Genomic DNA, 72089 nt, shown 5'->3' with positions numbered 1-72089 from the left:
TGCCGCTGAAGGCGAACTGGGTCTAAGCATTACTTCGCACTGCCTGTTTTCCTTCCCTTTTAGGTGGACTACACATTTCGTGCATATAACGCTTGTGACTGTCGTATTTGTATATATATTGTGTTGATATGGTATGTGTTGGTTTAGTATTGTGATATTGTGATTTTCTCGCTACGGTCATTGTTTTAAAGGCCTTAAAATAAATGTGTATATATTTTTTATATAACCACTGTTTGGAGTAGTTTGTAAGTGATCTTGCTTTGTGTGCTCATTGCGGGCTTTCAGTCACCCTCACCCCTCTTGAGACCTAGTCTTGACCGCCGCGATCGCTACCTTGATTGGTCTGGTTCGTCCAGAGGTTACCCTGTTCCAAGTAATTAGGTTGGCCTTCTGAACTTCTGCGCCACCAGGACAGAGTTCAGAAATCCGTCTTAACAAATTGGTGTACAGCGGTGGGATACGACTGAAGGTATCCAGTGTTGCGCACGAACTAGGACACGTAGTGAATTGTTGTAGTATAACTTTAAAAAGGCCATAGTCCTATCTAACAGTATGGAAACAAATACCTTGTTAACTTTAAATGCTTCCAAATCAGAAACACTGAAAAAGATGTGTGCGGAGAGAGGTGTTTCCTCTCAAGGCACGAAATTGGAAATGATCCAAAGAATCGTGGCGTGGCAAGAAGCGCAGCTTGACGCTATAACTTCTGAGGACAGTGCGGAAGGTGGTGGGGCTGCTCTCACTGGTAGAACCGAGGGTTCTGCCGCTGCACTGATCCATCGCGACCACGAGGACAGGGAGGACGAGATGTCTAATGTTTCCTCTGCCAGTGCTGATGGGGAGGCTATGCTTGAATTCAAGAAGCAAGAGCTGCGGTTTAGGCAGCAGGAGCTTGAATTCAGCATAGCCAAACTAAAAATCGAACAGGCAGAAAAACAAAAAGACAGGGATCACCAGTTGGAACTGGCCAAGCTTCAGGTTGCAAATGGGTCCAAGGGTACTGGACATGGGTCTGGGGCCTCCTCTCATCCACGATCTGCTCAGTGTGTATGAAGAAAGGAATGACATTATGGACTGGCTGAATGTGTTTGAGTATGCATGCGAAGTTCAACAAGTTGACAATGCTGATAAGATTGCATGGTTACTCAGCAGACTGCTCCATTCTGGCTGTAGTGCCATTATGGAAATGTCAAAGGCTGAGCGAGCTGATTTTGCAATGTTAAAGCAAACTCTAATTTTAAAGTTTGGGAAGACTCCGGCCCAATATTTGAAACGTTTCAGAGAGTATAAGAAAAAGGAAGGTGGTACTTGGGTATCTTATGTCACTGAATCCTTGAAAAACTTAACTGGCTGGGTCGAAGGTTATAAGGTTTCTACCTTCGGAGGCATGATAAATCTTGTCATGCTGGAACACATTTTTGCATCTTCTTCCCCGGAGCTTAAGCAGCATTTGGCCGATTCGAAGGAGATAGATCCTAAGAAGCTGGCCATTGCAGCAGACTTATGGGTGTCACATCGAGTGTCCCATAAGGACAAAACTCATCCTGGTAAGCAGGAGGAAGGGAAAAAGTCCAAAGATATGGAGGGTGGAGAATCTGCTAAATCTTCTTCTCATAAGGGCCACACAAAGAAAAATAAGGGTAAGACACAAGAGAACTCGCAGGGTAGTTGAGGTCAGCCTCCGAAACAGAACTCTGGTTACAATAAGCCTCCCTATGTAAACAGACCCAATGGATCTTGTTTTGCTTGTGGAGCAACTGACCACGTGAAGGGGGATCCCCGGTGTAAGGTTAGACCTTTGGGGGTCCACTCCGCTAATCTGGCCTTCTCCTCCTACGAGGAAGAAGAGATTACAGGAGCATCCTTCTCCTCAGACTCATTTCCCAGCGGGATAGAGGCTGAGGTAGTTTTAGTGTTCCTGGGTTCCTGGGAGCCTAAAGTCGCAGAGGCTTATGCTAGGATTCCGGATAATACCAAGCACTACTTTAAAGACAGTGTGCTGATCAATGGAGTAGATACTCCAGCTCTTAGGGATAGTGGGTGCAGTCGCACTGTAGTGGATTCTACCTTGGTAGACTCAGAGGAAGTTGCCAGAGCTACTCTGATGCCCACTAAGTTGGCTGACGGCCCCCTCCGTATGTTTCCAGTAATACCTGTAAATCTTACTTTAAATGGTACAGCAGTCAGGATTCCAGTGAGCATTCAGAGAAACGTCCCGGGAAAGGTCTTGTTAGGTAATGATCTCAGAGCTTTAGGGCTCGTAGGAGACACTGCCGAAAGACCCTACACACGGTCTCAAGCACGGGCAGCATTGGCCAAGTCCAATACGCCGCCCCAGCCGAAGGGGAAACCCAGGGTGAAAGGAGTCGACAAGTCAAGACGAGGGAAAGAGAATATTCCCCCGAGCTCGCCTACCACTGCGGTGGAGGAAGTTGGTCAATCGCCCGGGCCTGACGAGGAGGTGGCGATGCCTGAAGTATTTGACCCCAACGATCATCCTGAACTAAAAGACTTGTTAGTTTAAGGAGGTCCTGATAGGGACGAATTCAGTAAAGGCCAACGTGAGTGCCCATCTCTGGAAGGCCTAAGGAGAAGGCCTGCTCCCAGCTTGAGGGTGAACCTCCTGGGACGCATAGGATTTATTGGGAAGGTGGACTCCTGTATAGTGAGCCCACAGAGTCTACAGAAGGAGACCATAGGAGGTTGGTGGTTCCCCTTGCTGTTAGGCCCTTCCTCCTGCAGTTGGCGCATGAAGTTCCCCTTGCTGGTCACCTTGGTATGAAGAGGACCAAGCAAAGGTTATCCATGCACTTCTACTGACCCAAGATGGGGGTGCAAGTAGAAAGTCACTGCAGGAGTTGTGCCTCCTCCCAGTTGTCTGGTAAGGTTGGCGCGACAATCCAAGCTCCGTTGGTACCGCTCCCAGTTGTGGGGGTACCATTTGAAAGGGTAGGGATCGACATCGTTGGTCCCCTTGACCCGCAAACATCCTCAGGCAATAGGTTTATCCTGGTGTTGGTCGACCATGCAACCAGATATCCTGAGGCCATCCCATTGAAAACTGTAACTGCCAAGTCAGTTGCAAAAGCTTTACTCGGCATATTTACTAGGGTTGGCTTCCCTAAAGAAGTTGTGTCAGATCGTGGCAGCAACTTTATGTCGAAGTATATGCAGGCTATGTGGAAAGAATGTGGGGTCACCTACAAGTTCTCTTCTGCATACCACCCCCAGACCAATGGTCTGGTGGAACGTTTCAACAGAACGTTAAAAAGCATGATTGGGGCTCTGGAGGAACCTCAGAGAAGAAAATGGGATCTTCTTTTACCATGCTTACTGTTTGCCTACCGAGAGGTACCACAGGAGGGTGTTGGCTTCAGCCCCTTCGAACTTCTGTTCGGTCATCCCGTACGGGGACCCTTAGCCATCGTCAAGGAGGGATGGGAGATGCCCACTCCCCCTGTTACTACCAACGTAGTTGATTATGTGCTAGGGCTCAGAAAACGGATGGTACTTCTGATGGGCTTGGCTAGTGATAAATTGAAGGCAGGACAAGCGCTGGTGAAACATTGGTACGACCAGAAAGCTTCCCTCATCAACTTTACACCTGGTCAGCAAGTCCTGATCATGAATCCCATAAGGCCTCGAGCTTTACAGGACAAATGGTCAGGCCCTTACACAGTGGTGGAGCCCCTGGGTGAGGTCAACTATTTAGTGGACCTTGGAAGGCCTGGACAGGCTCCAAAAGTGTTTCACGTGAATAGGCTGAAGGCTTTCGTCCCAAGAGTCGAAATCGCAGCACTGCTACTGGCTTCAGATGTTGAGGAAGAGGAGTCTGAACCTCTCCCCGACCTGTTCCAAAGCGGTCCTTCAGATAGCTCCTTTGAGGGTGTCCGAGTGGCCCCTCACCTGACTTCTGATCAGCAGGCTGAGGTGAAAAGTTTGCTTAGGCAGTTTTCCCCCCTGTTTTCACAGTCGTCTGGTTTGACACCTTGGTGCAAACATAACATTGACACAGGAGACAGTGTACCTACCAAAAGTAGGGGATACAGGAAGTCAGACAAAGTACGGTCTTATATTAAGACCGAGGTCAACAAGATGTTAGACCTTGGGGTGATTGAACCCTCTAGTAGTCCTTGGTCCAGCCCTGTGGTTTTGGTTCCAAAGGCAGGCACTTCTGAATTGAGGTTCTGCGTGGATTACAGGGTTCTGAATGCTGTCACCAAGACAGATGCACACCCCTTGCCTCGAACAGATGAGCTGGTGGATACTTTGGGTGCCTCCAAGTACCTCAGCACGTTTCACCTCACTGCTGGCTATTGGCAAATAGCTTTAGCAGAACATGCCAAGGAGAAGACAGCGTTTTCTACTCCAGACGGTCTTTACCAATTCCGGGTAATGCCGTTCGGGTTGAAGAATGCACCTGCCACTTTCCAGAGGCTTGTGAATCATGTGTTGAATGGGTTGGACGAATTCTGTCTTGCATATCTGGACGATATAGCAGTTTTCAGTGCCACCTGGGAAGACCATGTGAAACACCTCGGGATTGTGCTCCAGGCTCTTCAGAAAGCACACCTGACCATAAAGGCTAGTAAATGCCAGATTGGAAAAGGCTCAGTGGTTTACCTTGGACATGAAGTAGGTGGAGGGAGGATACAGCCTCTTCCCAGTAAAGTACAAGCAGTACAAGACTGGCCTACCCCCACTACGCAAACCCAAGTGAGAGCCTTCTTAGGACTCACGGGGTATTACCGCAATTTTGTGGCAGACTATGGCACCATAGCTGCCCCTCTGACTGCCCTCACAACTCCGAAGAAACCCAAGAAGGTAACTTGGACCGACGAGTGTGAGAAGGCCTTCAATGGCTTAAAAGACTCCTTGTGCCAGGCCCCTGTCCTCAGGGCCCCTGATTATCAAAGACCTTTTATCGTGCAGACGGACGCCTCTGACACTGGGATAGGAGCTGTACTATCACAAGTAGATGAGAAGAGTAAGGAACACCCTATCGGTTTTATTAGTCGCCAGTTTAAGGACAGAGAGCTCAGATGGTCCACGGTAGAGAAAGAATGTTTCTCTGTTGTGTGGGCCCTAAGGAAGCTGAGGCCCTACCTCTATGGGACCCACTTCACTGTGCAAACTGACCATAAGCCGTTAAAGTGGCTAATGAACATGAAGGGGGAGAATCCAAAGTTGCTTAGGTGGTCCATAAGTCTTCAAGGCTTCGACTTCACTATTGAGCGTAGGCCAGGTGTCTAACATAGCAATGCTGATGGGTTGTCCAGAATGTTTAACCGACCTGAACAAGAGACTCATCCAGGGGTGGATTAGTTCCCCCTGTCCATAGTCTGGGAGGGGCGAGTGTTAGGAAAGATTTCGTAATTGTAGGTAATTTTCCTTCCATATGGCAACCCCTAAACTTTTTGCTGTTGTTTTTCACCTTGTTCTTGACTTTGCCAGAGAAGTGCAGCCTTCTGCCCACTCCTCTGGGCTTTCGCTCCTTTCTTACAGGGAAACTGACATGCCCTTAAGACAGTCAGTACCGGGGAACGCTGTTTCCCGTAGTTTCTTTTATCATGTTGCGGCTTTCGTGCAACATGACACAAGAGGGCACTGTAAGCTAAGTTACAGCTCTCTTGGGTCTCTAGCCTTCTACAGGCCCTAGATACTCGTTTAGGATTGTATCTGATCGGTGCAAGTAATTCAGGGACGGGAATGGTGGCAGCCATCGTTTCTTTGTATTTTGAGCTCCTTTTGGCGTTCTAAGCGCGTTTTCCGCGCTTCACCCAAAATGGTGGCCTGGCTCCCAAAATGGCCAGACCACGAGGCTCCTTTGTCCTGTCCGCTGACCGTCTTGCTCCCTTCACCTTCCCCAGGTCGAGCCGACCCGGGGCCTTCCTTATTTGGGCATGTACTTTCCCGCGAAACGCGGATGCTTTCGCGGGCTTCTACATGTCTTGTGTGTGCCTCCAGGATGTGGGCTGGGATGTCTGGTCCCAATACACATCCTGGGTGCCAGAGAGTCTAGGGTGGTGTGAATGCCTGGGACCACCGTGGTCCGTGATTGGTCCACGAATGGTGTGAGTGTTGATGAGCGGATCTCCCATTGGGTCCCCTCCGTTTTGGCGCGAAGGGAACCGTGGATAAGAGGGGGATGGAAACACCACTACCATGTCGATCTCCTGAGTTCTCACGAACGAAGGAATACAGGAGCCAAGTATCCTGCAACCACGAGGCTGGACCGAGGAATCGCTGGTGACCCGCTGAAGGACTTCTCCTCTGCACTGCTGTCGCCTTGTGAAACCCTTTTCACCTTTGATCGAACCAGAAGGCCTGTACTGGTACTTCGACCCTTGGAATAGCGGGAACAGCTATTCTCGGCATCTTCACCATCTCCTGCCAGTAAGCCTTCGGAAGCGTCTCTGGGCCATCCAGCTGACTGACCAGCTTACACAGGAGTCTTGCTCTGTAACCGCCGCCAGGTTGTGTAGTATTTCGAGTCCTGGTCACTCTCACACGCTTTGTACACTTGGCGTTCCCAAGTCTGAAGTGAGTAGTGTACATTTGGCTCAGATACACACGGCCGCTCCGTTGCCCTGCTGTGGTAACAAACTGTGCGGGTTTCTTCGATTGGGACGTCTTTTTACTCAACAAGACGACGAGGCGTTCCCTGCTCTTCTGAACCTGCCAGCTGCTGAAACTGACGCAGAGAAGCCTGGGTCTGCTTGCATCGGGGACCGGTGAGTAGCATAGCTAGGATCTGGTCGCCCTCCTGCAGGAGCCCATTGCTTTTCCCCGCTGTGTCAAACAGCACCCTTTTTCGTACTCGCGCTCTGCTTCTGCCCACTGTGGAGGCTGCGCTTGAGTCGCGGAACTTGTTCTTCTTCTTTTGTGCACTAAACTGAACTGCCTGATTTCCCCCGAAGAGCTTCTCCTTTTGCCCGTTGGCACCAGCGCGTGCAGGTACTTTGAGCACAAGGCTCCACTCTTCGCAGGGCTCGGACTTCCATCTAGTTAGGTGCCGCTGAAGGCGAACTGGGTCTAAGCATTACTTCGCACTGCCTGTTTTCCTTCCCTTTTAGGTGGACTACACATTTCGTGCATATAACGCTTGTGACTGTCGTATTTGTATATATATTGTGTTGATATGGTATGTGTTGGTTTAGTATTGTGATATTGTGGTTTTCTCGCTACGGTCATTGTTTTAAAGGCCTTAAAATAAATGTGTATATATTTTTTATATAACAACTGTTTGGAGTAGTTTGTAAGTGATCTTGCTTTGTGTGCTCATTGCGGGCTTTCAGTCACCCTCACCCCTCTTGAGACCTAGTCTTGACCGCCGCGATCGCTACCTTGATTGGTCTGGCTCGTCCAGAGGTTACCCTGTTCCAAGTAATTAGGTTGGCCTTCTGAACTTCTGCGCCACCAGGACAGAGTTCAGAAATCCGTCTTAACAACAGCACCCAGGCCAAATGGGCTGGCGCCGACGATGATCTCCGACGGTAATGCAGGATCAAAGAACGACATAGTGTCCTCGGCCGTGAGGGCACTTCTAATGTCATCAAAAGCCGCCTGCTCCAGTGGGCCCCAATTCCAGATGGTGTCTTTTCTTGTCAGGGCCCTGAGAGGCTCAGACCTGGATGCCAGGTTCTTGATGAACCGCCCACAGTAAGTGACCATGCCCAAGAAGCTTCGCACCTCCGATACAGACTCCGGTGGTTGTGCCTTCTGTATGTCCAGTACCTTCGTGGGGTCAGGAGACACCCCCCCCCTCCTTGAACACAAACCCAAAGAACTCCAGGGAGGGGCGTAGAAACTCGCACTTCTCCTTATGGAGGGTGAGTCCCAATGACCGCAGCCTCTCGAATGTGCTCGCCAAACGCCTCAGATGGTCCACCTCCGTCCTCGCAAACACCAGAATGTCATCGCTTATGTTCAAGACGCCCTCGAGGTCAGCTAGGACACCCCGAATGATGTTCTGAAATACTTCAGCTGCCGAGGACACCCCAAAGCTCAGCCTCTTATAGCGATATAATCCTCGGTGTGTGGTGAAGGTGGTAATATACCTTGACTCGGGGTGGAGGACAACCTGGTGATAGCCGGCCCGGAGGTCGAGTTTCGAGAAGAACCGAGCGCCCTGCACCTCCGCAATGATGTCATCCAGCGTCGGGGTGAGGTGCCTCTCCCTCTTGATGGCCTTGTTGGGGATCCTCATGTCCACACAGATCCTGACTGTGCCTGGTTGTTTGAGTTTCCTTGCCACCACTATAGGGGACACCCAGGGAGTCGGGCCCTACACCTTTTCTATGATGTCTAGATCGACGAGGCTGTCCAGTTCTTTGTCGACCTGCTCACGGAGGTGGAATGGTACCCTCCGATGTTTCAGGGCGATCGGCTGTACCGACTCATCGATGTGCAGCCGCACCGGCTCCCCGGCCATCCGCCCGATCCCCTTGAACAGAGCATCATGCTTCTCCAGTAAGTCATTAATGTCTTCCAGGTAGACGGAGTACGCGAAGCTGACAATGCCGAGAGCTTCTGCCGCTGCACAACTTAACAAAGTATTTGTACTCACTGGGGTCACGTAGAAGCATGCTGTGATGTGAGAGCCATTGTGTTCTACTTTGGCTACGAATGCCCCGTCCAGAGGGATGGGCTCCACACCACCGAATGCAAAGATGCGGGCCTTGGGTGTGATCAGCCTGGGCGGCTGATCCATGGCATTGTAATGTTCACGGGCCATGACGTTTACCTACGCCCCTGTGTCCACAAGGACAGGGACTGGAGACTGGTTCACTTCAACCACGCACCTTGGTTGTCGTCGGTTCCTGCTTCTTAGAACCCCCACACTTGAGACAAAGAATATGTTCTCTTCATCTTCTTCCTCCGCCTCTTCCACCTGGGCCTCCTCCTCGCTCTGGTCCACTTGAGCGACGTTGGACGGCCGACCTTGGCGAGTGGAACTAGCTCGGCCTTGGCCCCTTGGCACCAATACGGGCATAGTCGCCCTACACACCCTTGAGAAGTGGTCCGGCAACCCGCACCGTCCACAGGTCTTTCCAGCTGCAGGGCATTCTGATTGGTGGGGCAGGTCATACCCGCATTTTTGGCAAATTTCGCCTGCCCTCCCGGCTCTGTCTCGGGTGCTGCCACCAAACCTCCTGGCACCCGTTCCCCCTCGCCACATCACGCAGTCCTCTTCAGTTTTGATAGGGCACGACCCGGCCTCCATTCTTGCGGCTCTCGCCTCCGACACCTCGTGGCACCTTCCTAGTTCAAGGATGCGCTGGAGCGTTATCCCGGGCTCCCTCAGCACCTGGCGCCTGAGCTTGCCTGATGAGCACGCCTGGATAAGCATGGTCCTAATCATATCCTCTGCATCACCCCAGGCACAGGCGAGCGACAGACGCCTCAGGCGCCCATAGAAAGTGTCCAAGGTCTCGTCATCTTTTTGTTTGGCAGAGAGCATCAGAAACCGCTCATAGTCCGCGTTGGCAAGGGGCAGAAAGTACGCTTGTAGGGCGGCCTTTGCTTGATCATAAGTTCCATTCCCTTGTGGCAGAGATTCAAAAGTCTCCTGGACAGAGGGCCCTGCCGAGTATAACATCGTAGCCAGCCTGGTGTCGTCATCAACCACCTGTGCAGCCCTGAAGTACATGTCCAGGCGGTCCATCCCACTTTCGTCGCCACTGTTGGAGGTGACTGGCGCCCTCTGCGCGCATCGCCGCAAGCCCCGGCACTAAGGACTAGGGCACACACGTCCGTCTTGGTTCGGGCTTCCCGGTCGCTCTGCCGCGGCCGGGAAACGCCCCGTTTATTTGTACCGCACGCGACGGCGTGTAACGTCACGCCGTCGCGTGCGCGCCTGTCATCGGGCAGCGCCACAGGGCCCACTGTTAAATGGGCCATGCACCACAGGGTGGGGCTTTTATAACTCCAATCATGACGGTCTGTACCTTTCTGAATTCTCATGCCATTGGCACTAAACAAGCGGAACTGCCTGTCCGTCTAGCTGTAGGCCACGGAGATCCCAGAAGCGTTTTCTTTCTGGCCGCTGATGATTAATCAAGAAGTAACAGGACGCCCGGGGGTCACGTGACTCTAGGGGAGCGTCTAAGTGTACGCAGTTTTAGTGTCTGTCTTGCTTGGAGGGCGGTGGGGACATTCTTGTCTTCAGGAGCCGCTCTTTTCTTGAGCTGATAACGGCTTTTGACAAGGACAATCTGGGAAGCTAGCTTGCCTTTTATTCTTCCCTTGGTACACTCTGCACTTTCTCCTAAATCTTTGTTAATGAGTCTTGTGATGAAACGCAAAACACTGATGCGAGGTGAGGTGAAGTTGGGTTCAAAGGTCAATGCAATTGGGGATGTAATGAAGACATGCTGAAAGGGGAGGTCTGGCCCTTGAAGAGACATTCTTTGTAATGGCTGATTAAGAACATGTGCAGAAGTGGTTCGGGCTCTGGTTTATAAGGAGCTATCATGACAGGCTGGTGTCTTTGCATGGCATTGTCCAGTACCCTTTGGGGCATACAGCTGAACAGTTGGCCTTTCAAAGTCACAAGATTTTCAAGTCAGTCAGAAAACGTGCAGGCAGACTCTGAATTGTGATTCTCTCTGGCCAAGATTTAGTAGCATTTCGGATGCCTTTTTGTACTACTTTTGGTTCTAAGATTGGAAGAGGGGCTAAAGAACACCATGGGCTCCTGGTTTTGGACCCAGCATAGGAAATCGGCTTTCAAATCATCTGATTTTTGTGAGCATCGGCCCAGGGATGGTGTTGTGGCCTTTCACTCTTCAGCTTAAATGGGCCCCAACCCTCACGGGGACCGAGCAGCTGCCCCGTGTTACAACACAACTATGTAGGTCTTTAATTCAAGACTTTAAATATGTGCTTTGGAGCGCATATTACAGGCTGCTTTTGCTGTCGCCCAGCATCCAGCAGCGATATCACCTTGTTGCCTTTTACTCCAGTTTTGGCTGCATTAGCCTCTTGCTGACAAAGAGCAATGACTAGCTTTTCCAGTGGACAGTGTTCTGACTGCCGGCCCCATGATAACCTGCAGCGATTAACATCCTTGCTACATTCCTTTACATCCACTATTAAGCACCACACTGGTTCCTCAGACTGTTATACCCCAAACTGTAGGCAAGAGGGCTGCTAAACATCATACTGAAATGGGCCCCCAGGAGCCCTGACAAATCTTCAGCCCGCCCTGCTTCAGCATATGACAGCTTGCGGCATTTAGAATTATAAAATCTTCCATTCTTTGACATTTTTACCAACAGTTAAGCGGTGTTGTGCATCTTGGCCTTGGTGGGATTCTTGGGCCTCAGCGACCCCTTTTTCTTTTTGTCTTATTTCTTTTAGTTTGGTTTGGCACTCTCCGCTCCTTTTTCCTCCTTCCCCGCTACCTTCCCTGCCTGCTTCCTGCTTCGCCCGCCTCCCCTCCCGCCTACCGACCGCCGATGGTGCCCTGAGGCCTTTCCCCGTGACTCAGGACACCTCTTATACAACATTTCTAAGGCCGCCTTGCCCTGGGCAGCTGGCAGAGGGCCTAAGGCAGAGGGCAGTTCCATGGGGAAGTTCCCATTCCTGTTTGCCCCTGTTCGCCCGTTGATGCCTGCAAAGTCATCCTACTGTGATAACCAGGTAAGGTGGTACGGGCAGGGAGCACAGCCATTACTGTGCTCCAGAAAACCCTGCCACTCTTTTATACAACTACTATTATGAACTGTACCCCATAGTTAGCTAGTGTTGAACTGTGCTGCTCCATATAGTTAACCACTGCGTTGAACTGTGCTGCACCCTATAGTTAGCCATTTGGATGAGCTGTGCTGCCCCACATTGTTAGACATTGTTGAATGGTGCTACAATCCATAACTGAACTGTGCTACGCTCTATAGTTAGCCACTGTACTGATTTGAGCTACAATCCATACTTAGTGTACACTTGGGGACTGAGGGTGGTAAAGACACCCTGATCAGATTCCCAACATAATTTCACACATAAATATGTACAGGTGTGGAGCAACAGTTATTTCACCTTCCTCTGTTAATGAGCACTATTTGGCCCTCCAACTGGGCTAACTGTCTCACCAGATGTTATCTAACCCTAGATTTTAGTGATGTACCGCCTATCTAGGGTGAGGGGACAGAGAAGACCTTCAGGACCTTTGATGCTGCTATTTATATGATAGCACATTTATTCTGATGCCGCTGGATACATTCTACTATGTTTTTCTAATTAGTAGGCATAGAAGAGCTCTGCTACCTGTGGGGAGACAGTAAGGGCAGGGGCACACACATGGATAGGGTTAAAGTAAATTTACTTGTTCTGAATTCTAAAAACCTATTTTTTGGGGTATTCTTTTTTTGCCTTTTTGCAGTGTATTGACTGCTTTCCAAGTGAAACATCAAGTGCTTTTTATTCAATTTCTATGGAGAGCAGATTTTCTAAAACAACGGTTCTTGGTAAATGCCACAGCAATTATACCATAGACTGATGGTGTGTGTTAGTAAACACAGTTGTGAGAAAGGTTAATGGACCGAGGCAACTCAGTAAATTCTCCTGTGTACTAGGACAAGGAGTATTTGAATTTTTCTAGATTCCAAACCTAGTATAGTGAAACATCATGGTCTTCTCTCTTCATTTTTGGGAGGATCCAACTGTAATCTGGTGTGGAATTCTTAGTTTGTAGTATATTTTTCGCCCAGACACAGAGTAAAGAATCGTCCGGTTTCAGTGGTAATAGGTCATTGGACCACTTTCATCAGGGCTACTAAAAACAAAATCATGATTTCAGCCAACTACCAAGGAAACAACCAGGACATCCCATGGGCCACAAAACTGAGAACTCCACCTGAACCATCCAAAGTAGTCAAAAACCTTGGCATCCTAATGGACGAGCTAACACTAAAACCGCCAGTCAACGCGATAATTAAGAAATGCTTCATCCATCTGCACACTATCAAACAAATACTACCCTTCTTTTCCTTCACACACAGAAAACTTGCCATCATCTCCCTCATCATGTCCAGAATAGACTATGCCAACAGCATATCATATACCTTGGAATGACGGAATACTTGCTGAGGAAATTAAAACGAATACAAAATGCAGCCGCCAGACTTCTCCTCAAACCCTCCCGAAGAGACCGAGACCACATCACACCAGTTCTAAGGATGCTACATTGGCTCCCAGTTAAAAACAAATCACCTTCAAATCAATGAGCATAACACACAGAGCAATCCACGGCCAGGGCGCGGAATTCATACAAAAGAAAATCATCTACAAACTAGCAAGAGCACTTAGATCCAGCAATGACATCTGCCTAGAAACTAAATACTATGCAGGGGAAAAAAAGGAGGATCAGCCTTCTCTTGCATAGCAGTAAAACCCTGAAATTCCCTCCCAAAGGAAATGTGAACTACGGAGGACCATCTAAAATTCGAAAACTTTTAAAAACCTGGCTCTTCAGCTCTGAAGGGGAGGAAAACACCTGAACAACATCTAAGCACCACTAAATGAGCCAACACATAGAAAGGAACCCCACAAAACCAGTTACTAACCGAACACCCCCAACATGAACCGAGAACAACCAAAGAGACCTATCCCCTTCAACACAACACAATGCACTAAACCATGGAAAATCCAGCAAGAGAAACCTACCAGAAAAAAACAGCAGTACAGCCATTAATGTACTTCAGAAAAACCCACCAGTCTAATTACCTGATATCATACACCTTTCAGCATTTAGCCTACTAGCATAGGTAAACCTTATCCAGCATGTACCCTAACTGTGCAAACTATACACATTCTACACTCATCCTGTATGTGTAGGTCAGCCACATTCTGCATCTAGTATAAAAATATAGCAAAGCCTTATACTACCTGCTGCGCCCTGAGACAGACACTATGTAACATCTGTAGCATGCAGGATTCGGCTCCCCGAGACGGATTGTTGGGGTGGGAAATGCATCGCACTTTGATAAACTGTTGGGCAGGAAAATGTATCACACCTAGATGGATTGTTAATAGATGTGAAGCGTGTTGCACTGGAATGGAATGCTTGGGGTGAGGGGGAGATGTATCACACTTGGATGGGCAACTGAGGATGGAAATGCACCACACTTGGATGGATGGATGTCAAACTTGAATGGTCAGTTAGGAGCGGGAGATGGGCCGTACTTGGATGGACTGCGGTGGTAAGAATTGCGTTGCACTTAGATTGTTTGGGGGCAGAAACTGTGCAGCACTTGGATGGAATGTTGGGGACAGGGAATGTGTCTCGCTTGGATGGATTGCTGGGGGTGGAAAAGGAATCGCCCTTGTATGGACTGTAGGGGGTGGGAAATGTATTGCATTTGGAGGGATTGTTGGGTGTAGGAAATGTATTGCCACTAACCAACTGTACTAAAAACTCACCTTTCTGCATACGCACCCTTAAACTCTGAACTAAACACAACCACTCCTCTACCACACCACCAAACGCTCGCACTTCACAACAGCCGACATGAAAACCAACCACACACAATTATACCTCAACACCACATGACGCCTACCGACCGAAAACGCACCAACGCTCAGTAACCGGTTTCTCCGAATTGAAGCTGCCAAAAGCACTTCAAAGCTCTCTTGCTCTTTTCCCTCTCAATCCCACTAACAAACACTGCAATCCTCCTTCCTTTGCAGACCTGCCAAAGCACAGTACAAGACCCACTAACTAACATCTGCGTAGGAGTGAGGGCACAAAGTGAACGCTGAACACGTCAGGAGGTGCAGGGGATCTCCCTGGGCACTCCAAAGGTTAAGGAAGAGGGGCCACAAGAACTCTGATGCCAAGAATCAGTAAGGGCATTTGAGTGTGTGGCCAATACTGCTGCCAGAGAATCACAGGGGGTATGAAGTGGGCCATGACTGGAGCCATATACGTTTGACTTTCGGTGCCATGAAGTGGTCTCCACAGTGCTCTCAAATGTGTTGCCACGGTGGCATCCGGACTATTTGATGCACGCATTTTTCAGTGCAGATTCATCACGTAGAAAATCACCTACAATATATAATTGAAGAAAAACATACAGTCATTACGAATTGGCTAAAGAGAGTAGGTTTCTTTTTCTTTTAGGGCGGGAGGGTGGAATTGGAGGCGTATGCAGTGGTCTTGTATCAGAAGTGCACCCATACTTAGTGTGAGATCTAGCCAGGGAGAATAGTGCCTTGGTAACACACAAGGAGACCTTTTGGTGCTTTCTTCAACCAGACTCCTCTACATCTCAAATGTCACTCTTTAAGTCTGGCACGATGAAACAGTGTAGATCTGGGGTAGTTCTATTCATTATATAGCCACGTGAAGTTTCCCAGCTCAATGATTCTGTCCTGCGGGTACCTTCTGGGCTAAAATCAAAACGCTGTTGGATCACACCACAGAAGTCCGTTCCGTGAAACCTCTGCCTTCTGCTGCTTACACCGCCCTCCCGCCTCCCACGTTACCTCTGTCCCTAGGACTGCAAGGTGGCCCTGGAGACGCACTAGCGCAGCATTTGACTAATGGCTCTGGGTGACCTTTGACATGTCCCGCCTGACAGAACAAAGCCAGGCGCAAGGGAGAGGACCACTCTTGGCAGAAGTGGCCAGACAGAAAGGGAAGGGGGTTCCTTTCATCTCCTCGTACACCGCCTACGCATTCATCTTCCTGTTTCCAGGCCCTGACAAGTGTGTGTGAACTGTTTCCAACCACCACTTTATCAATGACACCAAGGTCAGAGGTCAGGGCGACAGCTTTCGTCTTTTCTTTTCCTTTCTTTCTTTGTCCCTCTACCATTTGTTTGTTGAATGCCTCTTCCTCCGTTCGGGTTTTTAATTCAGTGGTTTTCAAGAAACACGCACGCATTTGTGTACTGGGGAAGATGTCTGTATAATCACAAAATGGCTGCCCAGCTCATCCATCTCCTGCCTTCCCACAAGCAATGGCCTTTTCATGAGACTGCTGACTGCGCCACATTTATCAGGGGGGGCACTGCCCTCTCGGTACAGCAAAGGACCCGGCCTCCAGCGGATCACGTGCTCACAGACCACTTTCCCAACCCTGTCTATTTGTGAGCCTTTGGGCCCTCGTTGGCATAGGCTGTCAGACTCTGCGCGCACAGGCTGTCTAGGGGTACATTTAGATATGAGTTTATTGATTTGCTGAGTACCGTGTATGGAAATGAAGTTACATGGGTTGCGTCACATTTCCAATCGCAAATTATCTATGAATATTAAAACGGAGATCTGTAAGCGAGTGGCGCATCGCAAGGTGATGATCACAACTGCCACATCAAGCATACAGGCAAACATGTTGGTATCACCGGGGATAGTTTCTGCTGTCGAAACACAATGCTATTTGTACATTGACTTCGTATGTGCTGAGGGACCTTTTAGGGCGGGGAAAGAAGGTTATTTCATTTAGTGTATGCATTGGGTGACAATGAAAGTGTCATACATAAAGTAAACAGGCAGTAGAGCCAGTCCCTCTTCAGGGCATAGTCGGTCATTCCAGCGTGGCCGTTTAGGCGCAGCGCCTTGGCCCGGATCTATGTGATAACTGCAACAACCAAAAAGCCAAAAAAAATCGAATCCGAAAAGGTCGCATTTTTTCCCCTTTTAGTTCAAGTATATGTGGGGGGAGAAGGGGTTGACAGGTGCCCCCCACCCTACCCTTACCTTTAATACCTTAACCCACCCCCTTACATATACTTTCGGTGAAATGCGGAGTAAAAGGTGATCCATTTTCGGATTTGAAATGTTTGAATTCGGTATTTTGGTATGATACCCTTTGGCTCAGGTGCCACTTAGATGTTCCCTTTCGGCTGCAGAGATCTATCCACGGCGGAACATCGCTGCAAACCGTAATATCCCGGCTCAGGGACCTATCTACATTGGCATGTCACTTACTATTTGCTTTAATATATTGTCATCCTAATTAAGGCAGGGTGCTGGACCGCCATGGTGGCTGGGACAAGACTGATATGTTAATGAAAATGTCTCCTCCGTGAAAGGTACAGTGAGCCAAGTGGGAACCCTCCCATAGCCTTGTTCCTTCTCAGTGGAAGGACTCCCACAATTTTGTATAATTTTGTAATGCTTGGGGTTTTAACCCTAAATTACCCTGGGTAATCCAGACGCGGACCCCTTGTTCACTGTGCTTAGAGAGACACAGTTTTACCTCACGGAGGAAGCCCAAAATGGCCGAAACACGTGTCTGGGGTTGCTGTTGGTACTCTTGTTCAGAGGAGAATTACCTAGCATTTCGGTGCTGGAATGCTCTGACCAGCAAATGGGTAGTTCTCCTCTGTGAAAGGTACAGTGAGCTAAAACGTGGTTGTAGACCTTCCTGAGTGTGAAACCTCCCATAGAACAGGTTATTTGCACCGTGTTAGTTCTCAGTAGAGGGGCTCCCACAATGTTTCAAGATACATCTTTTTTAAAAACATTGCTTGCTAAATAGAAAAGGTGCGCACCCTTTGTCTTAAGTATGTAAGAGAAGGTATTGTGTGCAGCAAAGAGTCAATAGGAGTGTTATACACATCTATATTTAGAGATTCTTGTGGTCTCCCGATTCTTTTCTCTCCGGCGACCTGGGTTCGAATCCCTGACACGGCTCTCTTAATCAAGTGGTGGCAGCGCTTCTAAAAAACTGGTTTAATTAATTGAAAGCAGACAGGGAGGACGCCATCCACATGGGTGTTGCCTCGACTTGAGCCCTGGATAGCGCCCATTTTCAATTTTACCACTTTGCCACTGCTGAGCTTTCTCTGCCACTCTCTCTCGCCCTCTCTCTCTCTCGCTCTCTCTCTTTATCACTCTCTTTCCTTTTTGCTTTCTCTCAAGCACTACCTTATAGATACCTTGTACACCGTGCGCATCAAGGATCAGGGAATAGCAGACGAGTGGAGATGGCTGACCGACTGGAAAAATCTTAATGTTTGAGACAACGCCTGCACGAATTAAATACCAGATTTAGACTCCTAACCGAAGGATCTAATGCGCAGAAGGGGAAATTGTTTCAGCTCAAAAAAAGTGCAAAGTGTGTGATTGTTACTGCAGAGTACTGTACTGCACCATATCATATAAACCAAGTGAAAAAAGTAGCGTATTAGCTACAAACCGGAATTTGCTCATGTCTGTCTCAGCTCATAAAATCTCCTAGATGTGGCAGAAGCATATTCTCCTGCTTTATCCCGAAAGATGTCTGGCACAACAGCCACCTATACATTCAGGAAATTACCCGGTATGCTTTGAGCCCCTTTGGACTCCATCTGGCACGTTTGTCTTGACCTAAAGTTTTTATTGCCGTGTCCTATTCATAGGCTACGTATTGTTTTCATGTTATTGTTAATATTAGAATGTGCATTGTTCTTTTGTTCCTTTTTGTTTCTAAGGTTTGTGGAGCTGGATTCTCTGGTCATTGTGTGCTTTATGAATACAGTAAGCTAGAGAAAGACAAAACAAAACGTGTCCTGACATCTAGACAACGCCGATCACCACAAACAGGCCTCTATCAACTGCAAAAATGTACAAGTTAATGGGGGTGAAACATGGTCGCATGCAATTCATAAAGGAGTTTATAAAGTGTGCAATTTTTTCAAATATTCTACTACCAGCCTCATTATAGTCGATGCAGCGGAATCAGTACATAGGGGGGTAAAAAAGCTTTCCCAGATATGTACTGGCTCCTCATATTGCATTGATTGGAGCATGCCGGACTACCACAAATATATTTCCTTGTGCACTTTACCACAAATATGTGCGCGTACACCGTACACATGCACTTAGCCTGCACACAGCAATTCACGGGACATTCCAAAGCATCAGAATCAATGAAATTGTGCCCATTTTACCATGTAGGAATTGTGCTCGGTGAAGCTGTGCCAGCACACACCATGCACAATCCCACAATGGGGTCCCCGGGGGGAACGCAAAGCGTTTCCCCCCGGGGAGTTTTTTGGCGCTGCACACGGCCAGCGAGTGGCCGTGGGGGGGCAGAGCGCCTCCCTAGGGGTATTTAAGGGCTCAGGGAAGGTTCGGGAGGCAGGCGACGGTTAGGACTTGGTAATTGTATCAGTCCTGTCGCCCGCTCCCGAGCCTTCCCTGAAGCTAGCTGGGCCTTTGGTGCTGAATAGAGTAGGTGAGGAGGGTTAGTTAGTTTTTTGGGGGTGGCGCAGGTAGTTAGGAGTTATTTAGAAGTTATATAAAAAAAAAAAAACAACTTTGTGTTGGCGAATTTCGCCCAGTGGGGAGTAGCGTTAATAAGCTACCCCCCCCCCTCCTTACCTGAGCTACCGTTGGAGTCCGTGCACGGTGGGGCGGCGGGATCGTGTGGGCGGGTTTTTTCATTTGCACAGTCTTCGGTCTTCTGGGGAACGGGGTCTTGTTGAGGGAGAGGGGATTTTCTCCTCGTCGGGCCCATTTAGGGCTTCTTCCTCCGTCGCGCGGGTGGGGGAGGAGTGCAGGCCTGGTGGGGGCTGCACATCGGGTGGATCCGTGCGGGAGCCGCGGACATTTCCATTTTCTCTCTCCCCACGGCGCCGGGTCTTCCCTGCCCGGATCCTCTTGGTTTTGCGGGGTGTGTTTAGCAGAGCCCAGGCGGCCCTGTCTTGTGGGGAATATACCGGCGCGGTGACAGCCTCCTGTCAGAGGGGGCAGGGCAGGCGCCTTAAAGGGGCCGCGCTGTGTTGCTGGGCTGCCAGTAGCGCGGTGCAGCTCGTGGGCCACCAGGGGGCAGGGCGGGCGGTGCTATAGTGGGCTGTTACCTGATTTAGAGGGTTTTTAAAAAAAAAAAAAAGGGATTAAGTTCAAGGGAATTAGGGGTGATTATCAGCAGCAGCAGCAGGGGGCGCCTGGGTGGTGTGCATTTAGCAGGGGAAGAAGTAGAGGTAGGAGAGGGGGGTTTTTCTTGGGGAGAGGGGGTTTTTTTTTAGGTGGGGGGGCAAATAAAAAAAAAAAATTCTTGAAAAAAAAAAAAAAAAGAAAAAGAAAAAGAGAAATTGCTATTTTGGGGTTATTTAACCCCTTTGTGTTATTAGGGTTATAGGGCATTTTCTGCTGGTTTTTCCCTCGGCTAGTAGTAATTTTTCCACGGGTAGGTACCGGCTCGGGGGCATATTGAGCTAGTGAGCGTCAGGGTGAAGTTTTAGTGCGCTCTCTCAGTAGTAGTGCACGATGGTGGGCCAAGGGGTTAGCAAGTAGGGGCTGGTTGATGCTAGGGCTCTTAGGGAGGCCCTGGAAATCATCAGCAGGGCATCGAAGGCCCAGTTGGAGGGGGCGGTGGGGGAGGTCACGGGTGAGGGGGAGATAAGGGGCGGTAGACCGCAGCGTAGAGCGGCAGCTGATGGGGCGCTTGCGGCAGTGTTGGCTTGCACCCCTACGGCGGGGAGGGGGGAGGTTTGGGAATCCAGGGGCAGGAAAATGAGGAGGGAGAGAGACAGGAGGGCGGATGGGGGAGTAAGGATGTCGGGTGGGCAGCCAGGGAGGGAGGAAGGGAATGATAGCCCGAGGGAAGAGGGGAATGCTCAAGAGGGTGGGGCTCAAGGGAACGACAGGGGGGGCAGGGATGGGGCACAAAAGGGGGTGTCAGGGCAGAGGGGAAGAGGGGGTAAATACCTGCAGAAAAGTGCAGGGGGGAGAAAGAGGGAGAGGTCCCCTTCAATTGAGGAGGGTAGGGTGGGGCGTGGAACGGCCCCCCCGGGTAGGAGGAGTGAGGGCGGAGGGCGCTGCGCAGCCCCCGCTGTTCAGGTGGAGGTTGAGGGTTTCAGTACGGCCCCTCCTCGGTCAACGCAAGGAGAGCCTGGAGGGCGCAGCACAGCCCCTAGCAATGAGGATTCCAGGGTAGAGGTCGGAACGCCTCGCCCGAGAGAAGAGGACCAGGCAGGGGTTCCCACAACCCCGCCGAGAAGACGTCAAAGGAGTGGCGGGACGGACGCCCCGGGCTCGCAAGAAGATCATCAACTCATCTCGGGCATGAGCTCGCATCCACAATGGTATTTAAGGGGTGATGAAGTTGGTTGGGAGGAATATATGGGGCAATGGGAATTGGAAGAGTACAGGGCGGAAAGGGAAAGGGGGGAGGAGAGAAGAAGTTCAAGGTGGGATAGGGAAAGGGAAGTGCAGGGTGGACAGGGTGAAAGGGGTCAAGGGAACTATTGGCTGGGTGAGTGTGCTGACATGTTTTGTCCCCGCAGCAGGAGCCCTCTAAGAATGGAGAGGAGGAGCACCGGTGTGGACGCCATGCCGCAGGTGGCAGGTGTGGAAAGAGGTGAGCGGGAAAGGGAATGGTCATCTGCATGGCAGAGAGGGGTTACAAATAGGTGGATAGGGGATGAACGGGCTGGTTTTCAAGGTGTAACGAAAGAAGTTGGTGTGCAGGCCATTGGAGCTGAGGGGGTTGAAAAGAGCATTTGCTCAGTGGAGGTCCAAACGGACAAAGTGGTGGAGCCATTGGGGCTCGAAGTGCAAGCTGGTAAAGATAAAGAGGTGGAAGTGAAAGGAAAGGAGAAGAAATTGCCATACATGGGGATAACAAAACCATTGGGGGCGCACTTGATGGCAGCGACCAGGGAAAAGATCCAGGGAGGGGTATTTGTGGATGTCTTCAAATTGCTCCATAGGGAAGTGAGAGCGAAGGAGGGGTCTAAGGAGGAAGAGAGGGAACTGGCTTAACGCCCGAGGGTCCTGGTGATCATTGAGAATTGGACGTCGGCGTTTATCATTTATGCCAGTGTGTATTGCGAAAAATTCCCGGAGCGTTGCGTGGCCCTGCTTAAATATATGGATGTAATAAGGAAGGCTTTTACGAGCTTTGGGGGCTTTGCCTGGGTAAGGTATGATGAGGAATTTAGAGCGAGAATGGCAGAGGACAGTCAGGCGGTCTGGGGGGAGATAGATATGGATCTCTGGCTGCAATGGATGGCCCCTACGAGGCCTGCCCCGACATTACATACAGCAAGTGGGCTGCCTGTGCCTTTCCGGCCCTTTCCTGGTCGCCTCGCCCATGAGGGGGCAGGGGGAGGAGGCAGAGGACAGTCCTCAGCAGCGTGCTGGGGGTACAATAAGGATAGCTGCGCAAGGACCCTGTGTAGGTTCAGGCACGAGTGTAGCAAGTGCGGTGGAAAACACCCTCTCATGCAGTGTTTCCAACAAGGAGACAGGGGGAGGGGGAGAGGTGCAGGAAAAGGGGTTGGGGGGAAAAGCTTTTACTCCAGTTAAAGTGGGTGTGTTGGAAAAATGGTTGCAATTTTATCCGGATAGGGAAGGGGCGAAGATTTTGAGTGAGGGGTTTTGTCAGGGGTTCAGATTAGGTTACCAGGGTCCAAGGGTGCGGAGGTGGGCGGAAAATGTGAAGTCGGCAAGAGAAAATGTTGAGGTGGTAAGACAAAAATTGAGCAAGGAAATTGCGGCAGGAAGGATAGTGGGCCCATTTGATGACGTATCGGGTGACTTAGTGATATCCCCATTGGGGGTGGTGCCCAAGAAAGCTCCGGGGGAGTTCAGACTGATTCATCATTTGTCATGGCTGGAGGGTATGTCAGTTAATGATTTCATTGCCCCGGACGAATGTGGGGTTGTGTATGCAAGCGTTGACCAAGCGGTTGAGCTGATAAGGAAGGAAGGGCGAGGGGCCTTCATGGCCAAGTGCGATATCAAGGCGGCGTTTAGGTTATTGCCGGTGCACCCAGAGGACTTTTGGTTGTTAGGTTTGCAGTTTGAGGACCGCATATACATAGCAAAGCATTGCCAATGGGGTGTGCAATTTCCTGTGCTTTGTTTGAACGGTTCAGCTCTTTTCTACAGTGGGTTTTCTCATTCAGCTCGGGGTGGGAGAGTGTGCTGCACTATCTGGATGATTTTCTGTTCATTAGCGGGGCAAAAAGAGAGGAGGATTGCAGAGAAATGCTTAAGTTGTTTCAGGAATTGATGGAGGAGCTAGGTGTACCATTAGCCGAAGACAAAACAGAAGGGCCGGCAGTGGTGTTGACATTTCTAGGAATTGAACTGGATTCAGTGGCCATGACCTCACGCTTGCCGCACGACAAGGTGAGCAAATTGGTGGTACTGTTGGAGAAAGCGGTGGGGGCCAAGAAAATTATGCTGGTGGAGATGCAGAGATTGGTTGGGCATCTGAATTTTGCATGTAAGGTGGTGGCCCCAGGGCGGATGTTTTGCAGGAACATGGCAAGGGCCATGGCGGGAGCAAAGTGCCCACATCATCGGATAAGAGTATCGGGGGCAGTGAGGGAGGATTGCAGAATTTGGCTGCGCTTCTTGGAGAGTTTCAATGGAATGTCAATGTGGTTGCAGAGAGACCCGGTGACATGGGAAGTTCAGATACTATCGGATGCAGCGGGGGCCGGTGGTTTTGGGGTGTTTTGGGGGGGGAAATGGTGTGCGGAAAAGTGGCCAGAGAGATGGTTGAAGGAAGGGAGGAGTATAGCATTTCTTGAATTTTTTCCATTACTAGTAGCATTGGAGTTGTGGGGGAAGGAGTTGCAAAACAAGAAGGTGAACTTCAATGTCGACAACGAATGCGTGATCCATGTGGTAAACAGACAGTCAGCTAGGGATCAGAGGGTGGCAAGGCTGATGAGAGAATTTGTCCTGCGTTGTATGGAATGGAATGTGGTGTTTAAGGCGACACATGTGCCAGGGAAGGATAATGGCATCGCTGATGCATTATCTCGTTTTCAATGGCAGAGATTCCGTGGATTGGCTCCAGATCAGGAGGGGCAGCAGATTCCGGAGGAGCTGTGGAAGATAGGAAGCTGAGAGCGCTTGCTCTGGTGGAGGGTTCATTGGCCGCGGCATCTAAGAAGTCATACAGGAGGGCTTGGGAGGATTTTATTAGAGGAGGAGCCTGTAGTTGGAAGGGTAGATGGGATGCGGAAGAGCGGAGGAGGGATGATGTCACGAATTTCCTTCTGAGATGCATGGACAGGGGCTGGTCAAGGGCAACGATAGCAGGAAAGCTAGCAGGGATTGCCTTTTACGGGAAATGGTTTTGGGGGGGAGATGGCGAGTAGGTTGTTGGAAGGATGGGCACGGGAGAGTAAGAGGGACAAGGATAAGAGGAGGCCGATATCAGCTGAATTGTTGCAGAGGTTGATTGAGGTGGTGGGGGGGAGTTTGCTGGTCGATATGGGAGGGGGAACTGTTTGCGGCTTGTTTTACATGGTTATTTTTTGGGGCCTTCAGGGTTTCTGAGTTGGTCGGGGGAAAAGGGGGGGTAGGGGGACTGCAATGGGAAGATGTGCGAATAACAGAAGAAGGTTTAGACATCAAGATTAAAGGTCCAAGACGGATCAGAAGGGAAGGGGCGCTTGGGTCCTGCTGGGTCGAGGGAGCGAGGTTTTATGCCCAGTTCAGGCAGGTAAGGTGTGGAAGGAGCGCTGTGGGGGTAAGTCAGGTTTGGTTTTCCAGCATGCGGACGGATCCCCGGTTACAGCGGCACAGGTGCTGGGGGTATTGCGGAAGGTGCTGGCCACGGTGGGAGAAAAGGCTGAGGAGTTCGGGACTCATTCTTTTAGGATGGGCGCAGCATCTGAGGGTAACAGACTGGGTTTTTCGGAAGATAAAGTGAAAAGTTTGGGGCGTTGAAGGTCGGGGAAATACAAGGGTTACGTCAGGGATTTTGGGAAAGGGGATTGTTGAAGAAAGATGGTGGAGGACTTTGTGGGCAAGATGTTGTTGTTGTAATAATTTGACTTGTCAGTAATTTTGTGATTTCTGTTTCAGATGCTGCGCAAAAGAAAGGGGAGTTGGCGCAAGTTTGGATTGTTGGCCATTCAATTGTGAAGTGGGCTGGTAAAGAGGCGGAGAAAAGGGTGTTTGGAAGGCAGTTGGGGTGCAGTTACAAGGAAGTGGTGGTGAGGTGGCACGGTTTGGGGGGCTTGCGGTGGGATCAGCTGCTGCCCATATTGGCAGGGATGAGGGAACGCTATGGAGTTCCACGGGTGGTGATGCTGCATGCTGGGGAGAATGACCTGGTGAGAGATACTGGGGTGGCTCTGCTAAGGAAAATGAAGAGGGACTTAGTGTGGATTATGGATATGTGGCCTCAAGCGGTGGTGGTGTGGACTAAGTTGTTGCCGCGAAGAGTGTGGAGGGGAGCAAGAAGTGAGGGAGCAATAGAGCGGGCCAGGAAGGGGATAAACAGGGAAATGGAAAAATGTTGTGCCTCAGTGGCGGTGAGGGTCATGGACCATAAGGAAATAACATATGAGGGTTTTCTTATCTTTAGGGAGGATGGGGTACACTTGTCCGTGTATGGGAATAGTCACTACCTGGCGGACGTGGGTTCTTGGCTGGGAGACTGGGTAAAGAGTTTGAGGTAGGAAAGTTGGGGGGGGGTTTGGGGCAGAAAGAACTCCTCGGGGGAGGGTTTTTCTGGTGCCGGGGGCATGGCCCCTTTTGATGTGGGGGGAGGGAAGCACAATGGGGGAATGACAATGAAAAGGAGGGGGTGGCGCTGTTTGCACAAGCAGGTCACCCCAGGGGAACAGGTATTGAGCATGGAGGGGCAAGGCCCCTGGGAGAAAGCGGGACGCCTGGAAAAGGGGCAAGGAGACGGTAGGATCCAAGGGATCATTAGGGAGGAAATTGGTTATTTAATTATTTAATTGTTGGGGGGAAAATGAAAATGAACATGTTTAAGTTATTTAATTAATTGTTCAAACATCTCTTTAGCTTGTTAGGCCATGGAGCCAGTTAAGCGTTTTTGATTGTAAGCTTTGGCCTGTCACATTAAAGCGACCTTTTCCACTTTTAAATGAGTCTGGGTTTTTGTGCAGTAAGCCAAAAGAGGGGCTCCGGGGGGAACGCGAAGCGTTTCCCCCCGGGGAGTTTTTTGGCACTGCACACGGCCAGCGAGTGGCCGTGGGGGGGCAGAGCGCCTCCCTAGGGGTATTTAAGGGCTCTGGGAAGGTTCGGGAGGCAGGCGACGGTTAGGACTTGGTAATTGTCCCGCCCTCCCACCTCTTCATTTTTGGTTTGGGGTAATGTCAGCTATGGTATAGGGGGGGGTGCATTGTTCAGGGGATTAGGCGGGGGGGTTTCTAGATGTCAGGGGGAGTTTTTTATGGTTCTTTGGGGTCTGTTATGAGGGCAGGGTTGGTAGTTTCGTGTGACAGGTCAGGGCATTGTGAAAGTTTGTGTGTAATATATGTTGCTGATGTGGCAGGTCAGGCTGGCTGCAGGTCATAGGAAGGGGGAGTTTGGTGTAGAGGGGAGTTTAAAAGGGGTTGAAGTGGGTCGGGGCGCCGGGGGCATGGCCCCTTTTGATGTGGGGGGAGGGAAGCACAATGGGGGAATGACACGGAAAAGGAGGGGGTGGCGCTGTTTGCACAAGCAGGTCACCCCGGGGGAACAGGTATTGAGCCTGGAGGGGCATGGCCCCTGGGAGAAAGCGGGACGCCTGGAAAAGGGGCAAGGAGACGGTAGGATCCAAGGGATCATTAGGGAGGAAATTGGTTATTTAATTATTTAATTGTTGGGGGAAAATGTAAATGTTTAAGTTATTTAATTAATTGTTCAAACATCTCTTTAGCTTGTTAGGCCATGGAGCCAGTTAAGCGTTTTTGATTGTAAGCTTTGGCCTGTCACATTAAAGCGACCTTTTCCACTTTTAAATGAGTCTGGGTTTTTGTGCAGTAAGCCAAAAGTAGCCTCGCTGGCAAGTGATGAGAATGGGTTACAATGACGGGCATCATTCCACAGCTATGCTGCACTTATGCGCAAGGCGTTGTGCACATATAGATAATATCTGCGTTTGCGCAAGAGGACAGCCCTAATACGTGGCATATTTCCACACATATCGTTACTCCGTAATTCACCTCAGAGAAATTCGCAGAGTTTCTTAAATGTCGCAAGTAGAACCCAACTCTGGATGCTATTCCCTGGAGACATTCCAGGATTGTAAATTGAGACTGAGTTTATGACCAAATGTGATGCCATACCCGTTACCTGCCAGGATATAGGTCGGAGAGTTAATTGCTTGCCCAAACATCTTTGTTCAGCTCCCAATTAGCAGGTCCAGATCTTGGTAGGGGGCAGACTCAGATCCTCACCCTTCCAAAAGCTGATAAACGGAGTAGCATTATTGAGTTAATAATGACACCTATCATTGCATCATTTAGAAGTGAGTGCAGTCACGCATGAATTGAAGTACCACTTAAAGAATGATTACCTTTCTCCCTGACACATGCTCTTTCCAATGTAATCTACTGTGATTAAGGTCCCTGGTGTCCCGTGGCCAACTGAAATGGGAACCACACCATCACCATATAAGGTAGTAAAAAATCTGGGGGTCCTGATGGACAACTCCCTAACCCTAGCACCACAAATCAATGCAACTGTCAAGAAATGTTTTTTCCTCCTCCACACGGCAAGAAGAATCCTACCTTTCCTCTCCTTCACGCACAAAACACTCACTATCGTCTCCTTTATCATGTCAAAAGTCGACTATGCAAACAGCCTGTACCTCGGAATACCTGAATACCTCCTGAAGAAACTACAACAGATCCAAAATACAGCTGCAAGACTATCCCTCAAACTATCAAGAAGAGAACACATCACTCCTGCCCTAAAAACACTACACTGGCTCCCAATAAAACATCGCATCACCTTCAAAACAATGTGCATAATGCACGGGCAATCAGCGCACAAGGAGCAGAATTCCTACAAAAGAAAATAACAATCTACAAGCCAGCGAGGCTCCTCAGGTCATGCAACCAAATCCGCCTGGAACCAAAGCCATACCTCAAGAAAAAACTTGGAGGCACCTCCTTCTACCACTTAGATGCAAAAACCTGGAACAACATCCCAAAAGAAAAAAGAAACACCAAATACCACCTAAAAGTTAGGAAATTACTAAAAACCTGGCTCTTCAACACCACAAACTCAAACTGAAAACGAAACAGAAAGGAAAAGGGATGACTAGACTAAACTAGTCACGGACAGCTCCCAGAACCCACTGGGAAGCTCCCATGGCACCCAGACGAGTATCACCGGGAGTGCAACACCGGCGACACCCATGGAGATGGAATCAACAACCCTACCCTAATCCCACCCAACATACGCACTTGCCCCTTAGTTGCCACCAGGTATCACAGTGTTTGGAATTGTCGGGATATTGGCAAGCACCACAATAGCTGAGCTGTAGACGTAGGCAGGTGCATTGGCTGTATGAGTGGGAAGGGAAGATAGGTAGTGCTGCGAGGCAGGCTCAGGGAGGAGGGGGCCAGATGTGAAAGGGACCTTGAAGGCTGGATGGACCCAGATCATGACAGAGGCATAGGGTTGCAACCGGAACCCATCTGGGGAGAATACAAAAACCCACCGCCTCAAGTCAGGATAGAGATGCCAACCTATCAACTGCACTAACAATTTCCCCCTCTGTATACATCTCTCAAACTCCAAACCAAACACAACCACAAACCTACAGCACAACTAACCGCACAAACTTCACTACATGGCAACAATAAAACAAAAAACACACATAGACTCGCACAACAGTACACAATGACTACTGGCCGCAAAACAACCCAGGTCCAGCCAACGGACCCACCGGGCTGAGGCCGCCAACAGCACATCACTGCTCTCTTGCACTTTCCCAACTCCTTCACACTAACCCCCCTCCCTTCCCTTTTCAGGGTCACCGGAGCACCAGGGGACCACTTCGGTGGTGATGGTGCACGGGACAAATATCCTTTAACATTAACATTAACAAGGAATTCTACTCCTCGTGCCCCACTGTAATTTGTGCTATATTGTGATCTTGCGCCACAATGTTTGTGACGAATCAACTTCCGGGGCACCAGTGGTCCAGGGATGAATATTGGTTTTTAAACCATCAATCAACCACACACCTCTAGTACACCAGAAGGGATCCGAACAGATTGGAATACAAGTGAATTATAAGACCTCCTTGTCCAATTTTGGTAACGTGGATGGAACGGCAGGCTTATCTCCGCAATGTTGTGGATCGTTGGTTAGTTGCAACACAGCGAAAATACAATTATCACCCAATGATAAAAGGGACTGTCGAGTACAAATATCTACTTCATTATTACTACAACAGACAGTTCTAGCACACTACAATTACAACCCACACTGTAAAGGAACACAGAGGACAGTCAGTTTCACAAAGGAAAGGGTTGCACTATGGATACTGACAGGAGGGTAGTTGGTAAAGAAATCAGTCTTACTGTTCAAGGTTATTTGGTTTCAACACCAAAGGGGCTAAGGGTTGTAACTGTCTCTAGGTGCCTTCAGAGAAGGACCAGGGGGGCAGAAGCACAATTTAACTGGTCCTGAAGAAGTTCTTGGTGCTCAACAGCGTCAAGGCGGTACCAGGGCATTTTGCAGCCCGTGAGACACTTAGTGGCGGGAGACAGATGTGGGTACCAGGTGGCAGGCAGTTTGGCAAGCAAGGCTGGACAGACGTCTGCAGGCTGTCCGGCGCGGCAGCGCGGGGCCCAGAATAGTTGTCTCTGTGCTGGTTGGCCGATCTGGAATGCTGGTCGAGGCATCTCGGATGCTTCTGGCGACTGCAGCGTGACAACAGTCAGCGGTGCAGCCGGATGCGGTTCGAGAACTCGTCTCGAAATTGTCCTTAAATAGATGGACGCTGGATGATGCTTGTGCGGCACTCCTCTTAGCTTATTCGTAGGGCTCGTATCGTTTCAAGGCGGACGGGCCAAAGCACAGGAGGGTGTTAGAAGGCAACGGCCTTGTCCTTTGTCCAGACATACTCTGGCACTTCCCACCTAGGAATCTTGCTGTCAGAACCTAGCATGGCATGCTGTGTGCTGGCTGGGTACTGGTTCTGGACCTGCTGGACGGGTCCTCTGGGTCTGGTATCTCCCTCTGGTCCCTGGGAGATGTTTAGGGGAGGGATCTTGCTTCCCTCCTGGAACTCATGGCCTTTCTTCACTGGCAGAAAATGTAAGGTAGACTGTAGCTTCAGCACAGGTCCAAATTAGTCCTTCTTACTGCTTGCAAAGTCTTCAGATGATCTGATCAGTGAGGGGCTCAGCCATCTTTTAAAGCCAAACGGGTCCCAGGGATTGATGTAGGCCAAGCCTAACTTAAGTGAGCCAATCCTGGGTCTCCACCAACAATCTTCAGTGATGATTCAGGTCAGAATCAGGGTGCTTGGCAACAGACAGGGGAAAGACGACAACATATACTTCTCAGTCCCACCCATCTTCCTGTCTGCTGTACATCAAAGTGTCTCCCTAATTAACTGAGCACTATGCGGCGCTTCATCACAACATGGACCTCCTTTGAAGTAGGGGGTTGCAGGCAGATCTTTGTCTCCTACAATTCACATACTTCTCTGCTCTGATAGGAGTGATTCCAGACAGGACATTCACTGCCCTTTCATACCAAGGAGGGGTGTTAGTACCAAGTTGACACATTGCATTACAACAAGGTGTTGGTGTCTGGTCTCCATTGTCACTTCCTGCACCCAGGCCTTCCCTGAGGCCTGCTAATTAACATTCTTCATTATTCACCACCACCAGCAAAGTTTGACAATGGAGATGCAAATCCATGGGGCCTTGAAATTCTAATCAGGCCACCCATGGCCGAAGGATTTTGATGTACCCACGGCTGTCAGGTGTCAGCTACACATAACATGGGAGGGTGGCGCTGGTAAGCTGTGTCCTCCCAGAGTACATGGCTATTTTTCTGCTGTGCAGTGAACATGGAAAATGTGCACAGTAATGGCCACGTTATTCATTCTTTTACACAAACAAAAACAGCCCAAGCGAACGCACTCTTCCCGTGCAGATGACCAATTCCTCACATGCCCCCAGCTTCAACATGTGAACCACCACCCTACTGAGGGTCTGGTTCGTCATCTAGGCAAAAGTACCGGCTGAGGCCATCTGCATCTGCTTGTGCTGGATGTCCATATCTAATCCCTGTAGGGATATGGCCCAACGCAAAAGCTGAGGGTTCTCCGCTTGCATGGCCATTAATCATTGCAGAGGGCTATGGTCCATCAGGATCGTAAAGTAAGACCCAAACATGTAGGGTTTCATCTTCTTTATGGCCCACATGACTGCATACACCTCTTTCTACGACAGCCCAGTTCCATTCCCTTTTTATGAACTATCTGCTAATGTAGGCGACAGGTTGCTCTACCCCTTCAGAGTTCAGCTGCGCTAATACTGCTCCAATCCCAAAATCTGTCTGGATAATGAATTGCAGACCATAGTCTGGCACTTTCAGAACTGGGGCCCTGCATCATCCATCCTTTAAATCCTGAAAGGAAGTTTGAGAGGCGGGGTCCAAGTTGCCTTCTTTGGCATCTTTTTGGATGTTACATCATTCAGGGGCATGGCAATGGTCCCATAACCTCTGATAAACGATCGGTAGTACCCAGTGAGACCTAGAAAGGCTCTCATCTGCGTCTGTGTGGTGGGGATGTCCCAATGTACCTTCGCTTCAAGCGTTTCATTCTTACCTCCACCGACCAGGTGGCCTAGGTAAGTCATGGTAACCTGCGCTAACTGGCACTTTGTGGCCTTGATAGTCAGGCCTGTGTTCTGCAGCACCTGAAGCACTTGTTTCAGGTGGGATACACGACCTTCCCAGGTGTGTCTGAGCACATCAATGTCATCATTCTAGGTGACGCTGAAGTTTTCCAGTCCGGGAAAAACCTGGTTAACCATCCTCTGAAAAGTGGTAGGGGCATTTTTCAATCCAAAGGGCATCACAGTGAACTGATAATGTCCTTCCGAGGTGAGGATGCCAACCTCTCCTTCACTCCATCTGTCAAGCCAACCTGCCAATAACCAACTGTGAGGTCAAAAGTATTCATATACTTGGCAGCGCCGAGCTTGTCAATGAGCTCATCTGCCCGAGGAATGGGATGAGCATCTGTCTTCCTGACAAAATTGAGCCACCTGTAGTCCACACAAAAGCGAACTTCAGTCTTCCCACTACTGGTCTTTTTAGGGAGCAGTACTACTGGGCTAGCCCAGGGGCTGTGCGATGGCTCTATCACTCCCAGGGACAACCTCTTGGAAACTTCCTCCTGATGGTGTCCCTGACCTTATCGAACATCCAATGAATTCTACTCTTCACCGGCTTACTGTCTCCAGTGTCCACATCATGGGCGCACCAATATGCGCGACCGGGAGTCAGCGTAAACAGACCGACAAACTGTCGGAGTAAACGATAACAGTCTGTCAGTTGCTGTCCTGACAGGTCTGTTGGAAGGTTGACATCTGTGGCTTCAGTGTGCAGGCGGCCTGGAAGCGGATTGGTCTCCTCCTCCGTCAGTCACTAGCGCCATGACCAGGTCATCCCGGCTATAATGGGGTTTTAGCCGGTTGACGTCAAAGACCCTGCACATCTGTTTAGGTCTTTTCACATCAATGAGATAATTCACCTCACTCAACTTTTCCAGCACACAGTACGGCCCAATCCACTTGTCCTGAAGGGCACAGGGTTTGACAGGCTCCATAATCCGCACCCACTTGCTTGGAGAATAGACTGTCACTGTGGCCTTTTGGTCATGCCAGTGCTTCATCAGCTCCTGACTGGCCTTTATATTCTTTGTTGATGGTTTCATGTACTTTGCCATTTAAGACCGAAGGCCGAGTACCTAGTCCACCACATTTTGTGACGGGGATGAGGGTTTGCTTTCCCATCCCTCCTTCACTAGACTGAGGGGACGTAGTACAGGGTGTCCAAACAGAAGTTCAAAGGGGCTGAGCCCTGCTCCGTTCTGTGGCACCTCCTTGTAGGCGAACAGAAGGCATGGCAGGAGAATATCCCATTTTCTCCTCAAGTGCTCTTCCAAGCCACGTATCATGCCTTCCAGGGTCTTGTTGAACCGCTCAACAAGCCCACTGGTTTGTGGATGAAAGGAGGTAGAGAACCGGTAGGTGACTCCACACTCTTCCCACATAGCCTTCATAAATGCTGATATGAAGTTTGATTCCCTGTCAGAAACAACCTCCTTGGGGAATCCAACACAGGAGAATATCCCAATCAGCCTTCCACAGGGGCTTTGATGCTCCTCAGAGGGACAGCCACAGGGTATCTCGTGGCATGGTCCATCACCACCAAGATATATTAGTTCCCTGAGCTGGTTTGAGGATCAAAAGGACCCACAATATCCATGCCTATTTTCTCGAAAGGCCACCCAACCACGAGTAGTGGAATTAACAGGGCCTTTGTGGCACCACCGGACTTGCCAGAGGCTTGACAAGTCGGCAGGACCGGACACATTCCTTAACTTTTACGCTGAACTGCGGCCAGTAAAAGTGCACGTACAACTGGTCCGATGTCTTAGTCACTCCTAAGTGACCCGCTAAAGGAATTTGTTGAGACAAATCCAAAAGGAACTTTCTGTGGCATTGGGGAACCACCAACCTTTTGGTGTCCTCACCTTAAGAATCCTTTGGCTCACTCTACAAGAGTCCATCCTCCCAGCACACTTTGAACAGTCCAGGGCCCTCACCCTTAGCCTGCTCCTCCACTTGCTTCTGCAGACCGCCAGTGTGGGACACTCTTTCTGGGCTGTGTAGAAGTCAGTCGGATTTGGGCCCCCAGCTGATGCCAACTCATCCAGCTTGGGCAGACCCTTCAGATCTGCACCCACCTGGTCTTCCACCTCAGGTTCCTGCACTGTGCCAGGCAACTCTGAAGTCATGGAGTCCCCTGCTACCACAGTAGGGTCTTCCGTGGATACTAGCCCCACTCCCGCAGGAGTAGGCGACTCAGTAGTCTGTGGAACTAGACTAGGGACTACTGGCCATGCCAGTCCTTCCAACAAGGCCTCTGGGACTATTTCTGGATCAGGAAGATCATTACCCAATAGATATGGGACAGGGATGTAGTCTTTCACTGCTACACAGTGCTGGGTCGTTACGCCTCGCCAGCTGAACTCTACTATCGTCAAGGGGCACTTACTCTTAACATCAAATCCACTTACGCACAACTTAGGCCCATCAATATACTGGCTTGGCTGTACCCACTGCCAGGTGACAGAGGTGAAGCTAGCCACGGCTTCTCGGACCGCAGGGGTTATGTGTCCATTGATGTACACATGCTCTAGATAGAGTTGAGTATTATTGGGAACTGGGGTCTCTTCTGGAGATACGGTACCGTTCCCACTCAGTGTAAGCAATCCACATTTGGCCACTTCCTGGCCTAGTGGGATATCCTCCTCTGAGAGGCCCAAACTAATGATGGCCTCCTCCATGAGTCCAACATTCACTATGGATTGCATGTGTAAGCCCTTGCAAGCAGGATCCCCTTTCCTATGGCCCAGCTCCTTACTCACGAAACAACTATTGGGTGCTGAGAACGCAGGTTTCCCAGTGTTAGGGGGTGCCCACGCTCTTCTTTTTGGTGTGCAGGGCTGAACTAGAGGTTGGGGGTTTCCCTTCTCTCTTTTGGGGACCTGACTGAAGAAGATTGGGTTGGACCTTTGTCCTTCACATCCTTGTTTACTTTTTTGTCTGCCGATTTCTCTTCTGGTTTGGGTGTGCTTGTCTGTGCCTTTTTCTGGACTCGAGTACTCACAAACCTGTCGGTAGCCTTTGCAAGCTTCCTAGGATCTGTAATAGTCTTGTCCACTAGATACTGGTGTCGGTCAACCTCGCAATTTTTCAACAGATGCTCACACACAATCAAATTGTACATCCATTTGAATGTGTCAACTTTGTTACCAGTCACCCACCCGCTCAGATATTTCAACAAGTGTGTGAACGCTTCAAATGTCTGCCGACTTTTCTTTCCAAGATCTTTGAAGCTCTTTAGATACTGTTCTGGGGTTTTACAGAACTTCCTCAGGATGGCTGCCTTCATGCTCTCATAAATGGGCCTTTCCTCAGGAGTTAACTATTGCATCAGTCCCTGGTGTCGGTATGCGACTCACCAGGACTGCACCCCACAGTACCTCATCCACCTCATGCAGCTGGAATGCCAGCTCAAGCGCTTCAAACCAGTCAAAAATATCCTTCCACAATTCATAAGCCTTTACTAATTCTTTGGCGGTGTTCTGTAGGGGCTTATCCCGGGCACTCTGGTTTGAGCCACTACTCCTGCCTTCGCTAGAGGACGGATCTGTTTGCCTCTTTCTTCTCTTCAAGCGCCAGCTCGCGCAGCTCTATTGCGGCCCTGTTTCCGCTCAATGGCGACCCTGTCCCGCTGTTTCTGTACCGCTAGAGCTAGTCACCTCTCCTCGAGCAGGAGCTTTCTAGCTGCTACCTCATTAACAGCCAGAACAATTACTGGGTCCCTTAGAGACTGTGCTGAGGACAGGGACCTGCAGGATGCCGCACTAACCCCTGTCCTCACTGACATTCTCATGTTGAGAAACCACACTTGCCCCCCGGTGGGATGATTGGTGAGAAACTCTGCTCATGCAGTCTTCCTCATCATTTACCTCCTCCGGAAGGTCATGTCCGTTCAGATACACAGGGCCTAGCCCGTCCCCTGAGGTCTTCTCTCCAACCGCCTTCGCTTCTACCCAAGCTTGGAGGCTGGTCAGCAACTCATGTTTACTAACATTAGTGCACTGGGGAAGTCCCCTCTCCCGACATAAGATGCGCAGGAAATCCTTGGTCATCCCTTTTATCGTCTCCATGTCAAGCTCCATGACTATTACAATTACTAGCAGTGACTAAACGATGCCTGCAACAGTACTTTTATCATTGGGTGACTAAGCTGTGCGCAAGGCTCCAATTGATCTGACCGCTTATCACCAATGTGATGAATCAACATTCGGGGCACCAGTGGTCCAGGGATGAATATTGGTTTCAAAACCATCAATCAACCCCACACCTCTAGTACACCAGAAGGGATCCGAACAGATCGGAATACAAGTGAATTATAGGACCTCCATGTCCATTTTTGGTAACGTGGACGGAACAGCAGGCTGGTCTCTGCAAGGTTGTGGATCATTTGTTTAGGTGCAACACAGCGAAAATGCAATTATTATCCAATGATAAAAGGGACTGTCCATTCAAGGTTGTATACAAATATCTACTTTATGTTTACTACAACAGACAGTTATAGCACACTACAATTACAACCCACACTGTAAAGCAACACAGAGGACAGACAGTTTCACAAAGGAAAGGGATGCACTCTAGATACTGATAGGAGGGTAGTTGGTAAAGCAATCAGTCTTACTGTTCAAGGTTATTTGGTTTCAACACCAAAGGGGAAAGGGACTTAACTATCTCTAGGGCTTTCAGAGAAGGACCAGGGGGGCAGAACCACAATGTACCTGGCACTGAAAAAGTTCTTGGTGCTCGACAGAGTCGAGGCAGTTCCAGGGCACTTTGCAGCCTGTGAGACAGTTAGTGGCAGGAAACAGCTTCATGTACCTGGCAGCAGGCAGTTCAGTAAGCAAGGCTGGACAGATGTCTACAGGCTGTCCGGTGTGGTGAAATTGTCCTTAAAAAGATGGATGCTGGATGATGGTTGTGTGGCACTCCTCTTAGCTTCTTTGCATAGCTTGTGTACTTTCAAAGCGAACGGCCCAAAGCTCAGGAGGGTGTTAACAGGCAACAGCCTTGTCCTTTGTCCAGAGACTCTCCGGCACTTCCCGCCTAGGAAGTTTGATGTCAGAACCTAGCATTGCACGTTGTGGCTGGGTACCAGTTCTGGAGCTGCTGGAAGGGTCCTCTGAGTCCGGTATCTAGCTCTGTGAGATGTTTAGGGGAGGGATCTTGCTTCCCTCTTGGAACTCCTCGCCTTCCTTCACTGGTGGAAGATGTAAGGTAGACTGTACCTTCAGCTCGGGTCCAAATTAGTCCTTCTTACTCCTTGCTAAATCTTCAGATTATCTGATCAGTGAAGGGCTCAGCCCTCTTTTAAAGCCGAACAGGGCCCAGGGATTGGTATAGGCCAAGCCTAACATAAATGAGCCAATCCTGGATCCCCACCAACAATCTTCAGTGATGCTTCAGGTCAGAACAATGGCGCTTGCCGACAGGGAAAAGATGACAACATATACTTCTAAGTCCCACCCATCTTCCTGTCTGCTGAACATCAAAGTGTCTCCCTAATTAACTGAGCCCTATGCAGCGCTTGATCACAACATGGACCTCCTTTGAAGTAGGGGGTTGCAGGCAGATTTTCGTCTCCTACAATTCACATACTTCTCTGCTCTGAAAGGAGTGATTCGAGACAGGAAATTCACAGCCCTTTCATACCAAGGAGGGGTGTTAGTACCAAGTTGACACATTGCATTACAAAGAGGTGTTGGCGTCTGATCTCCATTGTCACTTCCTGGACCCAAGCCTTCCCTGAGGCCTGCTAATTAACATTCTTCAGTATTTGCCGCCACCAGCAAGGTTTCACAATGGAGATGCAAATCCATGAGGCCTTGAAATTCTAATCATGCTGCCCATGGCCAAAGGCTTTTGATGTCCCCACGGCTATCAGGTGTCAGCTACACATGGTACAGGAGGGCTGGTAAGCTGTGTTCTCCCAGAGTACATTACTATTTTTCTGCTCTGCGGTGAGCATGGAATATGTGCGTGGCAATGGCCTCATCATTGATTCTTTTAAACAAACAAAAAAAGGCCAGGCGAGCGCACTCTTCCGGTGCCGATTGTCGAATTCCTCACAGTGCCTCACAGCATTTCTGCCCCCTGGTTTCCAAACATCCCGGGAGGATAGCTCGGCGGCAATGTGCTCGCCTTGGAAACAATCCAACACAAAGCAACACAGGTTCGATCCCCGGGTCCACGCTTAGTAACCTCTGGGTATTAATCACGTAATAAATACACAACTAAGAGACATATTCCTGTATCAGCGCCTCGATGCCCCTGGACAAATAAATAAATAAATAATTTGTGATACACAATGATTGTGCTCCAATGTGTCCCTTCATAATTGTTTTATACTGTGGCTGTGACAAATCAACTTCTGAGGTGCCAGTGATCCAGGGATGAATATCGGTTTCTAAACCATCAATCAGCCCCACAACTCGTACACCAGAAGGGATCCGGACAGATTGGAATACAAGTGAATTATGAACCTCCTCATCCAATTTTGGTAAAGTGGACGGAATGGCCCGCTTATCTCTGAAAAGTTGTGAATCATTGGTTAGCTGCAACATAGCGAAAATACAATTGGTATGATAAATGATAAAATGGCCTGTCCAATCACGGTTGTATTAAAATATCTACTTTATTATTATCACAACAGGCAGTGATAGCACACTGCAAAATACAACCTACCCTGTAAAGGAATGCAGAGGACAGACACTTTCAAAGAAGAAAAAGGAATGCTCTCTGGATGCTAGCAGGAGGGTAGTCGGTGTAGTAAATAATCGCAATAGTTCAAAGATACTTGGTTTCAACACAAACTGAGCCATGGGTCATAAAATGTCACTAGAGTCCTTCAGAGACCAGGGGGACAGAACCACTTCTGCTACACAGTTCAAGACATGAGACAGCTGCGGGTATCAGGTGGCAGGCAGTTTGGTGAACAAAGCTGAACGGAATTGTTGTCTCAGTGCTGGTCGGCGGTTCTGAAGCACTGGTCGAGGGTTTCGGACGGCTTTAGCGGAGTAACAGTCAGTGATGCAGTCAGTTGCAGCTCGAGGAGCTCGACTGGCTCAAAAAATGTCCTTTAAGGCGGATGTCGATAGATGCTTGTCGATGCAGTCCTCCTAGCATCTTCACTGGGATTGTGTCGTCCTTTAACGCGGACGGCCCAAAGCCGAGGAGAGTGTTGCAGGCAGCTGCCTTGTCCTTGGTTTGGTTCAGAGGCTCTCTGAACCAAAGTTGACACATTTAAAGGGATGTACAATTTGATTGCGTGTGAGCATGTATTGAAGAATTGTGAGGTTGACCTACACCAGCACTTTTGGACAAGAATATCACAGACACTAGGGAGCTTGCAAAGGCTGTTGACTGTGAGTACTCAAGTCCAGAAAAAGGCTCAGGCGAGTGTTAGGCAAGAATTGATGTAGTAATCCTGTGGGAGACTATACAACCCTTGTCCTCTTGGTATTAGGTAACCCACCTATTAGTATAGGTCTGTACTACACAAGTTAGTAGTGTGACTGAGCAGCCATACTTCTCCAGAGGGGTAAAAGTGATCTGTAGCATTGAAAACCTACCAATACAAGTTTCCAAATAACACTTAGGGCCTCATTACACGGACGGCGGTAAGGGTTAACGGTCACCGTTAATGGTAACGGTGATCGTTAACCCTTACCGCCGTACTACGAGGTCCCTTTGCGGGTTGGGGAATTTAACGCCTACAGGCGTTAAAACCCAACCCGCAAAGGGACCTTGGTGCTAATTACGGCATTGCAAATTTGTGGTACCGTAATTAGCACCTTCCCCATCCCTATGGGGCAAAAATGGGAATGGGGAAGGGCAATGGTGGAAGGGGGAATTACCGCCCCACCAACCTTGGAGTAGGGCGGTAATTCCCCTTTCCGCCAAGGCGGTGCCGGTAATTTACCGGCATGGACCAAGGTGCTAATAGCACCTTGGTCCACCGCCTACCGTGTAATGAGGCCCTTACATTCAAGGTTTTCTAGCAAAATAATTATTTATTTAACAATCCATTTTAAATAAGCATTCTTTAAAAAGAGCTATGTGCAACAATAAAAATACACTTCAAAATACTTTCTCAGAATCCAGGCAAAGCAAGTAGATACTTTTTAGAGATGCTTCATACACACTTCCTACACCCTGAAGTGACTTCGCTAACTAGGACAGTAATGGCATTTATATATCACTTTTGCACTTTGTAAATTCTGAGTTCGGTAGAAATGAAGGGTTAAACGAAGGAAAAAGGTTAAACGGGTTCTCAGAGCATGTGAGCACTTTAAATCTTCCAATGAAATCGAGATAAAAACTGTTTCCAGCAATATTAGTTCAAAACCAATATATCACTTATGAGGGACAGTAAGAATCAAAGCCAATGGAATAGAAGTGTCTGCAGGGAGCCAGGACAACCAAAGTCAACTGGAGCAAAGTATTTGGAGCTGAGGCACTTCTTAGATAGTAAAGGTCTTGCACAAAGTTAGAGAGTGTGTTGTAGAAAAATCACTGTAGGGTCACAAGCTGTTACACATGTGAAAGTTAGAGCTACAATCAACTCTAGAAAAGTCTCAACTGAAAAGAGCAAGCTACAGACGATGAGGTAAGTACCCCAAAGTCAGAACAGTACCTTTGGTTAGAAGAAGAGGATCCAGCTGGCTTCTCTCTGGTTGCAGTGATGCAGATCCTCTGTTCCCAGGCCTCAGTCGTGGGGACAAGTGGGAGGACGTCTGGAGGACACCTGCACAGCAATTCAAAGGTCGGCGGCAGCTACGGGTGTTCTTCAGATTAGCGGCACATAGCGGTTTCAGCACTCGGTAAACAGCACCACTGCAGTTGGGCTTCCTTCACTCCTTGAGTCCAGGACTCTAGTGAGGTGATTCGAACTTGGGTCGTCCTGATTTGGGAGGGTCCTCAGGATTCTCCTGGAGCTTTTGGCATGCTTACAGATGTTGCACTTGACTATGGATTTCTCGACCCATGGCACTCGGTTCCAGCAGCAGCAAAGAAGTACTGCCAGTTGGGGAAGGTCTTGCAGCAAAGTTCGTCTCTGGGTTAGTTGGTCCCACTAACCAAAGGGAAGAAGTTATCCTTTCCGGAGCTTCTCTTGTCGATCAGAAAGAGGAGTTTCAGCACAGCAGCAGGGCTTCACCAGGCAGTTCAATGATCCAGGAGGAAGCAGCAAGCTTCGTTCCCGATTTTTTTGTCGGGTAGTTTTTTTCCCCGTGGTTGACTGTCTTCAGTCCAAGAAGTCTCGCCTTTTAAGCATATGTCTCCCATTCATGCACAGCCTCGCTGTCACTCACACAGCAGCGTGGCTGTCCTGCAATGACAGCCAGCCAATCAGGACTGGGTGCATTCAGGTAACCAAGGAGACAAAGGACAGTGGAGCTTTGAGCACCTCCCTCACTTCCTGCCCTTCCAGACACACTGGAACCAGAGGGGGGTTTCAGTACTGAAGTCCACCAAAGGCAAAATGAACAAAGGCCTTAAACCTGGTTTGGCACGCAGAGTAAAACCCAGGAAAGACCTCACAAACAAAAAATTGTGAAAAAAGAAGACGGAGGCCATTTTGAGACAATAGCCACCCATGGGTGCTATACTGCAGCTGAGGATTCATCCTGCGGTAGGAAAGCACAATGGTAGGAAAATTAAACCACTGCCACCATCCATTTAAAGTAGTGAGGGTCCTAGATGTCAAACCTGCCATTGTAGAAAACAATGTAGTTCTTAGGCATCCCACCGTGACTATGCCCTCGCTGGGATCCTCAAAAACACATAAGAGTCTTCGGGTGTTGTGGCAGAAGGGCATCTGTGAGGGTATAAAAGCCTGAGCCTTTTTGAATTTTAAAACTGCAATGATGCAGGTAATTCTGTTTCTAAAAGGAAGGCTTGCTAATCAGCCCTCACCCCTTTTCCTAATTTTCCATGTCAAAAACATAGGGCAGCCATGTACCTTTGCTGTGAACATCTCCTGGCATTCTCAGCATGTGCCCTGCAGAGGTAGCAGGACAGGTTCAAAGATCACATGTGCATTCCTGAACAGCTGCTGGAATAGAAAGTTACAACAGGTAAAGGTGGCCTTTTATTTGTCTGGACTGCACCTCTGGTTCAAATTCTTATAATTGTGTACCGCAGCAGCCTGGTGGCGCGTTAACATCTAAAAGTGTAGGCCATGCTTGGTTTGAGATTGTAGCTACTGGGATCATACAATTATAAAGCCACCACAAGGATTTGGATTTCATATTGGTGTCTGTTCGGTGAGGTAACTCATTCATGACACGGCTCGGGGTGTATTATCTGTCTGGCCTTGGTGTACCCACAAATGTCCATGTGGGTCTCTGCCCAGGAATCTTCTCTTTGATTCTCCAGAGCAGGGTTGATGCCTTCCTCCAAGAATCAGGAACTCTCCCCGGGAGATCCCTTGGAAACCAGTGCTTCAAAGACTTTCCTGAAATGACAAAGACCCTCTGACACTAGGGATCCAATTACTGGAATCATTTTGAGGTAGGCAGCTAGAAGAAGAGGATGGAGTTGGAGTAATCCAGATGAGAGGTTTAGTCCGGAGAGGAGTTCCCACCATATCGGATTTGGCCAGGGCTCCCCAAATGTCCTACCTCCCTTCACCCCCACATTTCCTGCAGACAAAGCACTCTGGGTATGGCATCAACAGGAAAAGAACAATTGTTCCAGCAGGCTGGATTGGACCCTTGACGACAGGCTTGCTCTGGAACCATTTGCTGTAGCATTTTGCCTATATAAGGGAGAGACTCTCACTTTAGTGGATTCATCTTCAAACTTCAAGGAAAGAAGGATTTACCTCCAACTAGGTTGAGGATGCACTCTATTCCAAACTCTGCTGCCGTAAAGGTGAAGGCAGAAGGCTCCAAGGAAGAGGAAAATTGAGACAGTGGTACCCTGGGCCCTGCCGCTGGTGGTGACAAAGACCCTTCACGTGCCCTCTACAAACCTTCCCGGTTGGGAAGGACAGAAGAAATGACTCTCCCTGCCTCTGGAGCCCCTAGAGTGGGTCTCCCAGCAACCCAGCAGTCAAAAATAATCCCAGGAACTCGTTCATGCCGCAAAACCGCTTGTTAGATACACATAACTGGACTTTGCATGTTTGTCAGAAGCTTCTTCGTGCCATATGTCATTGATACTTGGACCGCACCCATGACCAGCTCACCAACCTGGCGCTGAATCATTGCCTCAGGATGCTCCCAGAAGCCTGGTCTAATGCTGAGTACATGAAGAGGCCCTGTCCCTGGAGTCCACCTGAAAGGACTCTTGTCACCTTTAAGCCCCCTTCTCTACCTTCTGAAAGACATCTTCACGAATGTGAGGTTTTACTGCTGAAATCTTTGCCTGAGCTGACCTGTCTTCCAACCGAGAGTGCTCTTTACTTTCTAATCTACTTTTTCTGTGCATTTCCTTAGAGGGGTGGGCCAATAGCTTTTTTATTAGTTGTGTGCTTTTTTGATAGTTTAAAGATCCTATTTTTATAGAATCTTGATTGGACATTTTTTTTTTTGGTACCACAGCACTATTGTTGATTGTGTTGCATTTGTGCCAGCTCACACCCTTTGAAGTGTATATATTGACCTTGGCCCACATTACCACCACAAGCAAATTAGGTATAACTGTAGGGCTGAGCCTGTTTCATCTTTATCATTGGGAACTGTGAGGAATTTGGCCATCTGGACAGTGGGTGTGCGCTCGCCTTGGCTTTTTGAAATGTTCAATTAAATGGAATGATTGTAGACCAACTTCTGTAAAATGTGTGGGGCTAATCCACATACATTTTCCTATGCTCACACCATGACAAACACATAGACTCTAAATGGACACAGCCTACAGGCACAGTCCGCCCTGTCATGTTTAGTTGAAATGTGACAGCCGAGAGTACACGATTTCCTCTCCAGGAAGGGAGAGGACCAAGATTCCCCCTACCATGGCCAACCTGATTAACTAACAAAGGTACCATGGATCCGCCCTTCTCTTTCGTTGGGCCCTACAGCTGGGGCCAGCAATTAGCATATCAATTAGAGGTTACTTCCAACATGCCTGGACAGGGCCTGGCTGCAAAGGTTAACAAAGGAGACAGGAAACCCCAACACCCTTTCATATGTAACTGTGTCAACCTGTAGCCAGCTCCCACCACCAGTATATATGACAGTGAGCTGTTATGTCTGGGATTGCGTGTTTACAGTAGGACACCCCAGAGTGGCATCCCATTCATAAGCTACAAGCATTTGGTTTGCAGGACCCAGAGAGTCCAGTCTCGCTGTAGCTTCAAGAGAGATGTGCCGCTTTAATCAGGATCCACAAAGAGATCCATTAACCAGAGAGAATCTTTGATGTACTACAGACAGGAGGATGGGTGGGACTTCATATCACATGTTTCCACCCCTTTACCTTTCCTGTTGCAAAGGACTCTGGTTATGACCTCATGCATACAGAAGATTGTTGGTGGGGACCCCAGGACTGGCTCATTAAAGTAGTCTTAGCCTATACCAACCACTGTGGCCCACTTGGCTTTAAGAGAGGGCTGAGTCCCTCTTTTAGCAAATCATCTGAAGACTTTGCAAGAAGTAGCAAGAAGAATTCATCATTGGACCCTGGCTGAAGGAACAGTCTGCCTTATATCTTCCGTCAGTGAAGGACGGCCAGGACCTTCAAAGAGGAAAGCAAGATCCCTCCCTAAAACATCTCAAAGGGAACAGAGGGATATACGGAATCCAGAGGACCCTCTAGCTGTTGCAGTACCGGTACCCAGCCAGCACACAGCATGCCCTGCTAGTCTCTGTAGCAAGCTTCCTAGGTAGGAAGTGCCAGAAGGTCCCTGAACCCAAAACCAAGGAAAAGGCAGCTGAATGCAACACACTGCTCAGCTTTGGGCCATCTGCCTTAAAGGACGACACAAGCCCATTGAAGAAGCTGGGAGAAGTTACTCGATGAGCATCTACTGACGTCCACCTTAAAGGACATTTTTGAGCCAGTTGAGTGCCTCGAGCTGCAACTAACAGAAACGCTGACCGGTGTCAAGCTGCAGTCTCTTAAAGACATCCAAGACATCGCGACCAGTGCTTCAGAACCACTGATCAGCAGTTAGACGATTCCTGACCCTGAACTACTGTGCACACCAGCATGCAGCTGTTCGCCCAGCTTCGCTCACTGAACCGTCTTGCCGCCTTATACCCACAGCTGACTCCAGTCTTCAACTCTGTCACAGAAGCCTACAAAGCACCCTGAAGTCGACTCAAGCCTATTGAGCACCAAGAACACCTACAGCACAAGGTACATTGTAGTTCTGCCCCCCCTCGTCCTTCCCAGAAGGCCCCTAGAGACATTCTAAGACCCGTTGCTCCCTTGGCGCTGAAGCCAATTAACCTTAAACTGTTGTGATTATTAACCATGTCGACTACACGCCTGTCAGTATCCAGAGTGCATTCCTTTTCCTCCTTTGAAACTGTCTGTACCCTGCATTCCTTTACAGGGTGCATTGTATTTTGTGGTGTTGCTAGAACTGTCCATTGTTAACAGAATAAAGTAGATAGCTGTATAAACCCTTGACTGGCCAGTCCCTTTTATCATTGGGTAATAATTGTATTTTCACTGTGTTGCAACTAACCAAAGATCCTCAACCTTTCGGAGCCTGCCGTTGCAAGCACATTACCAAAACTGGATAAGGAGGTTTATAATTTGTTATTCCAATCTGTTTGGATCCCCTCTGGTGTATTAGAGGTGTTGGGCTGATTGATGGTTTAGAAACCGATATTCACCCCTGTACCAGTGGCACCCCGGAAGTTGATTCATCAAAGGAACACTACTTGTGTAGTAGTAATGTAGGGCTGAGTAGGAGTTTGTATGCACTACTCATTCCTGTACTCCTGCAAAGCAGTAATCATTTAGTCACACTTCAGCATCCATGTCATCCTCCCAAGTAGGATTGAACAAACCCTCCCAAGGTTGAGCTCATTATTTTTTCTGCCAATGATTCAAAATGTCAGTAACCAGTAACATTTCACAGGTCACTTTTTTTAGTGTGAACAGCCCCCATGCACCTGCACTGCTCTCCATAACCTACCTCCTCCAACTCCTAGTACCTCTCCACCTACCCCTCAACATCCCAAGAATTGTCTTTTTTTTTTTACCCTTTTCAATTTCCAGCAGACAAGCACTGGCAATTGAAAACAGGTTTAACGTGTCACATTGCCAAGTGCCGGCCTGCCAGTACCCAGCAAGGCAATGGGGCATGTTATAAGTCTCGGTCAGGGATGGCATATGCTATGTGGCGTGGTTACCATCAGCACTGCAGAATCCTCTGGCAAAACACCCATCAACCCCACATCACAGTCTCAGAGAGATTGCCAAATGTTGAAAAAGGTTTGCCAGGACTGTAACAGCACTCACCTTTCGGCCATGAAGCAGCAGCTTCAGCCCTCACGGTGATGTAGTGATGGAGACAAAGGGTGTCCGTCCCGACGACAAGCAGGTGCGACGTCAATGAGTCATGACACCACCTATGGTGTATAAAAGTCAGTCAGGCATGAGTAATAATGAAGAGACACGCACACGCTGGAACAGGCTGAGTGATAAACAGTACATGTTTATCAGACACGAAGGACAGCTGAGATTTGGAGAGAGTGTCACACAGCAAGTCCACATGGAGTTGCTAGGACCGTCTCTGCAGAGTACACAGAAGGGGCAGTTTATACAGAGAGATCAATAATATAGAGCCACATTGGCCCGGTTCCAGGTGGGCACTGCCAGGCGGTTTTGCATGAAGGTGACAGTTGCCATAGCTAAGCCTTGTGGTTTCCTATCCTTTCATAACATAGGGTTCGGCTGGCATAGCTTCTGTATCTATTCTGTGGAAAACAACATAATGGAAACATAGCAGCAACTTTCCAGTGCCCTCATTTTTGACATCTGGATGACCCTAAACTTTTCCAGACACATTTCTTGAAAAGTTCACAAGACTTAAACCACCCAAAATGTGGGTGGTTTGAGTTCTGCCACAACTAGTTTTCCCACCCCTACTCCCTAGACTCAAGGCCTACAATCAAAAGTGGAGGCCCAGAATGATGGAAGAAAATAAAATGCCAATGTTATCAGGTGGCTCCACTATCTACAAAAAAGAACAACCTCCAGGGGTAGACCGGAGCATAAAATAGCCTCGGGCACCAATGAGCAAGTGGCCAGACCGCTAAGGTGGTGAGGCGCACAGTAAAGAGCAAAATAACATGACATTCTCAAATGGCAATGCATTCCTTTTGCAGCAGACTTCTTAAGTAGTACACACAGGGGAAGTTTGTTGCTAAATTGTTTGGCAAATTGTGCATTTTAAAGAATGTTTGTTTAGCAACAGGGGCAAACACGGATTGCTGCATAGTGAAGTAACTCATCAAACTAGCCGACATTGGCCAAAAAACGGGCCCACTTTGAACAAATAAAGATGGCACACTGTAGCATGTTGGGCTTGCACTTGGGTATTGCTCTATTGTCCTATAGGCCAGTCCGAGCCTGTCAACCTCAGTCAACACGCAGTACTGAGTGGACTCACCACCTGGAAAATAATGGGATGTCACTGCATGTTGACGTGCTCTGAATGGGGTACTGTGGGTTAGGGCAGGCTGCCCAATCACAGTCAGCCTTACACGGGTCCCTGAGTAGTTGGCTCCATAAATGCCGGATTTATAAATAGGTTAGTCGGTCTTCGACCACTTTTGAATACCAAGCTCCTGTCCGCTCAGGAGCAGGCCCGCTGCGCGCCGAGCCGCGTTTTCTCTGTGGCCTTTCCCTGCTTGCTTTAGGGTCGCCCTCTGCCCATCCATCACACTTAAGAGGACACATGCTGCTGGGAGACGATGCATGCAGGGAGCAGGTGCCAGAGCATGTACGAGCATGTTCTATTAAAGAGAGAGAGGAAGGGAGAACAGAGGCGGAGAAACAAATACAAACATGAATAATTAACCCCTTCAGTGTTTTCGGCGAGTTCTTTTAAGCGAGCCTGGAGGAAGGAAGGGGCAGGCAGCCTTGTTCGCCTGTTGCCATAGGTGCTGCTGATAATTGGAAAGATTTCCTATTAACCCTTTCCCTGCCCTTATCTACACGTCATAATTTACATAAGAAAGCATTCAAGTCCCAGCAGTGAAAGGGTTAAAAGGAATGTTTGAACAGAATAGAAAGTGCTGAGGCCACCGGAGACCTGTGATCATTACTGCAGTGGCCACTGCTTCTGCCGCATTAGCTGTTTAGTGATCTGGGCGTGGCCGAGACACTTTATGTGTTGTGGACCATTTGTGCCACTTTGTAAAGCATGAACATTTTAGAACTGCAATGCACCCCCGCACGTGAAATGGGCCTCATCCAGGCTCTGTGATGTTACCTCTCCCGTTCAATTCAGAGCCAAAGTTACGCCTCACCTCCTCTGCCGTGGGACCCCAAATCACCAGTGCTAGCTTGCAATCAGCCTCGGAGCAAGGCCACGTGCTAATAGAGCTGAAGTACCATTTGTGCACCCCTACCACGTAACAGCGAGACAACATTTGATATTTGAGGGTTAAAATGTTGCCCTCTGCAAACAAAAACATACCTAAGCCTTCTAATTGCTAAGCTACTATCATGCCCGCTTAATCCTACTCTTCTTTTGAATGCCTCGTCTGCAGGCTTTGTGTCTCTCCTTCTCTCTCGCTTACTCTCGCCACCATCTACAAGTCCCCTGGCCCGATCTCAATCTTCCTTTCTGAATGGGCGGATCTCACTTCCTCTCTTGACTGCTGCCACCAAGCTTCTCCTTCTCTGTGACTTGAACATCCACCTTGACTCCTCTGAAGTGGCCACTGTACTCTTCCGTGACCTCTGTGGCTCTCTCTCTCTCACCAATCTTCCCTTGGGTCCGACTCACTCCGTGGGACACACCCTGGATGCGCTCATCAGGGGAGTTGCTAGGTCTGGAAAAGACCCGGGGCTACGCTGATGTTGGAACTGTTGGGACTGGGGGCTAGCTAGTCTTTTGGCTGTAGCTCCTAAGATTCTATCCGGGGCTACAACCAAGAGATCAGGGGCTATAGCCCCCTTACCCCCCCCCTAGCAACACCCCTGGCGCTCATCTCAGCAGACTTCCATATTGCTAACCCTCTCATTACTCCCCTCTCCTGAGCCTCAGCCCGCACTCCCAGTCTCCTTTGCTGTCATTCGACCGATGAAGCGAGTGTCAGTCGCTGCTATTGCTGCCACCCAGGGGCGTTGCTAGGGGGGGGGGCTAAAGGGGCTATAGCCCCTGATCTTTTGGTTGTAGCCCCGGATAGAATCTCAGGAGTTACAGCCAAAAGACTAGCTAGCCCCCAGTCCCAACAGTTCCGACATCAGCTTAGCCCCGGGTCTTTTCCAGGCCTAGCAACTCCCCTGCTGCCACCTTCATCCCCCCTCCTTCTCCTGCTTTTGACTCTCCCATTGACACCCCCTCACTACCCTTCACCTCTCCATCTCCACCACCCTTGACACCCTTGCTCCTGTCATGAGTATCTGCAGGAAGCCTGCCCCCAAGTGCAACAGCTGGTATAACTCTGCCCTAGCCTCACTGAAACGTAAGTGCAGAGCTGCTGAACGGAAGTGGCAGACTTCAGGCACATCCACTGACAAACTGGCCTGATGCCTGCTCCAAAGGCAATACTGTTTCTCGATCCACTCCAAGAAGAGGGCCCACAGCCTAGCATGCATGTCTGGAGCCACAAACAACACGGCTGAATTGTTCAAAATCTGCAAGGAACTCGCCAATCCTACTGCAGTTGCCACCTCCCCTCTTGCATCCCAGTCCCTCTGTACTGCACTGACCTCCCACTTCACCACTAAAACGTAGGACATACTACCCTCACTCTCAATCTAACCCTCCACAGTCGGCCTCCTGCCCCCACACCTCAGGTGGCCCTCCTCTCCCCCCCACTCTCTCCTCCTTCTTGCCCATAACATCCAATGAACTCTCCAAAGTTGTCCGCTGTATGAAAGACTCCTCCAAACAGGTGCTCCCTTGCTCCTCCAGAACTAACAAGGACAAGATCTCCTCTATCGCTCCTGCCTTAGCTGACCTCTGTAATCACTCCTTTGCCACTGGCGCCTCCCCAGCCCCTCAAGCACTCCCTTGTGCACCCTCTCCTAAAAAAGCCATCGGCAGACCCGTCCTGCCCAGCTAACTATCACCCTATTTCCACTACCCCCTTCCTGGGTAAACTCTTGGAGAAGTTGGTCATCTCCCAACTGATTCACCACACCAAGCTTGTGGGCTGTCTCCATGACCACCAGTCTGGTTTCCGAGCATCCAGAGGCACGGAAACTGCTCTTTTGAACACCTGTGAAGACCTGCTCTCTAACCTTGACTCCACCTCTCCTTCCATTCTCATTCTCCTTGATCTTTCCTCTACCTTTGACACAGTCAATCATTCCATCCTCATAAATCGGCTCTGTAATACGCTGGGCATCATGGACAGATCACTGGACTAGCCGACTTCCTTCCTTTCTAATTGTCCTTCTCAGGTGCAACTGGGCCCATTCCTGTCCTCCACCTCACTATCTACCTGTGGCATTCATCAGGGCTCTATCCCATTGCCGTGGCTCTTTAACATCCATTTTGCCCCTCTTGCCCACTTGATCTTCTCCTTCTCGCCTCACTTCCAGTGTTATGCTGATGACGCACAACTGTACTTCAAACTTCCCTCCACTTCCTCCATTTCTCCCTCTCATTTCCGGCTGACTGCTATTCAGGCATGGTGCACTACTAATGAGCTCTGTCTTAATGCCAGTAAGACTGAGATCCTTCTCATTGGGACCCCTGCTCTGTGCTTCCCCTCTACTCTCTGGCTGCCCTCCTTGGGTCCTCTCCCCTCACCATCCTGTGAGGCAAAAAACCTTGGTGTCATCGACTCCTCTCTCTCCTTCTCCCCTCACATCATGGTCCTTGCCAAGAAAGCCCACTTTCAGCGTCACCTCTTTACAGGCATTCTCCCTTTCTTCACCTTCCCCCAGAAACTCAATATCTCTAGAGCTCTGGTCCTCTCTAGGCTGGATTATTGTAACTGCGTCTTCCTCAACCTGCCTCTTTCCTCTCTTTGCACCCTTCAACTAATCTAGAATAAGACTGTGAGATGTATCCTTGGCCTCAAGCCCAGGGGCCACATCTCTCCAGCCCTAAAATCTCTCCACTGGCTCTTGGTTGCTGTGAGGATCAAATTCAAGACCCTCTGCATCATCCACAAGGCTTTCTGCGGCCTGGGACCCCGCAATATCCAACTCTCTCTCCCTAAATACCCCCTTGTTAGAGCCCTTCGGTCTGCTAGCTCCAACTCTCTGCAGGTCAGATGTTTTTCCAGTGAGAGAGTGGGGGGTTAGATCTCTCATTTCAGCAAGTGCCTCCCTCTGGAATAGCCTCCCAGCCCCTCTCAGACTTGAGCCGGACTTCTGTAAATTCTGGATACTTCTCAAGACCCTCCTTTTCTCTACCTCTTTCACTCTCTCCCTTCCCTGCTAATTCCACTTCTGACGTTGCGATGGGCGCCCTTGTTCCCTTAGGAGTCTTACAGGCTACAGTCCCTCCCTGACCACTTCTTACCAGCTCTCCCTCTCCAGCACTTCCCTCACTGGCCCCCCTCCCAGACCAGCTTCCTTCCTGAGTCGGGTCCTCCCCCGTCCTCAAACAAGGTCAGTGATCACACCTCCAGCACCCCCCGGCACTTACCCCTCCATCCCCGCACTTCCAAGCCCCTCTGCCCCACCCTCTTTGCACAGTATGCAGTTCCAGCATCCCTCCCCCTCCTCTTTTCTGCAGTTGCACAATCCGAATGTCACAAGGCCTAGTAGGACCGTTTAATATTTTATTATTTCTCCTGTTCCCTTCCCCCTTTTGCTTTGTGATGCCTGGAAACACCATTTGTTGTATTGGCGCCTTATAAATACTCATTAAATATAAATAAAATAATTCCCCATCACTTATTTGTTGTTTGCATGTGTTGAAGCAGACAGGCCATAATTAGCAGCTGGGCGACACTGCGCTCTGTATAGTTTTCCTATAACACACTGTATGTCAAAGCACCGCCAGGCATCCGGGCGTTAATTCCATTAATGGGGGTGGTGCTAGAATTAAATACCATGATGGAAACAGTCACATTTATACTCCACCTCAATCCAGGGCCAAGCCCGTTGTTCTATCAAAAAATGAGAACTTCCATTAGGTTGTTGAAATATTGAGGCTCACCAAAATCCTTGCTTTGGTCCATCACATCTCCCGTTGCACAATGGACATTCAAGAGAAATCATCCGCATCCAGTGTCCTTGATGATAAAGAGCGCAAGCCCTGCTCAAAATGTTCAGGATGTACTCTGGCACCAATTCATAGCCATAGTGACCAAGAACCCGTTAATTGTGTCTGACACAAACAAATGCAACTGAAAATATACAGCAGTTTACAAATTGGCCTCAGAGTGGAATACAAGACCATAAAAAGGGTGGGCAGGTGAGATAGTTTGAACAATTCCCAGCACAGTCTTGCAGGCCCCAAGAGGAACGAAGAGGGAAAAGGCCAGGCTGAGGCCACCTGACTCCACTTGCCCTCAGAGTGCCAGAGTATATTGCCTTGCACAGCCCTGCTGCACAATCTTCTGTCCTTCAAGAGCCCTGGCATGGCAGAGCGCATCAAAGAGCTCTCCTAAAGATGGCACGAAGTTCAGAGTGACATGGCTAGCATGCATACTGCAATGGAGCTACACCATCGGTGCATTTTCTAACCTTGACCTTGCTCGTTCTTCTGGAGGGTGGACCCCGGTAAGTCACCAGAGTGATGGTTCCAGGTCCTTCATTTCTCAAGAGCAACCTTCTTGTATCTACAGTGGCCATGGAGAGTCTTTCTGTAGAAGAGCTCTTTCACGTGTTCATGTTTGATTTGCTTGCTGTGGAGGGAGGCCATCTTGTATGGCTGTGCAATTCTCCAACGGGCTGTCTCCAAGTTAGTATTTAAACTGCATGTGTTCTACAGTCTGTAGACACTGTTCAGTGCTGCAGCACATCCCCACACAGCGCTGCCCACACCGTAGTAGGGCACAACTACATGAACCACGGTGCCTCGTTCTCATTCTTAGGTAAGATAAGGATAGTCAATGGTCTTGTATTGCAATCGTCTGCTAATAATGTTGGCCCAGCTGCGCCTGGCTCTGGAAATCACAGAAACAGTGAAGACATCAGGGCATGGGCCAGGCAGACATGCCCATGCACATTTGAAAGTTCTGAGGTCGAGGGTCATTTGGATTTCTTTCACACGCTGTGTTCCTTATTTATATAAAGGCAAGCATCCTGCCACTCGAAATAGCCCACCCGGCCACAGACGCTGTCTGCGCCTCGCAATTACTCCTCTTTCCCTCATAATGTGCCCCTCGTTAGCTATAATCTCACACACCTCCTGAGCCTCTCATCATTTCCTCCTCATGGGGCCTGTGCCTCATTATATATCTGCCTCTCGTTACTCGGTGGCCAAGTGCCCTCTGCCTCAATATCCTCTGCCTCACATTAATACTCTCCCACGTTTCCTTTGCCACATATCCTTTGTTAACCGCGAGTTATTTTACAGCATAATTATGCATGAATGGCAGTCTATTCCTAGCCATCAATAACTGCTATGTAACCCCGCTGGCTCTGGACTGCCTGTGTGAGGAATTCGACTGCTGGCATGGCAGGCGTGTGCTCGCCTGGGCTTTTTGAAATGTTTAATTAAATGGAATGATGGTAAAACAACATCAGGAAAACGCCTGGGACTAATCCACACACATTTCCCTATGCTCACAGCACGACAACCGCATAGACCCATGTACTCTGGGCGGACACAGCCTACAGGCACAGTGCGCCATGTCACATTTAGTTGGAATGTGACAGCCAGGAGTGTACTAAGTTATTTCCAGGAAAGCGGGGAGGGGGACCAAGCTTCCCCCTGCCATGGCCAGCCGGATTAACTAACTAAGGCTCCATGGATCCGCCCATGGATCCATGTTAGGCCATGCAGCTGGTGGCAATGATTAACATACCAATAGAGGGTACTTCAAAAAGGCTCACATGGGGCCTGGCTGCAGAGGTTCACAAAGCAGGCAGGAAATCCAACAACCTTTCATATGTAACTGTGTCAACCTACTCAGCTGTAATGTCTGGGACTGCCGTTTACAGTAAACCAGCCCGCTAGGGGACCCCATTCATAAGGTACGAGAATGTGGTTTGCAGGAACTACAGAGTCTGGTCGCATTGCAGCTTCAAGGGAGACCTGCCGCTTTAACATGGACCACATATAGAGGACCATTAATGAGAGATCAACAACAGACAGAAAGATGGGTGGGACTTAGTATCACAAGGGAGTGTGGCCAGAGATCATTCTGCTGCGAGAAAGTTTTCACCATTTTAGTTCTGGGGCACACCTTGTGACCGTTTTCACCCCCTTACCTTTCCTGGTGCAAACCAAACTAGTTATGACTTTACGCATACAGGAGATTGTTAGTAGGGACCCCATGATTGGTTGACTAAGCTAGGCTTAGCCTACACCAATCACTATGCGCCACTTGGCATTAAAAGAGGCCTGGAGCCCCTCTTTAGGTACATCATCTGAAGGTCTAACTTGAAGTTACAAAGAAACACTCAACCTTGGACCCTGGCTGAAGGTACAGTCTGTCTTACATCTTCCACCAGTGAAGGAAGGCCAGGATATGCAAAGAAGAAAGCAAGATCCCTCTCCATAACATCTGCCAGGGAACAGAGGGAGATACAGAACTCAAAGGACCCTCCAACCACTCCTGAACCAGTGCCCAGCCAGCACACACCGTGCCCTGGTAAGCCTGCAGCAAGCGTCCTGGATAGGAAGTGCCAAAAACTTTCTGAACATACAATCCAGGAAAAGGCAGCTACTTGCAACACACTCCACAGCTGTGGGACGTCCACCTTAAAGGACAACACAAGCCCAATGAAGAAGCTGGGAGAAGTGCCTCGATGAGCATCTTCTGACATCCGCCTTAAAGGACACCTTCATGCCAGTTGAGTTCCTTGATCTGCAACCGATGGCAACACTGACAGTTGTCAAGCTGCCGTCACTTAAAGACGTCAGAGACATCTCGACCATAGCTTCGGAACGGCCGATCAGCACTGAGACAACGATTCCTGACCCAGAGCTGCCATGTATGCTAGCCTGCAGCTGTTCGTCCGGCTTCCCTAGCCGAAACGCATTCCTGCCTGATACGTGAAGCTGACTCCCATCTTGAACTCTATTGCAGAAGCCTGCCAAGTGCCCTGAAGCACCTCAATCCTGTCGAGCATCAAGAATGCCTACAGCACAAGGTGCATTGTGGTTCTGTGCCACTGGTCCTTCCGAGAAGGTCCGTAGAGACATATTAAGACCTATTGCTCCCTTTGTGCTGAAGCCAAGAAACCTTACACTGTTGTGGTTATTTACCATACCAGCTCCCTTTCTGTCAGCATCCAGAGTGCATCCCTTTTCCTTCTTTGAAACCATCCGTCCTATGCATTCCTAAGCAGGGTTGGTTGTGTTTGATAGTGTTGTTAGACTGTCTGTTGTGATATAAATAAAGTAGATATTTTTTATACAGCCTTGACTGTACAGTCCCTTTTATCATTGTGTAATAGTTGTATTTTTGCTCTGTTGCAACTAACCAACAATCCATGACCTTTCAGAGATAAGCCTTCCGTTCCATCCACATTACTAAAATTGGACAAGGAGGTTTATAATTTGCTTGTTATTCCAATCTGTTCGGATCTCTTCTGGTGTATTAGAGATATGGAGCTGATTGATGATTTAGAAACCAATATTCACCCCTGGACCACTGGTACTCCGGAAGTTGATTCGTCACATCCTGCATTGACCCTCTGTGGAAGACGTAATCCCCTTAAAAGGTTCTTTTCATCACACAAAAGTCAGTTTGGAACGCATGCCCTGCATTTTTGTCAACTCTGGTGACCATATATACACCCCAGCAAGGCATCTCCAGAATGACAGATCTTCAATAGGAAATCCTGAAAGAGGCACATGGGTGGAAGAAGGCTAGCCTCCATAGGCTTGAATATTTGCCATGATCTGCCTGAGAGCACAACAAGACCACCCAAAGTTCAGAAAGGCCCTGTAGTATATCTTTCAATTTGTGGCACCCAATGTGCAGTCATTCAATCCACACTGGAAGCCCTGTATCATCCAGAGACTTCAATTGGCTTTCATCGGGCAAAAAAATAAAATCCTCTGATTTCACCCACCCTGTCCTCTCAAAAGAAGGTGCAGCATGCATGAAGAATGTCCATTTACTCGCTGACTTGACTGACTACGCTACAGGTCCTCCAGCCCATGTGCCATGTTTAGAACACTGAAACATGTCTGCTAAGTAATGGTAAAGAGCAGTACCAGGCCCCTGAGGTTGGAGGGGAGGTTATAGATGTTGAAAAGATGTTTTAGATAATGCTGCTGTGTATCAAAAATGTGGTGTCGCCTTTAAGGACCAGGTGTGTTCATCACTATGCTCCAACAATAAAGAGGCACAGAGACCAGTGAGTGCAGAAGGAGCTCTGTGTCTTCTGTAAACTGTGCTGATGGGCCTTTAATCACCTTAACCCAAACAGGCCCACCACTTTAAGAAGTGAGGGCATGGTTGTACATGAAGCAAGTTTATTGTACAATTATCTGGGGAGCAGTTAGATGGTGTTGCAGGACCAAACTAACCCAAGCCTCAACAAACCACATCAGTTGATATCTTATATACATTTTTGCAACTGTTAAAACACCCCCGATACTTTATTGCAATTCAATGCCCGCATATGATTGGACAAAATACTCTTCAAAGAAACCCCATATTTTCCCCAATTCCTACACTTTAATAGGGCAGTTTTATCTTAAAGGGATGTCTAGTAAAAATTTGTATTTAAAAAATAGATAGGCCACATAAAAAAAAATACTAGCATCCTCCGTTTTAAAACTTCCTATGTAAAATTTTGAGCTATTCAAGCTCAAAATTCGAAAAAGCAAGCACAGGGGCGCAGCCATTTTGTGAAATGGAGGCCCTCCTGTGCTGGCTTTTGCTTTTGCGGCACTAATGAAGGAAAAGCCAGCCAGCTGTAGTAAACAAAGTCTACCGCTGGGTGGCTTTCCCTTCATTAGTGCCGGGACTCGGAGGACGCGGACCGGAGACCAGAGCAGGAAAGCTGCAGCTGAATCTCGGTAAGTGCTATTTAATTTTTTTACAAAAAATAAGCACTAGCTGCGTTTTTTTATGCTAGGTGGGTTTGACATTTTATCGTTCTACGTGCGTGCAAGCTAATATGTATCAATTTCTAGACAAAACAGTGGCGCTAAAGTAATATGGTATATATTACTTTAGTGCCACTGTTTTGTCCATAATTAACTACACTTTGATACATATGAAATTGCAACATCGCACCCAGTTTGCCACCACCCCCAGTTATTAATATGGCACACGCAACATGAACCCCTCGTAAACATGGGGACCTTTCCTGACCAGTCCATCATTCCCCCTTAAGTTAATACTTTAACAAATCATAATCATCTTCTTGGTGAACAACCCTACAACCATCCCTCACACCGGTCTCTATATGGGCATACTCTGCTGCCAAACAAACCCAACTCGTCCCCCCCACCATTCCTGCAATCTAACCGCTGCTCCACAAAAGCATGCCAATTTGGTGGAGGACAAAAGACAGCTTCAGTTTGAGTACCCTTATGGGATGACACAGTGGTGGCCTAGCCTTGGACAGGGTTACAGTCATCATAGCAGCAGCTGTTGGTACCTGGGCAGAGCAGCACCACAAGAGCAATTGACAGGAACAGAAAAGAATGAGAAAAAAGATGAAGTTAACAGTATCTTTACAGCCATGCTTAACAAAGAAGGTACCCAGGAGAACAGGGAGTTGATCCATGAACTGTTGGTGATCCCAGCCTCAGTCTCCATGATCGCTTTCAGTTTATGCAAGGCAGCAATAGTTTGCATGAGGGTACCATTCTCGGTATCATTGGGAGGCACACATGTGCAACAGGTACTCTCAATTTTCAAGCATACTTCACCCTCCATTTGTTGTGAGGAGGTTGAGTATATACCGGTTTTGCAAAGTCATATGCCTGAGTGCCCGCACTTGTTCCCTAATGGCACTGAACGATGACTCAAACGTTTTCATGAAGAGTAATAGTTCATACCTGGTCACCTGGAGCCATTTAGTATTGGCTCCAGGTTGGACTCCAGGAGGGAGGTGCAGAAAGCCTCAGTGTGGCTAAAGAGCTGGTATCGATCAGGAATGTCCGCTAAAGCCTGTGATGATAGGCTGAAAGGTAGTTCTATCTTCTCCAATGTTGCAATTATTCGTGATTCTAGCCATCATACATAGTCTTTGATTTGTCATATAAGGTGGTGAAGGGGACACAAGGGGCACAGGGGACAAAGGGGGCACAGATGTAACTTCAGGCTTTAGACGGGCCAAAACCAAGTGTTCCTATGGGCTTATGAGAATGGGCACATAAACGATAGAGAGACTGCACACACCTTGCCAGGCTGGCCGCAACTGCCTGTATGAATACCGTCCACAGGTCCAAATGTTATCAAGAAGAGCAGCCATACCTCCAGCCAGATTTGTGATGTGAAGCATGAGGGTGCAGTTCCCATTTATGCAAATGGGCACCATGCCCCATGCCCTTAAAACACAGAGAAAAATGGGTGTCTACCTTTTTTCCACTTACATTTGTATTGGCATTTTCATAAGACAAACATTTTAAACTCCCCTCCCCAATTTCCCCACCCCTTCTCCCAAGCCCCTTCTTGTCCCAACCTTGGTCCAATGTACTTTTCAATTCCCCTCCCTCATGAATTCCCCCTTCCCCCCATACTCTACACCCCATACACCTGATATTCTCCCCACTTGATGTCTTTCTCATATTCCCCTCAACTGGGCGACCCTCCAATCATGGAATTTTGTTTCCAAGTCAATGAGGAGGGTGTACCAATTTATATAAATCCCAGAAGTTTCATTTTCATTGGGCACCAGGCTCCTCTTGCATCCTTCTGAAGAAACTTCATTACTAGGTCCCAGTCGGCCCGTGAATGGGCCACTTTACATTCCCTTCCACCTAAAGGGATTCCTGATATTTCCCCGGATGCCCTCACTGGGTGTCTGTATCCTAACAGGTTTTTCTGGCTCCTTGAGCCACGTCAGATACTGCAAATGATTTTTCCACAATGTCCCACACTCTTGATTTATTCATTCCACCCCTTCTTCGGAGTATCCCCTGATTCCTACACCTCTGCAACTCTTCAGCCCTTGCTCCCAATGATTTTTAGAAATAATATCCCCTTCGAAGGTCAATTGGGCTCTTAGAACACACCTCATGTCTGTGCTCTTTTTGATCAGCAACTGGGAGATCCTGGTCGACTGGTCTAATTGATGCAGCTTTTGACTGCCCCTTAAACTGCCCTCAAACCCTGCACAGGGTCAGGTGCACCAGACATAGCGCATCTGCTACATCTACCTCACTCTGGATACATACCATAAGAACGCCAGAAGCATGAGAGATGAGAGAGCAGATGTACCAATATCACATGGATCTCTCTCTTCCCACCTTCCTCATATGGCTATACCATACGTTGTCTGCTGCAAAACTATGTGCATTCAATTTGAGATCAATTAGTCATTGTCATTATCAAAAAGGTTATCCGCATTTCTTTTTACTCTTAACATTTTCTCCTCAGACTTCATAAAATTAGACAATTTATTTACACTAGTTATCATCTTCAGACATGATGACCCAAGAACCAGGAGAACCACAAAAACATACACTTTCACTGTGAGACAGGCATTGCATCAAGAGATGGTACAGACAGCAGATGTAACAGTTTTGAAAACCTTTATTGAAAATGTCAGGATGGGTGTAATGCCTAACTTGACCTACAGCTGTGGTGGGTATTGCCCTACCTAATGAAACTAAGGAACATCTATGTCCAGAAGTCCAAAACAAAGGTCTGTCGTCTCTGTCAAAACATATGCTTGCACTCAAGTCTAATACCTAAATGTAGTGCAGGGATATTCTAACCCAAAATAGTGTCCACATTAAAGTCTGGAGCAATCTCTAGCTCCCTTCCCCCAGTTCAGGATACAGTTCAAAACGACAATGGTCTCCAATCGGAGCTCGGGCGCTTTCCCCAAGCTACAGGTACTGGCTTATAAAAACAATGTTCCAAAAATAGTTTGTGGTTCCCTTCTTAAAGCTTTAAGCGTGGATTCACAACACAATGTTCAAGAGGTAGTGTTCAACACCAAGATTCAACATGGCTCCCTAATAGTGCAACTACTCTCAGCGCTTGCGCTCCCTACTCAGTTAGCAGTTGTAAATGTGCAGCACATCGAAAGATTATAGATAATATTGGAAAAGGGAATGGTTTCGCTGATCAAATAGCTAGACAAACTGCCACTGATCTCTTTACGGAGATATATGTAAATGTCGAAATTTGAAAAATGTTGAAAATATACTACTTTCAGATTATTGTAGCCAATTGACTAAAAACCTGTATTTGATTTACCACTAGGTACGAGAGGCCTTACCTGTGTGATATGAGGGCCTGGGCCACGGCATACGACCGGGGAGCTGGGTGCTCGCCAAATCATTTGAGCACACCTCTTGCTTCGTGCCTCGCTGGCGTGGGCCATTCCAGGTCCTGTTGGTCACCCAGACAGCGGTGCGGGTAGCTGGGCGAAAGAACTGGATCCACGCGTCACACATCAAGAAACATCCTCACCCTGTGCCACACGCTACAGAAGAAGCAGAACCCCTCGCTGATACTGCAACTGATGATCCCAAAGCAGTAAGCAGCACTGAGAGTGTCAGAGAATATCTCTAAGCCCAGGAGGCTTGGGGAAGCTGCCATTTTGTCTCCACACTCTCTGCAAATTTTGCACCCGGAAACGGCTGTTTCAAATTCAGCCTCCACACTTGCCTCTGACACGTTGCTTCCAACGGGAAGTGACGACACATTGTTTCCGAATCAATCAGTACCAGGAACAGCCAGGTACCACTTACGTTCGAGAAAATAGACATACGGCACGGTTCTGCTGTGCATCTGATAGACATACGGCACGGTTCGGCTGTGCATTCAAGGAAGGAAAAGAGTCATCGAGGGCTTGCTTTTGCCCAAATTTGAAAAAGGGTATTCTGTTGGCTAGGGTTGTGGAAGGACTAAGAAATCGCACGACCGGGGGGTCGCCAGCAACGAACATTGGTGTTTCCATCTGAAGAACTGCAATGCCCGCTACCGCCGCCGCTCGTATTGGACTTGTAAATAAGGGGGTGACCAACCGGGACAATGGACAAAATGCCTGGGCCCCGAAAACGTATTGCTGTATTTTTGTAATGATATTTGGGTTTCTTATAGTTGTTGCCTTAGGATTATGGTACCTTGAGGAAACTCATTCCTTAGAACTTTTGTTGCCTGCTGAAAATGCACCCATTGTTCCTACTCCCTTTGTACATTTGCACACTTTATCCCCTCGGGATTCCCAGCACAGACAAAGGTACCATAATAACACGCTACTACTTATCATGAATGCTACACATGCCATTTTTAATAAATCCAATTGCTGGGTCTGTTCGCATTACCGCAACACGGGGATAAGGTGCTAGGTTTGGTATATTCATCCTTTACCATTGACAACTGCCTGCTATGCTTCTCTTAGAGCACTGTTCTTTGGCCGATTGAATGATAGCATCTCAGGGAACTTGGTACCAATTTGAATAATTTTGGGAAACCTGTTTTGACTCCCCTGGGATGCTCACTTTTTGCAAATAGGAGTAAACCGAATGTTGCTTCTATTAGGCCTTCTGACAAACTGTCTCATCCTTTCCAATCTTTGATTTCTTTTAAAACGGCTCCGATAGGCAATAAGGATGCCATGCCTCCTTCTTACACTGTTAACCATAGCCCCGATTCAGTTTCATTTTGCATACAGAGGAATGGAACTCAGTCAATGGGAACATTTTTAGGTTGTGCCAACGTTGCAAATTTGGCTTGAGAAAACTGACCTTTGTATGTAGGCAAACCTGTCTACTTTGTCTGCGGTAATGTAGCATTCCCATGGTTGCCCAGGGATTGGCAGGGAACCTGTTATTTAGGGATCCTGTTACCTGGGGTGTTTATAGCTAGTACAAAAGAAGTTTCGGAGGCTCGTCCACGGCGGGATGAGAATGGTGATACCCCGGCACAAGTATTGGGAGATATAGAAAAATCAGTTGTGCCATTTTGGGCGAATTCAGAAGATATTAGAAAACTAGCGAGAGTACTGGAGAGAACCATCAACCGGACCACGGACATACTCTACAATATGACGTTAGAACAAAAGGCAATAAGATTAGTAGCACTTCAAAATCGAATGGCATTATATGTCATTCTAACTGAGTGTGGTGGAGTATGCAAATTAGTTGGGTCCGCTTGCTGTGTTTTCGTACCAGATTCCTCCCCAACTATCTTCAAGGCAATACAAAATCTGCACTTCCTTAGTTCCGAAGTGCATGTTCCCGAGGGAAACTGGGATCTAAGCGCTTGGTTCTGGGACTTCTTGCGATCTTGGGGTTGGAAGGTACTTTCGGTCTTATTAATTATTTTGGGAATTCTGTTGTTTCTTTGTTGCTGTATTCAGTGTCTGCCTGGTATGTGTTCAATGCTAGGGGGATGTTGCACACAAGCGATAGATTCGATAGGACATAAAGTGTATGCCCCAAATAAGACTGCCAAAGAATACGTATTAAAGGATATTTTAGCAAAAGACCTAATGGCAATAGATATTTCTGATAATGATTCAGGGTGCATGGACAATGATGCATGGAGTTATTTGCATGGAGATCCAAAGTAGTTTTTGGCACTTGGCATAGGCCAAAAGGAGGGTTTGTCGGAATAGAAAGTATATTGTGCCTCCTATTGTAATACATATATTTAATATTGGCCTACGCCAAGCTGCTTGAAAGTCGCTTGTTAGAGAAATCTGTGTTGCAAGGTCCTGACCTTTAATCTATGTAGGCCGCCATTTTAGGCCAAACCGCCATTTTAGGATTTGTTGTGTAAAAGTCACCCTGTGAGCTAAAATGGTGGACGATGTCATTGCAAAATACAACATGGCCGTCTTGACCTCTGTACATAGCTAATGTGTAATTTGCATGCAGGCCACTTGTTGAGGTCATGAACTGAGACCTCGTCCTTCGTTGACCTATGTGTAAAGGGATCACCCGTGCGATGAAACTAATCCACGAGCATATATTGAGATAATGTGTTTGCATACTGAACAAAGAACATCTGTCTTACTACATTGTATTTATGTTTAGGAAGGCCTGCATGCGAAACTTTAGAATACACATTTAATGCATACGCTTGTTGTTACATGTATTAAAGACAAACCAGTTAAATGCGGTTATTTGAGACTCGGCACGAACCCTAGAATCGGTGATGTATAAAGTAGAATATTAACCCGAAGTGGGGCTGGACATAGTGCCCACAAAATGTATAAAAAGCGAATGCATTCTAATGTACAGTGTCTCTCACTGAACACACTGAACCACACTGGAGTTCGTTGTGTTGTACTGAGGGCCAATAACTATCTGACTTTGCACTGTTTTTTTAATTGAATTCAGTAGAGAATAAAGTACTTTGTATGTTCGCTTGTAACCCGTGTTCGGTGTATTTCCTTTTGGGCTACTCAGCCTCGATATTTTATTTCTATTTTCACAGGGGCTCCCTGGTCTAGGCACAGTTAACAGACCCACAATCCACCCACTACAGGTTGTGCAACCAGTTACCCATACCCAAGCACTTTATCCCCGTAATTTAGGATTGTTGGGTTATTCACACTTGGAAGATTCAACTGCAGCTTAAACTTTCAATTCAGTATTTTGCTCACAGTCACTGCTCCCCCCGGCTGCTCACTTGCAGAAAACTATGATTTCATTAGTTTGCATTCTTTTAGAATGGTCCTTTAAATGTTCAGAGTCTTTTGAACACTCATTCTTCCTTAAACGCGACCACTCAAACATTGTTATTTATTAGCGCACTGTTGGCCTTGCATTCATCTATTTCACCATTCGGTTTTCATCAGAGGCTTTTGAGAACGTGCTGCCTGCACGCAAACACTCTGATACAATGCAGATTCAATACTCTTCAAACACGCACCAGGTTTCTTTCATTCAATGACACTCAACGGACATGTAACGATTCTATCCTGGCATCGTGGTTCACACAATCAGGATCTATTTACCTGCCCCGCTGACACCCTTAGACTGTTGCCACGAGTCAGGGAATGAGCACCTTTCATCCACACCATAGGGACCGCCTGCTTCCACGGCTTCGCTTCTCTCGCACTCCCAGCTCCTTGGAGACACGTCTCTCTCGCCACGCAGTGACACTCTGCTTTACTTTGCCTTTCTCCAGCATGTCAGCGTTCCATTCTCCTCTGGTTTCTCGTGGGCTGTGCTGGCCTTCCTGCTGATCTCTCTCTCCACAGGCTTCTCGCACTCTCCTTGCACCAGCTTCTCCCTCCTCTTGCTGTTGGTGGGCCCCACCTTTTATACACCTGTGAATCTTTGCAGGCTATGGGTATGAAGTCCCACAGTCAGCCCAATTAACAGCGCATGCCTTCAGGCTCCCTCTTCTTCATCTCAGTACTATAGTGGTGTTTCCTATAGGTAATCTTCATTACTCTTGGGGTCAGTTTCTTCTCAGTACTGGGTCTGACTTCAGGGGGATAAGTAGGATCTGAATAGCAATATTCTACAAAGGCTGAGGGAGGATAAGATGACTAACTGTCAGGAAATAGGGGATACCTTCTCTCACCTTTTGGCACCCTCTCCCCACTCTCCACAGACCCTCCGCCCAGGTGATCCCCCATCACTATTCCTCCCTCAGGGTCGGGGATCCAAATTCGATGGCCCCTTCCGGCCACCTGAACAGAAGATCCCTAGGGAGAAGGTGTGAGAGTTCCTTCAGGTTTCTGACATCACACAATTCACAAACTTATTTTCCTAAGCAAAAATGATTTAAATGCCAGATCTCTGTTCGCACCCGCTTTTGTGCTGAAACAGGTGGTGAAATCCTAGGGCATACTTAACTTTTATGCCTGCTCCTGTGCCAGTGGAGGGCTGGCGGTATCTCTACGCTATCAGTGAGGTGTATTCAACTCTTGGTGCCCTCCACCTTCACAGCAGTCGGAGTGGAGAAAATCACTTGGTGCGGCTCTTGAAAGTGCTGCTGGTTCCAACGATGCATGAAAGTGCAAACATAAACAAGGGCTCCTGGGGGTAGCTGTGTCTTGCGTTGATCATCGGTAGTCACACCATTTTCTCCTGTTGTCTGCTGGTGAGAAGACACAACCTGTGAAGATATAATCTTAACACTTATCGTTAATGCGTTAATGTACTCCCTAAACTCCTCTACTAGGACCACTGCAGTCTTCGGTGTGTCTGATACCATGCAGAGAGGTGAGTGAGGTGTATGTAATCTACGCGCAGTCACGATCTCGAGAGGGCTCAAGCAGTCGTCCCTCCCTGCCTGATTATGTGAATAAAATAGTGCCAGTGGTAGGCACACAACAGGATTTATTTAATTTTGCATATATTTTAGCTAACCGGGACTTAAGGACCCCATTGGACCTCTCCATGAATTCATTGGCCTTCAGGTGGTACACCAGGCACAACCTATGCTTTATTCCTAACAGCGAAGCGATTCTTGCGAACAAGGCACTAAAGAAGTGGGTTCCGTTATCAGATTTTAAAACTTCAGAAATTCCCCACCGCGGAAGCACCTCTCTCACCAGAAATCTCCCTTCCGATTTAGCATCAGGATATACACAGGGGCCAACCTCAAGCCACCGGGAGAATGGACAAGCTACAGCAATTAGATATCTAAAGTCAATGCACCTCATAATAACCCAAGTTGATGTTAAGTTCTCTGAATCGACCAGAGGGCCTGGGCAAGACCCCCCCTCACAGACCTCATGGAGTTTCCAGGATTGAACTCCTTGCACACTACACAATTCCCTGTGAATCCATTTACCTGCGCTTTAAACCAGTTCTCCTGGAACTCTGCTGCGATTTGTCATAGAGAAGTATGCAATGGTTAGTGTAGTTTCTGTAGATCCAAGAGGAGTAGCATTACTACCTTCCCCATCACCTCATGTCTCCAAAGCAAATCTGTGGGTGAGAGAACACATCCTCTTTTTCCAGAGCTCCAGTTCTTCTCTAGAGGCTGTGCCTTACATTTTTTCTATCTGGAAGATCTGGACTGCAGTGTACGGGGCTGGCAACTTTACCTGTTGGAACACGGTTTCCATTTCCTGGGAATGTGTGAAAGGTAAATACGCCACTTCCTTCGCCACCTTGTCTGCGGCATAATTCCAGAGAGCTATTGAGTTAGTGCAGTTAGTATGGGCCATGCATTTAACTAAGCCTCTCTCTGCTGGCAATATTAGTGCTTCAATTAATTGGGGTAGCAGCACAGCATGCTGGACAGGGGACCTGTCAGACCTCCTAAACCCTCTTCTCTGCCATCCTGATAACCCAGAATGGATGGTGGAGGTGACATATACGCAATCAGAATAAACAGTGACTGCTTTCCCCTTACACTAATTTCTAGCGCCCCTATGAGTGCCAATAGTTCCACCGCTTGCACAGTAATGTGAAGGCAACCATCTCTTCAGTCTGACCCGGTACTCCCCATTCAGAAGACCCATGACAGCTGCACCTATATGCCTCTCACCCGTCTCCTGGTTGATGATCGAAGACCTATCAACAAGAATGACCTCACTCCTCCCCAGGGCATTCTCTTTCACATTCACCCTCTCTCTTCCTCTTCTCTCTCTTACATGGCACAATTGTGAACAATGTCCTCAGGCTGCACTGACTCAGCTACAAATGTTGCCAGATTGATTATGTGACATTGCAGAGGCTGAATCGATGCATTTGACAAAATTACCTCATGCCCTGAAACTCTGAGTTGTTAAAGTGGACTTAGACTTTTCTAAGATGGCAAAAACTGCATGCTCCACGTGCAGTGTCACAGGGCAACCCATAGTAATGGTCAAAGTCTTTTGACTCGCAAAAGCTGCTGTTGCTAGAGCTTGGTCACAAGGGAACTGTCCCTGCATCAATGGATCTAGGAGTGTGCTATAGTATACTAGAGCTTTGTAGCCTAGTGATGTTTGCTGGGTCAGGATCACTGTCATCACCTGCCCATTCAAATGGAAAAACAGATAAATTGGCTTTGTGTAATTCAGGGTCACCAAGACCATAGCAATTCTGATTGTGGCTTTGAGTTCCCAAAAGCAAGTCCCCATTTCCTCAGACCACTCTATCAAACCTTTCACCTTCTGCTCTTCCTTGAGTCCTTGCAGTAAGGGCCTCGCATAACTAGAGTAATCAAAGATCCATGAGCCCCAAACACTGCTGCATCTGTTTCACTGTGACGGGTTGAGGTGTACTCTGAACTGCAGTGGTTCTCTACGGCATTACCTTCCTCCCTGCTGTTGATATTACTTGCCCCAAATATACTACCTCTGGCTTGCAGTTCTGCAATTTTCTTTGTCCACTTTGTAAGACGTCCCCATAAGCAGGGTGGTGGAGTGTAATAGAGTCTCCTTGACACTACTACTCTGAAGTGCTACAGATTAATAGATCATGCACGTATTGAATTACGGTACTGGATACATGTAAATTCCCCGACAACCACTCTGATCTTCTTGATCACTACGGCCTCTAAGAGAATTGTAACAATGGCACCTGGCATTACTTTCTGCAGCATAACAGGCTTAAATAAGAACTCAAATGGTACCCACCAGGCCTGATTTTGAATCCCCGGGACCCAACTCGACAAAACCATCACCCCATAAAGAAAAAATGCTGCATGCACAGAAACCCCCTTAATCGCGCTGTCGCTTCAATAGGTCTGAAAACGCGCTGCTCCCCTTAATGGATACAACTCTGGGGTCGAGAATACAATTCCTTCCTGTGTGAAAGCAATCAACATCTGCAACTTGCTCAGCCTGACCCTTCCCAAAGGATTTGCTGAGGTGTCCGTACAATGCAACAAAAGGGCTGATACATTTTGATTACCCACCTTGATACGAAGATCTTCAGTATAAGGAACCAACAGGATAGCCTCATAGAATCCCTGTGTGTCCATTGATTTGCCTGAGAAGGGGAACTAACCTTCCTTGATGCAAGACTTTTTAGCCCCTGTGTCAAACATGAATGAGAATATTTGGTCACCTATCTGCACATCTATTTGGGGTTCCTCTCCTGGGTCAACGGACAGGATTGGACACAACAGGGAGTCCTGTGGGCTGTCCTACTCCTGGTCATATTAGCACTGGGGAGAGAGAAAGGATTTCCCCCAAAAACACTCACTCCAGTGTAGTGTGTAACTGTTCCTTGGCATAAATAATTATTGTCCCATGTCTGCACTGATGCTTGTGCTGGCATGGTTGGTGGGATCCCGAAGGTCTGTGTAGCCCGAGTTGCTGGGTTCTGTTCAACCAGTGCCTGCTGAGATTGCACAGTGCCCAGGGTCGGGGACTGCATCTGTTGAGCTCCCATGTTAAAGTACTGAGGTCGTTCACAACAATCCTTGTGACATGTGTCCCAACCTTCCACACGACCAACACTGATTCCCATAGAACTCTCCAGAATGGTTTCTCATCGGCCCATTAAACCATTCCCCTGAACCTGCCAAATGACCCACTTCCCAGTGGACATCCTCCCCTGCCCCTCGGAAACCCCGGCATCGGCCTTGGATGGGGATATACCCATCCATCCACCCCTGTGTCATACCCAGTTCACTGTGTCTCTGTTGTCCCGAATGCCCCTGCTGTCCCTCCATAGAATTCATAATCACTGCCCTTTCTAGACAAATATTCGCCACTTTCCTTTGAACAAGCTCAGCCTCTGCTTTTTGTGTCTGCTCTACATTCTCCGACTCTTTTTCTTGTCTTCGTTTTCAAAAATGCACAATATGCGCTTGAATCTCTGACCAACCCTTAGCCTCCATCCCTACCACTTTATCTAAATCGTGCTGGAGGTCTTTCTGGGAAATCTCTTCTTCAGCATGTGTTAAATAAATCACCACATTTTTGTCCCATATTTCTCCCGTTGGTGCCCTCCACATCTCCTGAATTAACCTTCCTATGTCTCCACCTTCCTTCTTCTACATCCCTTACGTGTCGTCTCACTTCCTCCCGCTCTTCATCTCTTTGCCGCTGTGGCCGTGGCTCTTCCTCCGCTAGTTGTTTTCAATCCTTCCTCCCCTCTTCTGACTGTCAGCCTCACTCTTGCTCCTCCACCCTTAATCTATCTGCTAACCTAGCAGTTGGGGGAATTAACCCCTTCCCTCTCTCCCTTTCCAAACCTAACCATGGAAAGAGTTATCTGTTACGCTCACCGGGTCTCTACGGAGGCTTTGGGGCATGGTTGCAGCCCTCCCTCAACTTGAATCACCCCCTTCAGGCCTCCCCCTCAGTAGAAAAGCTGTGAGCGGTGGTACGTGGTGATACTGCTCCTGCTTGGAGATAAGAGTGTGTGAGTGCGCCAATCTGTGATTGTTGTACCTCTCGAACCCTACACTCCAAAGTACGGTTTCTGTGAGCATACGCCGGCCCATGAAGCTCACCTGTGAATTTTGGAAGATACGCTCTCTGTCCTGCTACTTCTGGCAGGGGCGTGTCGAATGGGATCTAGTTCCTTCACTGATCCCTGATAAGGATTAGTCCAGTCCAGCTGCGACTATGCTTCTCCGTATGATTGGTAAGTCTTTCTTGAGCTCTTGTGATGCTGTTCGTTCTGTTTAATGTCTTTATATGTTGCTCCTATTTATGCCTGCAATAATGTCTCTCTTCTGTTTTCTTCCCTTAGATGGAAATGCGGCCTCAATGCAGCTGTGAGACGAGAGACGCGGCCGGATGGAAGATGGATGCTACTGCAATGTTCGACAGCATGTAAGTTATGGTTTAAGGAAAATCGCGAAGTATGGCAAAGCGTAACCTTAAACTGACTGTTTTTTTGATGTCTAACCTTGTCTTCTGTTTTTCCTTGCAGGCACTACTGTGGACGATGGAGTGTGTCATGCTGCGGTGCCAAGATGAAGATTTCGGCGTTCTGGAAAGTGTAAAGATGAATACTTGGTTCGCCGAAGAGATGTACAGATAAGAACAGCTTCCCCCAGTTGGTAAGCATGCTGGCAGGAAGCAGGATGTCCAGGAAGCAGGATCTTCAAAGGTAAGCCTGACCTCCGGCGACGGTGAGCGTTACGCTGCTTGCAAGTGCAGAATAACGTGAAGCGTCTGTCTTGAGGATCAGGGCAGCTTATATAGATGAGATTGTGGGAACGCCCATTAGGGCCGGCTTACCAGCCACACCCTGCCACTCCTAGAGAGTGAGCATGTGCAAAGGCAATCCATTAGCAGCAACACCCAAGAATACACTTGGGGCTGCTTAATGGATGGAATGTTCAAGGTTAATGCATCCTGCTTAATGGATGGAATGTTCAGGGTAATGCATCTAAAGTGCTATGTTCATAATAAAAGCTTTTTGGTGTTAAATGGATGTTCTTGTTTACTTTTGTTCATGAGCCAGGTGCCAAAAGTGCCAGGACAGTGTCCACCCAGGTCTCCTGTGCATGTGACACCTACATGCCTGTGCCCCTGACTTCATGACCATGACAGTATCCTTCCACTTTTCATAAAATCCCAATTCTTAGAAATCGTAACTGAAGGAGACGTTACCTGTGTCCATCTCACAACCACTGAAGTCGCCGCTGGGGAAAATGGTGGTACAAACTCATGGTCTGTGTAACCCTCTACAGAGATAAAGCACAGCACCCATATGAGGGCGGTGCAGAAGGAATTCCTGCACCCTCCTTTTTCGCCCTCTGTCCACAATGCCCTTCCTGCCTTTTCAATACATCCTCCATAATTCCAAGATGTTTACCTGCTTCTCCAACTTCGAGCCCTTGTGCTTTGTAGTTAAAAAGGTATGCAGGTTCTCCAAAATCCCTGTATCATAGGATCCCTCAATAGGCCAAGACTGTATCATTTTCCCCTTACTTTCCTGCAACCTCTCCCTGTTGTATTTCAGAAGCAATACCTGGCACAAATGATTCAATGGAATTTCCATACTCCCCAAGGTATCAAAAAAGGATTTCAATGTTGAGCTGAACCAACAGCACAAACAATTCCGTTCACCCAACAAATGTTCTTTTTACTCCTACCAGCTTTGTAGTGGTTCCCCTCAATCACTCACCGTTCTTCTCACTTTAACAGAAAAGACAGCATGTTATCAAAACACTCTCGGGCCAATATTTTAGAGATATCCCCACCACTCTAGCATAGGAGGGGTGTGATGCTTTCCACTACAGCACAGCTGCTCTCGCTTCTCTCTTCTTTTACTAGTACAGCCTTTTCTCCTACAAAACTGTCTTTCCCTGACTACAGGAAGTGTCCCCTTCACTACTTTGTCTAACCAAGAACAATTGAGGTGAGGGGCTCCGCCCGCACATCTAATACAAAAGAATGTCAAGGCCTATTTCAGTAAGGTATCTACGGTTGGGCTTACCCTAAAATACCACCCCACCTTCAGGTGAGGGCTCCAGCCAACCAGACAAGCAAACTAAGAGTATCAGGACAAGCCTCACACTGGACGTGCGGGGTAAGATACCCCCCCCACACCTCTAAAATGACAAAACCAGGTAGAAAATATATACAGGGACTTACAACACTGAACAGTTCAACCACTCCATCAAAAACATCAATTTTTCCAAACCCAAGACCTCAACTAATTTCGTACCCACACTCCATGTCTACCTTTACAAAAAAATCTTTAAATCAAAGAAATTACTTTTTTAACCCCTCTTTCCACTCTTGCTTTACACCACAAATGTGCACATGAACCCGAAATTCTCTGATGTGGTCCTCCGTCAAGTCAACCTGCACAGCCGGGCTGTGTCGCTGGGGAGCGGATGGACCTTTAACCAGTAAGGCGTCCACAGACCTCTTTTTCACTATGCTTGGAAGACTGACCCCAGCAGTGATGTGCCTCCGCAGAGTCGCACGGACAGGAGACCCCCCCAACCTCGCGTAAAGCCTGTGCCCACACCAGGGTTGCCAAATGTGCAGATGGGTTTTGACTCACATTAACCAAACAGGCCTACCACTAAAGAAGTGAGTACATGGTTGTTCATAAAGCAGGTTCATTGTACAATTATCCAGGGAGAAGTTAGATGGTGTTGCAGGACCAAACCAACAAAAGTCTCAACAAAACACATCAGTCCATATGTTATTTACATTTTGGCAACTATTAAAACACTCCCAGATACTTTATTGCTATCCGCCCCCCACAAAGAAACCCCATCTTTGCCCAATTCCTATGTTTTCATTGGCCAGTTTTATCTTAATTGTCATCTTCAGATCATATATAGAACACAC

Source organism: Ambystoma mexicanum, chromosome 1p (genome assembly GCF_040938575.1).
Source record: "Ambystoma mexicanum isolate Mex_15411 chromosome 1p, UKY_AmexF1_1, whole genome shotgun sequence".
In the NCBI taxonomy this organism is placed as follows: Eukaryota; Metazoa; Chordata; class Amphibia; order Caudata; family Ambystomatidae; genus Ambystoma; species Ambystoma mexicanum.
Note: the sequence above shows the minus strand (reverse complement) of the source record.